Source organism: Scyliorhinus canicula, chromosome 30 (genome assembly GCF_902713615.1).
Source record: "Scyliorhinus canicula chromosome 30, sScyCan1.1, whole genome shotgun sequence".
Taxonomy (NCBI): Eukaryota; Metazoa; Chordata; class Chondrichthyes; order Carcharhiniformes; family Scyliorhinidae; genus Scyliorhinus; species Scyliorhinus canicula.
Genome location: NC_052175.1, coordinates 10,429,831 through 10,501,919, shown reverse-complemented (window position 1 = coordinate 10,501,919; position 72,089 = coordinate 10,429,831). Strand labels below are relative to the sequence as shown.

Sequence of the window (72,089 nt, the reverse complement as noted above, 5' to 3'; positions counted from 1 at the left end):
GTGGAACCATGCTCCAACGTCAAGGCCTGGAGTTGGGTCTGCAGACATCTGGAGAAGAGCGTAGGTGAGTTGACGAACCCCTGAGGCAGTCGGCTCCAGGTATACTGCTGTCCATTGTAAGTGAAGGCAAACAAATATTGGCTTTCAGATGCGAGTGGAAGGGCAAAGAAAGCGTGCTGGGGGTCAACTATAGCGAAGACCCGGGCTCGAGCTGGAATTTGAGCCAGTATGTGTGGGCAGCATGGTAGCATGGTGGTTAGCATCAATGCTTCACAGCTCCAGGGTCCCAGGTTCGGTTCCCGGCTGGGTCACTGTCTGTGCGGAGTCTGCACGTCCTCCCCGTGTCTGCGTGGGTTTCCTCCGGGTGCTCTGGTTTCCTCCCACAGTCCAAAGATGTGCGGGTTAGGTGGATTGGCCATGCTAAATTGCCTGTAGTGGCCTAAAAAGTAAAGTTAAGGGGGGGATTGTTGGGTTACGGGTATAGGGTGGATACGTGGGTTTGAGTAGGGTGATCATTGCTCGGCACAACATCGAGGGCCGAAGGGCCTGTTCTGTGCTGTACTGTTCTATGTTCTATGTGTGCGGGATTAGGGACGAGAGCATGTAACGGCTGCGCGATGGCATTGACTGAACGTAAATCCTGTACTAACCGGTACTGGTCTGGTTTGCCTGGTTTGGGCACCGCCAGTATGGGGGTGTTACATTCTGATTGGCAAGGGACCAGAATGCCCTGTTGCAACAGTTCTCGGATTAATGTGTCTATAGACGGGGTAGCTTGGGGGTTTCAGGGGGTATTGCCGAATGGAAGGCAGCGTTACATTATCCTTAATCGGTACCTTAATAGGTGTAACATTTGTCTGTCCCACTTGTGATGGGCATTCTGCCCAGACCCGCTGCGGGCTGACATATTCCAAAACGTCACGTCCCAGATGATGCTGATGTGTTAATAGTTTCAGGGGCCTCAAAATATTTTATGGAAGTGCCGTCTGGCATGACTTGAAGTGTGTACTCCGTTGGATCTGAATGATCCACTGCCCTCCTTACCATAGGCCCCAGATCCTTGGCATGGTATTGGTCTTGGACTTGACGTGTAATGTGAGGGCCTACAGAAGCTGACTGTGGCCATAAATGTGGTGGTATTGTAACAAAATCGGCTGTACCTTCTTTTCCCGTGACTGTGGCTGTAATCTTGACCGGCCATTCGGTCCCAATTAACGGCTGGTATTTGTCCTCCAACTCCCTGTTCTGTCCGGTTCTATCATAGGCCAGTGTAACTTGGCACAGTGAATGTTCAATATCTAACGCCCACCACTGTGGCATGACAGAAATATAGCACTGTTGTCTCGTCCTCCATGATTGAACCATTACCCCTTCATCCCCGCACTCGAGCTGTAGCTGGAAGATACGGTAGCATGGTGGTTAGCATAAATGCTTCACAGCTCCAGGGTCCCAGGTTCGATTCCTGGCTGGGTCACTGTCTGTGCGGAGTCTGCACGTTCTCCCCGTGTCTGCGTGGGTTTCCTCCGGGTGCTCCGGTTTCCTCCCACAGTCCAAAGATGTGCGGGTTAGGTGGATTGGCCATGATAAATTGCCCGTAGTGTCCTAATAAAAAGTAAGGTTAAGGTGGGGGTTTATTGGGTTACGGGTATAGGGTGGATACGTGGGTTTGAGTGGGGTGATCATGGCTCGGCACAACATCGAGGGCCGAAGGGCCTGTTCTGTGCTGTACTGTTCTATACACAGTAAATCTCTGGCCAACAAGTTACAGTCCAATCCAGTAGTCACCACAAACCGATGATCTGTAGACTTATTCTCATAAGTGACTGTCACAGGGTCAGAGATAGGATACTCACACACCTGTCCTTGGAACCCTGACAAATGCTGGGTGTGGTGGGATAGTGGTAGTTGGAGTTCTGATTGCACAGAAGACATGGCTGCTCCAATGTCGATTACAAATGGGTGATGTTGATCTATCTGCAGAGCGATAATAGGTTCCCTGTCCGATTGGAGAGCCCGTATGACTAAATTAGCTAGTCAATCTCGTGTTGGGAAAGGGTTTGCCTGGGAGAAGTCGGTGTACCTCGTCTGTCCTCCCCTCGATGGGTACCCCCTCCTTTGGGTCGGGTAGTCTCCCCTTGCTGGCTGTCTTCTAAAGGGGCATTCCTGATGCCAGTGATCTGTACGGCCACAATTAAAACATGCATTGTTCCCTCTATATCTGCCCCGTCCTCTTTTCCCAGTAGACCAATGGCCCCTCAGAGGGGGTGGCAGTTGTAAAGCTGTTGGTGCCTACGGTGGGCCATAAAGAGGGGCTGCGGATCCATTCGGGTGTGTTAGATATCCTCCCCCTTGTTGATCCACCCACCCCCCATCGCAATATTGGGGTTCCAGCTGGTAAGCCACTGTATCTGCCGCTGGTTGGGGTTTCAGATCATCCTTTCTCATCACGTACTCAGTCTTAATCTCTGTAACTGAGCCTCCTTCCTGGCCTTCACCCTCCTTCCAATAAAATCTGACTACCCGGGCCATCTGGGAAGGGTCGTTCTCTGTCCAATTCATGTTATTACATTTCACGGCAGTGGCCACAGAAGGTGGTAGGCAATGCATTAACATAGCGCAGTACTGAGGGGAATTCTGGCCATTCTGATACAGCAAGTCGCCTGACTGCCCGCGGTAGAGTTCGCTAAAGCGTTCCAGAAAGTCCTCTGGCTCCTCAGGCTTTTTAGGTTTGAGGTCTAAGATAATAGAGATGTTTATGGGCTTTTGAAACGTGGCATTCAACGCATTCAGGATCTGTGTCTGTCTATCATCGTCCAAGGCATGGGCTTGCTGGAGTGCGGCGTGGCTAGCATAATTTAAATGGTTAAGGTGACTGCGGTATTCTGCTGGGGTTAAAACCTGGTGGACGAGGGCCCAGAGGTCCCGAGATTCAGCTTGGTAAACTGAGATGGTAGTTCTCAGATAGTCCACGAAAGCAGCAGGAGATTTCTTCCTGTCTGGGATTGCAGCCAGAATGGCCATCATCTCACTGGGTCTCCATGGGAAATAAATATCTATAGTGGGTTGGGCTGCGGCTAACGCAGCGTCAGGATTCGGTATCTTCCTAACCGGCAACTGTCTCAGAGTCTCACTAGGGGGCGCTTTAGCGGATTCCTCTGGCTCCGCAGATACTTCCACGTCTTTCCCTCCCACTAGGGGGAGCTCCGGCCCCTCAGAACCATTCCCCCCCCCGTTTTCTTTGTTCCTACATTTGTCTGTCTCAAGACTTTGGCCTTAATGGATCCCTGTGGTATGGGCAATTGTTGCCGTATAGGATCAGACCCCTCTCTTATTAAGACCATAAGACCATAAGACATTGGAGTGGAAGTAAGGCCATTCGGCCCATCGAGTCCACTCCGCCATTCAATCACGGCTGATGGGCATTTCAACTCCACCTACCAGCATTCTCCCCGTAGCCCTTAATTCCTCGCGACATCAAGAATTTATCTATCTCTGCCTTGAAGCCATTTAGCGCCCCGGCCTCCACTGCACTCCGCGGCAATGAATTCCACAGGCCCACCACTCTGGCTGAAGAAATGTCTCCGCATTTCTGTTCTGAATTTACCCCCTCTAATTCTAAGGCTGTGCCCACGGGTCCTCGTCTCCTCGCCTAACGGAAACAGTTTCTTTGCGTCCACCCTTTCTAAGCCATGTATTATCTTGTAAGTTTCTATTAGATCTCCCCTTAACCTTCTAAACTCCAATGAATACAATCCCAGGATCCTCAGCCGTTCCTCATATGTTAGACCCGCCATTCCAGGGATCATCCGTGTGAATCTCCGCTGGACACGCTCCAGTGCCAGTATGTCCTTCCTGAGATGTGGGGCCCAAAACTGGACACAGTACTCCAAATGGGGCCTAACCAGAGCCTTATAAAGGCTCAGTAGCACATCGCTGCTTTTATATTCCAACCCTCTTGAGATAAATGACAACATTGCATTCGCTTTCTTAATCACGGATTCAACCTGCATGTTTACCTTTAGGGAATCCTCGACTAGCACTCCCAGATCCCTTTGTACTTTGGCATTATGAATTTTCTCACCGTTTAGAAAGTAGTCTATGCTTGGATTCTTTTTTCCAAAGTGCAAGACCTCACATTTTCTCACGTTGAATTGCATCAGCCATTTCCTGCACCACTCTCCCAAACTGTCTAGATCCTTCTGCAGCCTCTCCACTTCCTCAGCACTACCTGCCTGACCACCTAACTTCGTATCATCGGCAAACTTCGCTAGAATGCCCCCAGTCCCTTCATCCAGATCATTAATATATATGGTAAACAGCTGCGGCCCAAACACTGAACCCTGTGGGACACCGCTGGTCACCGGCTGCCATTCCGAAAAAGAACCTTTTATCCCAACTCTCTGCCTTCTGTCAGACAGCCAATCCTCAACCTATGCCAGTAGCTCACCTCGAACACCATGGGCCCTCACCTTACTCAGCAGCCTCCTGTGTGGCACCTTATCAAAGGCCTTTTGGAAATCCAGATAGACCACATCCACTGGGTTTCCCTGGTCTAACCTACTTGTCACCTCCTCAAAGAATTCTAACAGGTTCGTCAGGCACGACCTCCCCTTACTAAATCCATGTTGACTTGTTCTAATCCGACCCTGCTCTTCCAAGAATTTAGAAATCTCATCCTTAACGATCGATTCTAGAATTTTACCAACAACCGAGGTTAGGCTAATTGGCCTATAATTTTCCATCTTTTGTCTTGATCCTTTCTTGAACAAGGGGGTTACAACAGCGATCTTCCAATCGTCTGGGACTTTCCCTGACTCCAGTGATTTTTGAAAGATCTCAACCAACGCTTCCGCTATTTCTTCAGCCACCTCCCTCAGAACTCTAGGATGTAGCCCATCGAGGCCAGGAGATTTGTCAATTTTAAGACCTTTTAGCTTTTTTAGCACCATCTCTTTTGTAATGGCAACCATACTCAACTCAGCCCCCTGACCCTTTATAATTTTTGGGATATTACTCATGTCTTCCACTGTGAAGACAGACGCAAAGTGCTTATTAAGTTCTCCCACCATTTCCTCATCTCCCATCACTAGCCTTCCAGAATCAGATTGAATTGGCCCAATGTCTACTTTGGCCTGTCGTTTGTTTTTTATGTATTGACCGGGATCTGGTCCTAGAACTAACGGGGCTTGTGGAACCGAGTTCCTCTTCTCTAACCGCAACCGAAGGGACTGGAGAGGCTGGTATGATGTGAATCTGGGAAGGAGCAACTGGATATAATTTATGATATCCTGGGGGCTCTGGAATTAGTGCAGGCAATGCTACTGGTGCAGTGGGGACTCTTCCCGACATGGTCTCACAAGTCATCGTCTACCTCTGTCAATGCAAGGCCAGCCATTGAACTACGTAGCCCATTTTTCTTACTCAAGTCTGCCCGAGTAGGCAGCTCCCTCTCTTTACTCGCGCGTTTTTTGAATGCACACTCCTTTTTCAAGACCTCTAGAGTTTTGTGAGTCCCGCCTTCACTAATTGGAATCCCCATTTTAAGGGCATTGTCTTGCCAACTTGACAACATGATCTTATCCCTCTCCTCTTGACAATATCGTCTCCATAATCCAATCAACTCTTTCGCTCGGAGGCTTTGATGTTTCTTCCAAATTTCACCCTGAATTTGTTTAATTAAGTCCAGATATTTAGTGCCCCCTAGTGGCCATCCATCTCCCAATTTCTTTCTTAAAGTTGCTGATAGTTTTCTACAATCTCTCGCTTTATCTGGATAAATATCACATAATATTTGCAAAGAACTGTTTGGATCACTCGCATTATCCAAGCAATTCCCCATTATCTCGAACTAGTCCTCTAGACTGTGTTGTTCGCCACTACAGTCTAAGGATACAATTTTAACTTAACCAACTATAGTTTCCAAAACACACATAGAACTGAATCCCACAAGCAACCTTTAACTGAACTGTCGCTATGAAGACATCCCATCAGTTAAACCAACCCTAACTGAACTGTCGCTATGAAGACATCCCATCAGTTAAACCAACCCTCAGTCGTACCTACATCGACTGATTTTCCGACTTTTCTAATCCCCAGACTGACCTTTGATTTCGTCGAGACGATCTTTCCGTACCAGCCGTGATTGACCAGGCCAATCAGTCCATGGGAAAGAAGAGATCAACGTGGTGATTTTAAGCTACTCACATTGTGAGCCCATGTCCACTTTCCGTGTCCAGAATCAGCCTAATTCTGAGTTCGCAGCTGGCCAGTGATCGTCTGGATAAACCCGGGTTTCAGGCACCAAATGTTGATCGTTAAATTCTTCACCCGGTAGTCTGGCTCAATAAAATGAGAGATGGATTTGTAGGTATAGTATCATTTAATAATAAGCAACTTGCAAGGCTGGCTTACTCGTAGGACCTCAGAACACACACATAGCCGTCTCCTGGGAGCCCAGAGCAAGAGAGACCGAGGACAAAGGGTCTCTACAGATATATTCAAAATCACAGTAAGATTCACATATAAGCTTCCCATTGGTCATTCTATACACCTCCTGACCTGGCCGTATATCCTGATTGGGTCACTTTGCATTTCTCAATCCTGGGCCACTTGTTACCCAGCATCCTTTTCACCATTCTCTCCATGAGGCTACCCTCCCCCAAGGGTATCTAGCCAGGCTTTGCTAATTTCCTTTGTTCTTTGTCTGTGAGCTCACTACCATCGCACCGGCCCTATTATCTATACTATTTTAACTAATAATCCTATTTTTTATCACATTCATTTGTTCATTTCCTCAGATTGGCCGTGCTAAATTGTCCCTTAGTGTCCAAAGATGTGCAGGTTAGGTGGATTGGCCGTGCTAAATTGCCCCTTAGTGCCCAAAGATGTGCAGGTTAGGTGGATTGGCCATGCTAAATTGTCCCTTTGTGTCCAAAGATGTACAGGGGCATCAGGGTAGCATGGTGGTTAGCATAAATGCTTCACAGCTCCAGGGTCCCAGGTTCGATTCCCGGCTGGGTCACTGTCTGTGTGGAGTCTGCACGTCCTCCCCCTGTGTGCGTGGGTTTCCTCCGGGTGCTCCGGTTTCCTCCCACAGTCCAAAGATGTGCGGGTTAGGTGGATTGGCCATGCTAAATTGCCCGTAGTGTCCTAATAAATGTAAGGTTAAGGGGGGGTTGTTGGGGTACGGGTATAGGGTGGATACGTGGGTTTGAGTAGGGTGATCATGGCTCGGCACAACATTGAGGGCCGAAGGGCCTGTTCTGTGCTGTACTGTTCTATGTTCTATGTTCTAGGTTAGCTGGATTGGCCGTGCTAAATTGCCCCTTAGTGCCCAAAGATGTGCAGGTTAGGTGGATTGGCCGTGCTAAATTGCCTCTTAGTGTCCAAAATTGCCCCTAGTGTTGGGTGGGGTACTTTTTTTAAAAATAATTATTATTGGAATTGTTTACAGAAAATATAACAACAAACAATGAAAAGCAACAATAAAACACCATAATAACTGTAACCCCCAAGACCGTATCAACGCATGTATCACACCACCCCCCCCCCCCCCACACCCCCACACCCAGTAAACAACAAGAGAACTTAAAAATAAATTTAAATTAAATAAGCAAACATAGTCAACGTCCCCCCTCCTTTTTCCCCCCCTCACCCCCGGGTTGCTGCTGCTACTGTCCCAGTACCCTATCGTTGAGCCAGAAAGTCGAGGAAAGGTTGCCACCGCCTAAAGAACCCTTGTACCGATCCTCTCAGGGCGAATTTGACCTTCTCTACCTTAATAAATCCCGCCATGTCATTGATCCAGGTCTCCACGCTTGGGGGCCTCGCATCCTTCCATTGTAGCAAGATCCTTTCGCCGGGCTACTAGGGACGCAAAGGCCAGAACACCGGCCTCTTTCGCCTCCTGCACTCCCGGCTCCACCCCAACCCCAAAAATCGCGAGTCCCCAGCCTGGCTTGACCCTGGATCCTACCACCCTCGACACAGTCCTCACCACCCCCTTCCAGAACTCCTCCAGTGCCGGGCATGCCCAGATCATATGGGCATGGTTCGCTGGACTCCCCGAGCACCTGACACACCTGTCTTCACCCCCAAAGTACCTACTCATCCTCGCCCCAGTCATGTGGGCCCTATGCAGCACCTTGAATTGGATGAGGCTAAGCCGCGCACACGAGGAGGAAGAATTAACCCTCTCCAGAGCATCAGCCCATGTCCCGTCTTCGATCTGTTCCCCCAGTTCCCCCTCCCACTTAGCTTTCAGCTCCTCTACTGACGCCTCCTCCGCCTCCTGCATTATCTTGTAGATATCAGATATCTTCCCCTCCCCAGCCCAGACCCCCGAAAGCACCCTGTCACTCACCCCCCTCGCGGGAAGCGAAGGGAATCCCTCCACCTCCCGCCTAGCAAACGCCTTTACCTGCAGATACCTGAACATGTTCCCCGGGGGGAGCCCAAATTTCTCCTCCAACTCCCCCAGGCTCGCAAACCTCCCATCAATAAACAGGTCCCTCAGCTGTCTGATGCCCGCTCTGTGCCAACCCTGGAACTCCCCATCAATGTTCCCCGGGACGAACCGATGGTTCCCCCTTAACGGAGCATCCATCGAGCCCCCTACTTCCCCCCTATGTCGCCTCCACTGCCCCCAAATCTTGAACGTAGCCGCCACCACCGGACTCGTGGTATATCTCGTAGAAGGGAGCGGCCACGGCGCTGTTACCAGGGCCCCCAGGCTTGTATCTCCACAGGACACCCTCTCCATCCGTTTCCATGCTGCCCCCTCCCCCTCCATTACCCACTTGCGCACCATCGACACATTGGCCACCCAATAATACCCCGAGAGATTGGGTAACGCCAGCCCCCCACCATCTCTACCCCGCCCATGCGCCCAAACAAAGCTCATGATGCTGCTAGTCACCCTCCTAAAAAAGGCCCTAGGGATAAAGATGGGCAAACACTGGAAGAGGAACAAGAACCTCGGGAGAACCGTCATTTTGACGGACTGCACTCTACCCGCCAACGATAGCGGTACCATGTCCCACCTTTTAAATTCCTCCTCCATCTGCTCCACAAGCCTGGTAAAATTAAGCTTATGGAGAGTCCCCCAACTCCTGGCCACCTGCACCCCCAGGTATCTGAAACTCTTCACGGGAGCCTCCCAATTCCCTCCTCCTGATCACCCGGATGTACTACAAATACCTCACTCTTACCTAGATTTAACTTATAGCCCGAGAAGCTCCCAAACTCAGCTAACAGCTCCATCACCTCCGGCATTCCCCCCTCTGGGTCAGCCACATACAACAGCAGGTCGTCCGCACACAGCGATATCCGATGTTCCTCCCCACCCCGCACCAGACCCCTCCACCTCCCCGACTCCCTCAACGCCATAGCCAAAGGTTCAATCGCCAGTGCAAAAAGCAAGGGGGACAGGGTCCCACGGTAGAGCCTGAAGTACTCCGATCTCCTTCTATTGGTAACTACACTCGCCAACGGGGCCTCATAGAGCAACCTCACCCATTTGATGAACCCCTCATCTGTGGTATTGTGTGAAGCAAATAATGGCATGATGGGAAAACTAGTCAAGTCTTCTTGGTACAATTGAATTTAACCTAAGGCACAGAATACACAGAGATAGCCTGTCCATGGGAACCGGGTGACTCTGAGAGTCTAGATAAGGCTTGGAACTAGAAGTAGTCTCAATACATAACAAGCTGAACAACTGTCTCTTCCTGTATGTAAACAACTTCTTCCCTTTCTTAAAACAAAGACAAGATAATGATATGAAATTCAAGTCCCCTAAAGGTCAGAAGGTGACGCCATTGTAACGATTATTACTTATGTTTTACTTTCAATCAAATTCCTGACCAAGCTGTATTCATGTTATCTTGATCCTACAATGTATAGGAATCGCCTTCTTTCTGTACTATCGCAGACTTGGGACGGACTCCGCAGTTTGTAATTGACTGCCTTCCGACTTTCCAAGTTTCTGCCATTTCTGCTAGCAGTTCTAATTAGTGAATAAAGTTCAGTTTTGCTTACCTAATGAATGCTGTTTGAATTTCTCTATCACAGTCAAGACGCGGGGAAAATATAAAATACAACACATCGAATCTGAACCGCTCCAGCACCTCCCACAGGTACCCCCACTCAACTCTATCAAACGCTTTCTCCGCATCCAGCGCCACCACTATCTCCGCCTCCCCCTCCACCGCCGGCATCATAATAACATTTAGCAGTCTCCGCACATTCGTGTTGAGCTGCCGTCCCTTGACAAATCCTGTCTGATCCTCGTGTATCACCCCTGGCACACAGTCCTCTATCCTGGTGGCCAGGATCTTCGCCAGCAACTTAGCGTCAACATTGAGGAGCGAGATAGGCCTGTATGGTCCACACTGCAAGGGGTCCTTATCCCGCTTCAGGATCAGAGAGATCAGCGCCCGTGACATCGTCGGGATCAAAGCCCCCACCTCCCATGCCTCATTGAAAGCTCGCACCAACAGGGGGCCCACTAGATCCGCATACTGTTTATAAAATTCCACCGGGAACCCATCCGGCCCCGGCGCCTTACCTGACTGCATTTGACCAATCCCCCTGACTAGCTCCTCCAACTCTATCGGCGTCCCCAGCCCCTCCACCAGCTCCTCTTGAACCTTTGGGAAACGTAGCCTGTTCATGAAGCTCTCCATCCCCTCCCCACCCCATCGGTGGCTCCGACCGGTACAGTTCCTCGTAAAAGTCCCTAAAGACCCCGTTCACCTCTGCCACCTTCTGCACCACATTCCCACCCTTATCCTTCACTCCACCAATTTCCCTAGCCGCATCTCGCCTGCGGAGCTGATGCGCCAACATCCTGCTCGTCTTCTCCCCATACTCATATACTGCGCCCTGCGCCCTCCTCCACTGTGTCTCCGCCTTTCTGGTGGTCAACAAGTCGAACTTGGCCTGCAAACTACGCCGTTCCCCCAGGAACCCCTCCTCCGGGGCCTCCGTGTACCTCCTATCCATGTCCAGAAGCTCCCCCACCAGACTCTCCCTCTCCCTCCTCTCCCTCCTTTCCCTGTGGGCCCGGATGGAGATCAGCTCCCCCCGGATCACTGCTTTCAGAGCCTCCCAGACCATCCCCACCCGGACCTTCCCGTGTTGTTGGTATTAAGATACCCCTCAATACTTCCCCGGACCCTCCTACACGCCTCCTCATCAGCCAGCAGCCCCACATCCAGGCGCCAGAGCGGGCGCTGGTCCCGCGCCTCCCCCATCTCCAGACCGACCCAGTGCGGAGCATGGTCTGAAATTGCTATGGCCGAATACTCGGCATCCTCCACCCTCGGGATCAATCCCCTGCTCAGGACGAAAAAATCTATTCGGGAATAAACCCTATGGACATGAGAGAAAAAGGAATACTCCCGCGCTCTCGGCCTCCCAAACCTCCAGGGATCCACCCCTCCCAGCTGGTCCATGAATCCCCTCAGCACCTTGGCCGCCGCCGGCCTCCTACCCGTCCTTGAACTGGACCGGTCCAGTGGGGGATCCAGCACTGTGTTAAAGTCTCCCCCCCATGATCAGGCCCCCTGCCTCCAGGTCCGGGATGTGGCCCAACAAGCGCCTCATAAAGCCAGCGTCATCCCAATTCGGGGCATATACATTAACCAGCACCACCTTCTCTCCCTGCAGCCTACCCTTCACCATAATATATCTGCCCTCCTTGTCCGACACCACCTCAGCTGCCTCGAACGCCACCCTCTACCCCACCAGAATCGCCACCCCCTGGTTCTTCACGTCTAATCCTGAGTGGAAAACCTGCCCCACCCACCCCTTCCTCAGACAAACCTGGTCCGCCACCTTCCAGTGGGTCTCCTGGAGCCTAGCCACGTCCGCCTTCAACCCCTTCAGATGAGAAAATACCCTGGTTCTCTTAACCGGCCCATTCAGCCCCCTCACGTTCCAGGTAATCAGCCGGATCAGAGGGCAACCTGCCCCTCTCCCCCGCCGGCTAGCCATAGCTTATCGACTGCTCGCCCCAGGCCAGCTCGCCCCGCCTGACCCGTTCCCCATGACGATAACGCCTCTCCTCTACCCTCCCAGCCCACACCAGCTCCTTCCTGGCCATTCCAGCAGCAACCAGGCATCCCCCCCGCCCCTCCCCCCCCCCCCCCCCCCCCCCCCAAGGCTAGGACCCCTCCTAGCCGCGACGCACCCTCCATGGTACTTCCGTGAGTCAGCTGACTTCTGCTGACCCTGGCAACTCCCGCCAAAACCCGGCCCCTCCTGACATGGGGTCATCCCCCTCTTGCCACACCTCCTTGGCACCGCTTCAACGCGGGAAAAAACCAGTAGAGGCCACGCCCCCACCGCCAGCTCCGCCCCCCTGCCCCGCAGCGCGGGAAACCAGAGGAAAGCCCGCGCTTCACACTGCCCCACCCCACCCTCCTGACGCAGCTCCCCAAATTCCAGCTCCACCCCATCCCCCAGCCCCGTACAGAAAAAGAAACAAACCCCCAACATCCCCCCACACAAAACCATACCCAACAGAACCACCCGGAAACAGAGCAAGAACCAGTATAGAAAAAACATATCTAAATTACAAAAACAGCAACAGCAAAAACAGCAACGACCGTAGTGCACCGGACCCCGCAGCCCCCTGACCTTAGTTCGAGTCCAGCTTCTCCGCCTGTACAAAGGCCCATGCCTCCTCCGGGGACTCAAAGTAGTGGTGCCGGTCCTTGTATGTCACCCACAGACGCGCAGGCTGCAGCATTCCAAATCTGACCTGCTTGGCATGTAGCACCGCCTTCGTCCGGTTGAACCCGGCCCGCCGCTTTGCCACCTCCGCACTCCAGTCCTGGTAGATCCTCACTACCGAATTCTCCCACTTGCTGCTCCTCTCCTTCTTGGCCCAGCGCAGCACACACTCCCGGTCACTAAATCGATGGAACCGCACCAGCACCGCCTGCGGGGGTTCATTCGTCTTGGGCCTCCTGGCCAGCACTCTGTGAGCTCCCTCAAGGTCCAGGGGCAAATGGAAGGACCCCGCCCCCATCAACGAGTTCAACATCGTGGTCACATACGCCGGGAGATCCGACCCCTCCAGCCCCTCCGCCAGGCCCAGGATCCTCAAATTCTTTCGCCTCGTGCGATCGTCCAGCTCCTCCAAGCGGTCTTGCCACTTTTTGTGAAGTGCCTCGTGCAACTCCACTTTCCCCACGAGGACCACGGCCTCCTCCTCCCGCTCAGCGGCCTGCTGCTGCAACTCCCGGATAGACACCTCCTGGGCCGTCTGGGTCCCAAGCAGCCTGTTGGTAGCCACATTCAGGGAGTCCAGCAACTCAGCCTTCAGCTCCGCAAAACAGCGCAGGAGAGAGGCCTGCTGCTCCTGCGCCCACTGCCACCAATCCTCGGGTGCTCCGCCGGCCGCCATTTTGTCCTCCTTCCCCCCCTTTCCTGGGCAGCTGCTGCAGCCTTTTCCTTTACCCCACTCCGGGTAAGCACCATAAATTTCGGGGAATGTTCCTCCAAACACCTTCCCCCACCGGGAATCGTCGAAACAGCGCCGCTTGGGGCCCTAAAATAGGCCCGAAAGTCCTTTAATAGCGGGAGCTGCCGAACGTGCGGCTTAGCTCCGCATAGCCGCAACCGGAAGCCACAGGGTGGGGTTACTGGGTTATGGGGATAGGGTGGGGGTGTGGGCTTGGGTAGGATGCTCATTCCTAGAGCCGGTGCAGACTCGATGGGCCAAATGGCCTCCTTCTGCACTGTAAATTCTATGAAAAAAAAAAATTCTAATCCCCTCCACGGGGTCCGAAATGTACAAAAGCAAATCGTCTGCGTAATGCGAGACCTGGTGCTCCACCCGCCCCCCGAACCAGCCCCTGCCAGTTCCTCAAAGCTCAGCGTCATGGCCACTGGCTCTATAGCCAGAGCAAAGAATAACGGGGAGAGGGGGCACCGTTGCCTCGTCCCTGGATGCTATTTAAAATAGTCCGACCTCAGCCGGTTCGTACGCACGCTCCCTACAGGCACCTGGTAGAGCAACCGGACCCAGCCAATAAAGCCCTCTCTCGAAACGCAAATCTTCCCAGCGCCTCCCACAGGTACTCCCAGCCCACCCGATCAAAAGCCTTCTCCATATCCATCGCTACCGTCACCTCCACCTCTCCCCAATTTGAGGGCATCATAATAACATTTAAAAGCCTCCGAACTTTGGCGTTGAGTTGCCTGCCCTTAACGAATCCCGTTTGGTCTTCCCCTATTCCCCCCCCCGGAACTTGTGGCCAATAACTTAGCATCTACATTCAAAAGCGAGATCGGCCGATATGACCCCCACTGCTCAGGGTCCTTCTCCTGTTTAAGAATAAGTGAAATTGAGGCCTGCGGCATTGTTGGGGGGAGGATTCCCTTCTCTCTAGCCTTGTTAAATGTCCTCACCAGCAGTGGGCTCAATATCTCTGAGAACTTCTTCTAAAATTCCACCGGGTAGCCGTCCGGCTCCGGAGCTTTGCCCGACTGCTTGTCCTCCAGCCCCTTGATAACTTCCTCCATCTCAGTTGGGGCCCCAGCCTCTCCACCAGGTCCTCCTCCACCCTCGGAAACCTCCACTGATCCAGAAATTGCCTCATCCCCTCCACTCCAGCCGGGGGTTCCGACTCATATCATTCAGTGTAAACATCTTTTAAAACTTCGTTCACCCCCCCTGGGTCCAAGACCATGTTCCCGTCCCTATTCTTTACTCTACCAATCTCCCTGGCCGCCTCTCTCTTCCTAAGCTGTTGCGCCAACATCCTACTCGCCTTTTCCCCGTACTCATAAACCACCCCCTTTGCCTTCCTCAACTGTTCCACTGCTTTCCCTGTGTTCAACAACTCCGCCTGCAGCTTCCGCCGCTCCCTCAGGAGCCCCGAATCCGGGGCCTCCACGTATCTCCTGTCTACCCGGAGTAGCTCCTTCACTAATCTCTCCCTCTCCGCCCGGTCTCTGTGGGATCGAATCGAAATTAGCTCCTCCCTAAGAACGGCTTTCAGTGCTCCCCACACCGTCGCCGCAGATGCCTCTCCTGTGTCATTTGTTTTCAGATAGTTCTGGATGGACTTATTCACTTGCCCGCAGACCGCTTCATCCGCTAGCAACCCCAGATCCAATCTTCATAACAGGCATTGCCCTCTCTCCTCCTTAACCTGCAAATCCATCCAATTCAGGGCATGATCCGACACTGCAATTGCCGAATATTCCATCCCGCCACCTTTGGTATTAGCTCCCTGCTCAGAACAAAAAAATCAAGGCGGGAATAAACCTTATGGACAAGAGAAAAAAACGAAAACTCCTTCGCCCTTGGCCGTATAAACCTCCATGGGTCTATACCCCCCCATCTGTACCATAAAGCCCTTCAATTCCTTTGCCTCCCTGACCTGGACTTTGACCGGTCCAATTCCGGATCAATGACCGTGTTAAAGTCCCCCCCTCCCATTATCAGGTTATGTGACTCTAAGTCCTGGAATTTTGCCCAGCACACGCCTCATAAATTCCACGTCGTCCCAGTTCGGAGCATATATATTCACGACCACTACACGTATCCCCTCCAACCTTCCACTCCCCATTATGTACCTATCCCCCTTATCTGATACGATTCTCCCAGCCTCAAATGCCACTGGCTTACTAATCAAAATTGTCAACCCCCTGGTCTTTGAGTCCAGCCCTGAGTGGAATACCTGGCTGACCCATCCCTTCCTCAATCTCGTCTGATCTACGACCTCAAAATGTGTCTCTTGTAGCATTGCCACGTCTGCCTTCAGTTCCCTTAGATGCGCGAACAGGCGAGCCCTCTTGACCGGCCCAGGTTAAGTACCAGTTTACCACTTGCTCACCCCCCACTGTGCTCCAGAGAGTCAGCCGACCCTCTGGATCCAGCAGAGGGCAGCAGAGCAGAGCTACTGATCAGCTGTTCTGGGGAAATTTGCATACGTGCAGTGCGGTCAGCCTAAGTTGAAGGTGGTTTGTGGAGGGGCTGTTGGCAAGTGACAGTTAAACCCGAAACACTTCGTGAGTGTTTCCCACCCTACCTCCTCCTCTAACCAACCCCCCCACCCCACGGTGGTTGAGAAGCGGGAGCAGGGGCCTGTCGTGAAGGTGAGTGAGTGCCTTTAAATTTGCTTACCTTTCAGCGGGAGCAGGGTTTGAGGGAATATCAGGTAAGCTCTTCCTTTCTTTTTCTTTTCTTGTTTTTTTTTTAAATCTAGAGGTGATGTCAGGGAAGGCAGTACAATGCTCCTCCTGCAGAATGTTTGAGGTGAGGGACACCGTCAGTGTCCCTGCTGATTTCATCTGTGGGAAGTGCACCCAACTCCAGCTCCTCAAGGTCCTTAAGGGGGAGGGGGAGCAGCCCCAAGTCGTAGTCCACATTGGCACTAACGACATAGGTAGGAAAGGGGACAAGGATGTCAGGCAGGCCTTTAGGGAGCTAGGATGGAAGCTCAGAGCGAGAACAAACAGAGTCGTTATCTCTGGGTTGTTACCCGTGCCACGTGATAGTGAGATGAGGAATAGGGAGAGAGAGCAATTAAACACGTGGCTACAGGGATGGTGCAGGCGGGAGGGATTCAGATTTCTGGATAACTGGGGCTCTTTCTGGGGAAGGTGGGACCTCTATAGACAGGATGGTCTACATCTGAACCTGAGAGGCACCAATATCCTGGGGGGGAGATTTGTTAGTGCTCTTTGGGGGGGTTTAAACTAATTCAGCAGGGGCATGGGAACCTGGATTGTAGTTTTGGGGTACGGGAGAATGAGAGTATAGAGGTCAGGAGCACAGATTTGGCTTCGCAGGTGGGTGCCAGTGTTCAGGTAGGTGGTTTGAAGTGTGTCTACTTCAATGCCAGGAGTATTCGAAATAAGGAAGGGGAACTGGCAGCATGGGTTGGTACTTGGGACTTCGACGTTGTGGCCATTTCAGAGACATGGATAGAGCAGGGACAGGAATGGTTGTTGCAGGTTCCGGGGTTTAGGTGTTTTAGTAAGCTCAGAGAAGGGGGCAAAAGAGGGGGAGGTGTGGCGCTGCTAGTCAAGGACAGTATTACGGTGGCAGAAAGGACACTAGATGGGGACTCTTCTTCTGAGGTAGTATGGGCTGAGGTTAGAAACAGGAAAGGAGAGGTCACCCTGTTGGGAGTTTTCTATAGGCCACCTAATAGTTCTAGAGATGTAGAGGAAAGGATGGCGAAGATGATTCTGGAAAACAGCGAAAGTAACAGGGTAGTTGTTATGGGAGACTTTAACTTTCCAAATATTGACTGGAAAAGATATAGTTCGAGTACATTAGGTGGGTCGTTCTTTGTACAATGTGTGCAGGATGGTTTTCTGACACAATATGTTGACAGGCCAACAAGAGGCGAGGCCACATTGGATTTGGTTTTGGGTAATGAACCAGGCCAGGTGTTAGATCTGGAGGTAGGTGAGCACTTTAGAAACAGTGACAATTCGGTGACCTTTACGTTAGTGATGGAAAGGGATAAGTATACCCCGCAGGGCAAGAGTTATAGTTGGGGGAAGGGCAATTATGATGCCATTAGACATGACTTAGGATGTGTAGGTTGGAGAAGTAGGCTGCAAGGGTTGGGCACACTGGATATGTGGAGCTTGTTGAAGGAACAGCTATTGCGTGTTCTTGATAAGTACGTACCAGTCAGGCAGGGAGGAAGGGGTAGAGCGAGGGAACCGTGGTTTACCAAAGAAGTGGAATCTCTTGTTAAGAGGAAGAAGGAGGCCTATGTGAAGGTGAGGCGTGTAGTTTCAGTTGGGGCGCTTGATAGTTACAAGGAAGCGAGGAAGGATCTAAAGAGAGAGCTTAGACGAGCAAGGAGGGGACATGAGAAGTCTTTGGCAGGTCGGATCAAGGAAAACCCAAAAGCTTTCTATAGGTATGTCAGGAATAAAAGAATGACTAGGGTAAGAGTAGTGCCAGTCAAGGACAGTGGTGGGAAGTTGTGTGTGGAGGCTGAGGAGATAAGCGAGATACTAAATGAATACTTTTCGTCAGTATTCACTCAGGAAAAAGATAATGTGGTGGAGGAGAATGCTGAGACCCAGGCTATTAGAATCGATGGCACTGAGGTGCGTAGGGAAGAAGTGTTGGCAATTCTGGACAAGGTGAAAATAGATAAGTCCCCGGGGCCTGATGGGATTTATCCTAGGATTCTCTGGGAAGCCAGGGAAGAGATTGCAGAGCCTTTGGCTTTGATTTTTATGTCATCATTGGCTACAGGATTAGTGCCAGAGGACTGGAGGATAGCAAATGTGGTCCCTTTGTTCAAAAGGGGAGTAGAGATAACCCTGCTAACTATTAGCCGGTGAGCCTAACGTCTGTTGTGGGTAAAGTCTTGGAGAGGATTATAAAGATACGATTTATAATCATCTAGATAAGAATAACATGATTAGGGAGAGTCAGCATGGTTTTGTGAAGGTTAGGTCATGCCTCACAAACCTTATCGAGTTCTTTGAGAAGGTGACTGAACAGGTAGACGAGGGTAGAGCAGTTGATGTGGTGTATATGGATTTCAGTAAAGCGTTTGATAAGGTTCCCCACGGTCGGCTATTGCAGAAAATACGGAGGCTGGGGATTGAGGGTGATTTAGAGATGTGGATCAGAAATTAGCTAGTTGAAAAAAGACAGAGGGTGGTGGTTGATGGCAAATGTTCAGAATGGAGTTCAGTTACGAGTGGCGTATCACAAGGATCTGTTCTGGGGCCGTTGCTGTTTGTCATTTTTATAAATGAACTAGAGGAGGGCGCAGAAGGTTGGGTGAGTAAATTTGCAGACGACATTAAAGTCAGTGGAGTTGTAGACAGTGCGGAAGGATGTTGCAGGTTACAGAGGGACATAGATAAGCTGCAGAGCTGGCTGAGAGGTGGCAAATGGAGTTTAATGTGGAGAAGTGTGAGGTGATTCACTTTGCAAATAATAACAGGAATTGCTTTAACACAGGATGAGAATTGTTTCACTCACTGTTTGTAATGTAACACAGGATTAGAATTATTACACTCACTGTTATTACTGTAACACAGGATGAGAAGTTTACACTCACTGTTATTACTGTAACACAGGGTGAGAATTGTTACACTCACTGTTATTACTGTAACATAAGTTGGGAATTGTTACGCTCACTGTTATTACTGTAACACCGGATGAGAATTGTTACACTCACTGTTATAACGGCAACACAGGATGAGAATTTTTACACTCTCTGTTATTACTGTAGCACAGGATGAGAATTGTTACGGTCACCGTTATTTCTGTAACACAGGATGAGAATTGTTACGCTCACTGTTATTACTGTAACACAGGATGAGAAGTGTTACACACACTGTTATTACTGCAACACAGGATGAGGATTGTTACACTCTCTGTTATTACTGTAGCACAGGATGATATTTGTTTCACACCCTGTTATTACTGTAACACAGGATGACGATTGTTACACTCACTGTTATTACTTTAACACAGGATGAGAATTGTTACACTCTCTGTTCGTACAGAGAGACCCAAAAGAAACAGGATGCCGTCTGCACACTGGCATTAGGTTGTGGAGTACAGTCCGTACTGACATGAGCACTCTGTATTAACATGGACACTCCGTATTAACATGGACTCTGGGTATTAACATGGGTGTGACAGTGATAACAGTGTGAGTGTAACAATTGTGAGTTTGTGTGACAGTAATAGCAGTGTGAGTCTCACACTTGTGATTGTGTTTGACAATAATAAGAGTGAGGTTAACACGTCTCATTCTGTGTCACAATAATAAAACTGAGTGTAACAATTCACATCCTGTGTTACAGTAACAATAGTGAGTGTAAAAATTCTCATCCTGTGTTACAGTAATAACAGTGAGTGTAACAAATCTCATCCTGTGTTATAGTAATAACAGTGAGCGTAACAATTCCCAACTTATGTTACAGTAATAACAGTGAGTGTAACAATTCTCATCCTGTGTTACGGTAATAACAGTGAATGTAATAATTCTCATCCTGTGTTACATTACAAACAGTGAGTGTAACAATTCTTATCCTGTGTTACAGTAATAACAGTGAGTGTAACAATTCTCATCCAGCGTTACCGTAATAACAGTGAGTGTAACAATCATCATCGTGTGTCGCAGTAATAACAGCGAGTATAACACTTCTCATCCTGTGTTACAGTAATAACAGTGAGCGGAACAATGCCCAACCTGTGTTACAGTAATAACAGTGAGTGTAACAATTTTTATCATGTGTTACAGTAATAAGTGAGTGTAAACTTCTCATCCTGTGTTACAGTAATAACAGTGAGTGAAACAATTATCATCCTGTGCTACAATAATAACAGAGTGTAACAATTCTCATCCTGTGTGACAGTAATAACAGTGAGTGTAATAATTCTCATACTGTGTTACAGTAATAACAGTGTGTTGTAGCCACCTAAAATGGACGCTGAGCTGCAAAGTGAGAGAAACGCTAAGACTGTTGGGAGTAGACAGTTTAGCCAAGGCAAGCAGTTTGCAAAAGCCCATTTGCATTCTGCACGTAGCAGAAACCAGTTTATGTTCAGGTGAAAGACCTCAGCTAAAGGTGCAAATGGCAAAACACTTTGCATGTTAATGTGGCAATCCAGACCTGGACACACATAATGGCAACATTTGGGTTTGAATAGATACTTTAAGTGGATGTCCAGACACAGCGGCACCAGAGGTATCCACCACAAAAGACCATAGAAACCAACCCCTCCATCGAGGAGAGACCCTCACATTGGGGGATTCGAAAGATATCGATTGGGAAATGATCCAATCGATACCTGAAGGTGAAAGCCCGCCCCAAAAAGGCACGGACATTGGGGGCTCTATAAAAGATAGACCCCGCACATTGTTCTGTCTGTTTTGTGCTCCGGCTTAACTTCGACCCAGGTCTGTTTTGTGCTCCGGCTTTGACTTCGACCCAGAACTTCAACCTGACTCCTGACTCCAGCCGTTGAGCACCAGCCGCCGAACCGTAAGTGACCATACGACGCTCGCTACGCGAACCAGCTCCCTCTAGACCCTGACGACCAGCACACTCACTGAAGGTTACAGCCCCAAGATCGGAACGAAGGCCTCGCTCCCTGACCTTGCCTGTTCCTGTTTAGTTAAGTATACTGATCGTTTAGTTTAGTCGTAGCTTAGTCCCTTAGTGTGTGCATGTGTATTTATTATATTTGTAATAATAAATACAATTCGTTTGGAACTTACTAATCGGTGTATCGTTTTATTACTTTGAACCTGACCTTGGAATACTTGTGACGGTGTCTAGATACGGCACCTGGCGACTCCGAGCTGAAAATACACATACAGAGCCATAGTAGTGTTAAGCACACAGGCGTGTTAATACACTCCAATAAACGCGTATTACACTCAAAGTAAAACGTGCAACAGTGTAATAATTCTCATCCTGTGTTACAGTATTAACAGTGAGTGTAACAATTTTCATCCTGTGTTACAGAAATAAGTGAGTGTAAACTTCTCATCCTGTGTTACAGTAATAACAGTGAGTGTAACAATTATCGTCCTGTGTTACAGTAATAACAGTGAGTGAAACAATTATCATCCTGTGCAACAGTACTAACAGTGAGTGTAACAATTCTCATCCTGTGTTACAGTAATAACAGTGAGTGAAAACGTCTCATCCTGTCTTACAGTAATAACAGTGAGTGTAATAATTCTCATCCTGTGTTACAGTATTAACTGTGAGTGTAACAATTCTCAACCTATGTCACAATAATAACACTGAGTGTAGCAATTCTCATCCTGTGTTACAGTAACAATAGTGAGTGTAACAATTCTCATCCAGTTTTACAGTAATAACAGTGAGTGTAACAATTTTCATCCTGTGATACAGTAATAACAGTGAGCGTAACAATTCTCATCCTGTGTTACAGTAAAAAAACAGTGAATATAAACTTCTCATCCTGTGTTACAGTAATAAGTGAGTGTAAACTTCTCATCCTGTGTTACAGTAATAACAGTGAGTTAGGATGAGGATTGTTACACTATCTGTTATTACAGTAACACAGGATGAGAATTGTTGCGCTCACTGTTATTAATGTAACACAAGATGAGAAGTGTTACACTCCCTGTGATGACTGTGACACAGGATGAGAATTGTTACACTCACTGTTATTACTGTAGCATAGGATGAGAATTGTTACACTCACTGTCATTACTGTAACACAGGATGAGAATTGTTACACTCACTGTTATTACTGTAGCATAGGATGAGAATTGTTACACTCACTGTCATTACTGTAACACAGGATGAGAATTGTTACACTCACTGTTATTACTGTAACACAGGATCAGATGTTTACACTCACTGTTATGACTGTAACACAGGATGAAAATGGTTACACTCACTTTTATTACTGTAACAAAGTAGTCGAATTTTTACACTCACTGGTATTACTGTGACACAGGATGAGAATTGTTACACTCACTGTTATTACTGTAGCATAGGATGAGAATTGTTACACTCACTGTTACTACTGTAGCACAGGATGAGAATTGTTACACTCACTGTTACTACTGTAACACAGGATGGGAATTGTTACACTCACTGTCATTACTGTAACACAGGATGAGAATTTTTACACTCACTGTTGTTACTGCAACACAGGATGCGGATTGTTACACTGACCGTTATTAATGTAACACAGTATGAGAATTATTACACTCACTGTTATTACTGTAACACAGGATGAGAATTGTTACACTCACTGTTATTACCATAACATAAGTTGGGAACTGTTACGCTCACTGTTATTACTGCAACACAGGATGAGATTTGTTATACTCACTGTTATTACTGTAACACAGGATGAGAACTTTTACACTCACTATTTTTACTGTAACAGAGGATGAGAATTGTTACGCTCCGTGTTATTACTGTCAATCTGGATGTGAATTGTTACACTCACTATTGTTACTGTAACACAGGATGTGAATTGCAACTCTCTGAGTTATTACTGTGACACAGGATGAGAATTTTTACACAAACTGTTAATACTGTAACACAGGATGAGAATTTGTACACTGACTGTTATTACTGTAACACAGGTTGGGAATTGATACGCACACTGTTATTACTGTAACACCGGATGAGAATTGTTACACTCACCTTTATTACTGCAACACAGCATGAGGATTGTTACACTCTCTGTTATTACTGTAACACAGCATGAGAATTGTTACGTTCACTGTTATTACAGTAACACAGGATGAGAATTGTTACACTCACTGTTATTACTGTAACACAGGATGATATTTGTTCAATCCCTGTTATTACTGAAAACACAGGATGAGGATTGTTAAACTCACTGTTATTAGTGTAACACAGGATGACAATTATTACACTCACTGTTATTACTGTAAAACTGGATCAGAATTGTTACACTCACTATTGTCACTGTAACACAGGATGGGAATTGCTACACTCAGAGTTATTATTTTGACACAGGATGAGAATTGTTACACTCACTGTTATTACTGTAACACAGGATGAGAATTATGAAACTTACTGTTATTACTGTAACACCGAATGAGAAGTTTACACTCGCTGTTATTACTGTAACACAGGATGAGAATTGTTACACACTGTTATTACTGTAACAAAAGAGGAGAATTTTTACACTCACTGGCATGACTGTGAGACGGGATGAGAATTGTTACACTCACTGTTATTAGTGTAACTTAGGATGAGAATTGTTACACTCACTGTTATTACTGTAACAGGATGCGAATCGTTACACTCACTGTTATTACTTTAACACAGGATGAGAATTGTTACTCTCACTCTTATTACTGTAACACAGGATGAGAATTGTTACACTCACTGTTATTACTGTAACACAGGATGAGATGTGTTACACGCACTGTAATTACAGTAACACAGGATAAGAATTGTTACACTCACTGTTATTACTGTAACACAGGATGAGAATTGTTACACTCTCTGTTATTACTGTAACAAAGGAGGACAATTTTTACGCTCACTGGCATGACTGTGACACGGGATGAGAATTGTTACACTCACTGTTATTAGTGAAACTTAGGATGAGAATTGTTCCACTCACTGTTATTAGTGAAACTTAGGATGAGAATTGTTCCACTCACTGTTATTACTGTAACACAGGATGAGAATCGTTACACTCACTCTTACTACTTTAACACAGGATGAGAATTGTTACACTCACTGTTATTACTGGATGGCAATTGTTACACTCACTTTTGTTATTGTAAAACAGGTTGACGATTGTTACACTCACTGTTATTTCTGTAACACAGGATGACAATTGTCACACTCACTGTTATTATTGTGACACATGATTTGAATTGTTACACTCACTGTTATTACTGTAACACATAATAAAAATTGTTACACTCGCTGTTATTACTGTAACAAACGACGAGAATTGTTACACTCACTGTTATTACTGTAACATCGGGTGAGAAATGTTACACTCACTGTTATTACTGTAACAGAGGATGAGAACTGTTACACTCACTGTTATTACTGTAACACAGGATGAGACTTGTTACACTCACTGTTATTACTGTAACACAGGATGAGAAGTTTTCCACTCACTCTTATTAATGTAACATAGGATGAGAATTGTTTCACTCACTGTTATTACTGTAACAAAGGAGGAGAATTGTTACACTCACTGTTATTCCTTTAACACAGGATGTGAATTGTTACACTCATTGTTATTACTGTAACACAGGATGAGAGTTATTACACTCGCTGTTATTACTGTAACACGGGATGAGAAGTTTCCACTCACTGTTATTACTGTAACACAGGTTGAGAATTGTTACACACACTGTTTTTACTGTAGCACAGGATGAGGATTGTTACACTCACTGTTATTACGGTAGCACGGGATGAGGATTGTTACACTCACTGTTATTACTGTAACACAGGATGAGAATTATTACAATCACTGATTTTACTGTAACACAGGATGTGACGTTTACACTCACTGTTATTAATGTTACACAGCATGAGAATTGTTACACTCACTGTTATTACTGTAACACAGGATGAGAATTGTTACACTCCCTGTTATGACTGTAACACTGGTTGGGAATTGTTACGGTCACTGTTTTACAGTAACAAAGGATGAGAATTTTTACACTCACTTTTATTACTGTAACAGAGGATGAGAATTGTTATACTCACTGGTATAAATGTGACACAGGATGCGAATTGTTACACTCACTGTTATTACTGTAACAAAAGAGGAGAATTTTTACACTCTCTGGCATTACTGTGACACAGGATGATAATTGTTACACACACAGTTATTAGTGTATCATAGGATGATTATTGTGACACTCACTGTTATTACTGTAACACAGGATGAAAATTGGTCGACTCACTGTTATTACTGTGACACAGGATGAGCATTGTTACACTCACTGTTATTACTGTAACATAGGATGAGAATTGTTACACTCACTGTTATTACTGTAACACATGATGAGAACTGTTACACGCACTGTTATTACAGTAACACAGGATGAGATTTGTTACACTCACTGTTATTACTGTAACACAGGATGAGAATTGTTACACTCACTGTTATTACTGTAACACAGGATGAGAATTGTTACACTCACTGTTATTACTGTGACGAAAGAGGAGAATTTTTACACTCACTGGCATTACTGTGACACAGGATGAGAATTGTTACACACACTGTTGTTAGTGTAACATAGGATGATTATTGTTACACTAACTGTTATTGCTGTAACACAGGAGGAGCTGTGTTACACTCACTTATTAATGTCACACAGGATGAGAATTGTTACGCTCACTGTTATTACTGTAACACAGGATGAAAATTGTTATACTCACTGTTATTACTGTAACACAGGATGAGAAGTGTTACACGCACGGTTATTACTGTAACAAAGTAGGTGGATTTTTACACTCACTGGTATTACTGTAACACAGGATGTGATTTGTTACACTCTCTTTTATTACTGTGACGAAAGAGGAGAATTTTTACACTCACTGGCATTACTGTGACACAGGATGAGAATTGTTACACCCACTGTTATTAGTGTAACATTGGATGAGAATTGTTACACTCACTGTTATTACTGTAACATAAGAGGAGAAGTGTTACAATCACTTACTAATGGCACACAGGATGAGGATTGATACAGTCACTGTTGTTAATGTTACCCATGATGAGAATTGTTACATTCACTTTTATTACTGTAACACGGGATGAGACGTGTTACACTCACTGTTATTACTGTAACACGGGATGAGACGTGTTACACTCACTGTTATTACTGGGACCCAGGGTGAGAATGGTTACACTCACTTTTATTACTGTCAAACACAATCACAATTGTTACACTCACACTGTTACCACTATAACACCCATGTCGATACAGAATGTCCATGTTAATACAGACTGTTCTCCTCATGCTTATTCCGGATGTGCAGAAGGCATCCTGCTCCTTTTGGGTCACAAAGTGAGACCCTGTATTAATTGATGACCCTCTGTCCTTCCGCACTCTCCCCTCGGTGAACAGTTAAAAGGTCAAATAATTTAGGAATGCTTGATAAAGTAAATGCTGGTGGCCCGTACGGGGATCGAACCCGAGACCTTTGCGTTATTAGCACCACCTTCTAACCAACTGAGCTAACCGGCCCGACAAAATGTCACCGCAAGAGCTTTAACACAGGATGAGAATTGTTACACTCACTGTAATTACTGTAACATAGGATGAGATATGTTACACTCACTGTTATTACTTTAAAATAGGATGAGAAGTGTTACACTGACTGTTATTACAATAACACAACATGAGATTTGTTACACTCACTGTTATTACTGTAACACAGGATGAGAATTGTTACACTCAGTGTTATTACTGTAACACAGGATGAGAATTGTTACACTCACTGTTATTACTGTAACACAGGATGACAATTGTTACACTCACTGTTATTACTGTAACATAGTATGAGAATTGTTACACTCACTGTTATTACTGTAACACAGGATGAGAAGTGTTACACTCACTGTTATTACTGTAACACAGGATGAGACCTGTTACACTCACTGTTATTACTGTAACACAGGATGAGAAGTGTTACACTCACTGTTATTACTGTAACACAGGTTGAGAAGTGTTACACTCACTGTTATTACTGTAACACAGGATGAGAAGTGTTACACTCACTGTTATTACTGTAACACAGGATGAGAAGTGTTACACTCACTGTTCTAACTGTAACAAAGGAGGAGAATTATTACACTCACTGTTATTAGTGTAACATAGATTGGGAATTTTTACATTCACCGTTATTAATGTAGCATAAGAGGATAATTTTTACACTCACTGGCATTACTGTGACACAGGATGAGAATTGTTACACACACTGTTATTAGTGTAACATAGGATGATTATTGTTACACTCACTGTTATTACTGTAACACAGGAGGAGCTGTGTTACACTCACTTATTAATGTCACACAGGATGAGAATTGTTACACTCACTGTTATTACTGTAACACAGGATGAGAATTGTTATACTCACTGTTATTACTGTAACGCGGGATGAAAATTGTTACACTCACTTTTATTACTGTAACAAAATAGGAGAAATTTTACACTCACTGGTATTACTGTGACACAGGATGAGAATTGTTACACTCACTGTTATTACTGTAACACAGGATGAGAATTGTTATACTCACTGTTATTACTGTAACGCGGGATGAAAATTGTTACACTCACTTTTATTACTGTAACAAAATAGGAGAAATTTTACACTCACTGGCATTACTGTGACACAGGATGAGAATTGTTACACCCACTGTTGTTAGTGTAACATAGGATGATTATTGTTACACTCACTGTTATTACTGTAACACAGGAGGAGCTGTGTTACACTCACTTATTAATGTCACACAGGATGAGAATTGTTACGCTCACTGTTATTACTGTAACACAGGATGAAAATTGTTATACTCACTGTTATTACTGTAACACAGGATGAAAATTGTTACACTCACTTTTATTAAAGTAACAAAGTAGGAGAATTCTTACACTCACTGGTATTACTGTGACACTGGATGAGAAATGTTACACTCACTGTTATTACTGTGACACAGGATGAGAATTGTTTCATTCATTGTTATTTCTGTAACATAGGATGAGAATTGTTGCACTCACTGTTATTACTGTAACACAGGATGAGAAGTGTTACACGCACGGTTATTACTGTAACAAAGTAGGTGAATTTTTACACTCACTGGTATTACTGTGACACAGGATGAGAATTGTTACACCCACTGTTATTAGTGTAACATTGGATGAGAATTGTTACACTCACTGATATTATTGTAACATAAGAGGAGAAGTGTTACAATCACTTACTAATGGCACACAGGATGAGGATCGTTACACTCACTGTTGTTAATGTTACCCTTGATGAGAATTGTTACATTCACTTTTATTACTGTAACACGGGATGAGACGTGTTACATTCACTGTTATTACTGTAACACGGGATGAGACGTGTTACACTCACTGTTATTACTGGGACCCAGGGTGAGAATGGTTACACTCACTTTCATTACTGTCAAACACAATCACAATTGTTACACTCACACTGTTACCACTATAACACCCATGTCGATACAGAATGTCCATGTTAATTCAGACTGTACTCCTCATGCTTATTCCGGATGTGCAGACGGCATCCTGCTCCTTTTGGGTCACAAAGTGACACCCTGTATTAAGTGATGACCCTCTGTCGTTCCGCACTCTCCCCTCGGCGAACAGTTAAAAGGTCAAATAATTTAGGAATGCTTGATAAAGTAAATGCTAGTGGCCCGTACGGGGATCGAACCCGAGACCTTGGCGTTATTAGCACCACGCTCTAACCAACTGAGCTAACCGGCCCGGCTTGATGGCACCGAAAGAGCTTTAACACAGGATGAGAATTGTTACACTCACTGTAATTACTCTAACAAAGGAGGAGAATGTTTACACTCACTGGCATTACTGTGACACAGGATGACAATTGTTACACTCACTGTTATTCTGTAACATAGGATGAGAATTGATGCACTCACTGTTATTACTTTAACACAGGATGAGAAGTGTTACACTGACTGTTATTACAATAACACAACATGAGAGTTGTTACACTCACTGTTATTACTGTAACACAGGATGAGAATTGTTACACTCACTGTCATTACTGTGACAAAAGAGGAGAATTTTTACACTCACTGGCATTACTTTGACACAGGATGAGAATTGTTACACACACTGTTATTACTGTAACATAGGATGAGAATTGTTACACTCAGTGTTATTACTGTAACACAGGATGAGAATTGTTACGCTCACTGTTATTACTGTAACACAGGATGAGAAGTGTTACACTCACTGTTATTACTGTAACACAGGATGAGACCTGTTACACTCACTGTTATTACTGTAACACAGGATGAGAAGTGTTACACTCACTGTTATTACTGTAACACAGGTTGAGAAGTGTTACACTCACTGTTATTACTGTAACACAGGATGAGAAGTGTTACACTCACTGTTATTACTGTAACACAGGATGAGAAGTGTTACACTCACTGTTATTACTGTAACACAGGTTGAGAAGTGTTACACTCACTGTTATTACTGTAACACAGGATGAGAAGTGTTACACTCACTGTTATTACTGTAACACAGGATGAGAAGTGTTACACTCACTGTTCTAACTGTAACAAAGGAGGAGAATTATTACACTCACTGTTATTAGTGTAACATAGATTGGGAATTTTTACATTCACCGTTATTAATGTAGCATAAGAGGATAATTTTTACACTCACTGGCATTACTGTGACACAGGATGAGAATTGTTACACACACTGTTATTAGTGTAACATAGGATGATTATTGTTACACTCACTGTTATTACTGTAACACAGGAGGAGCTGTGTTACACTCACTTATTAATGTCACACAGGATGAGAATTGTTACACTCACTGTTATTACTGTAACACAGGATGAGAATTGTTATACTCACTGTTATTACTGTAACGCGGGATGAAAATTGTTACACTCACTTTTATTACTGTAACAAAATAGGAGAAATTTTACACTCACTGGTATTACTGTGACACAGGATGAGAATTGTTACACTCACTGTTATTACTGTAACACAGGATGAGAATTGTTATACTCACTGTTATTACTGTAACGCGGGATGAAAATTGTTACACTCACTTTATTACTGTAACAAAATAGGAGAAATTTTACACTCACTGGCATTACTGTGACACAGGATGAGAATTGTTACACCCACTGTTGTTAGTGTAACATAGGATGATTATTGTTACACTCACTGTTATTACTGTAACACAGGAGGAGCTGTGTTACACTCACTTATTAATGTCACACAGGATGAGAATTGTTACGCTCACTGTTATTACTGTAACACAGGATGAAAATTGTTATACTCACTGTTATTACTGTAACACAGGATGAAAATTGTTACACTCACTTTTATTAAAGTAACAAAGTAGGAGAATTCTTACACTCACTGGTATTACTGTGACACTGGATGAGAAATGTTACACTCACTGTTATTACTGTGACACAGGATGAGAATTGTTTCATTCATTGTTATTTCTGTAACATAGGATGAGAATTGTTGCACTCACTGTTATTACTGTAACACAGGATGAGAAGTGTTACACGCACGGTTATTACTGTAACAAAGTAGGTGAATTTTTACACTCACTGGTATTACTGTGACACAGGATGAGAATTGTTACACCCACTGTTATTAGTGTAACATTGGATGAGAATTGTTACACTCACTGATATTATTGTAACATAAGAGGAGAAGTGTTACAATCACTTACTAATGGCACACAGGATGAGGATCGTTACACTCACTGTTGTTAATGTTACCCTTGATGAGAATTGTTACATTCACTTTTATTACTGTAACACGGGATGAGACGTGTTACATTCACTGTTATTACTGTAACACGGGATGAGACGTGTTACACTCACTGTTATTACTGGGACCCAGGGTGAGAATGGTTACACTCACTTTCATTACTGTCAAACACAATCACAATTGTTACACTCACACTGTTACCACTATAACACCCATGTCGATACAGAATGTCCATGTTAATTCAGACTGTACTCCTCATGCTTATTCCGGATGTGCAGACGGCATCCTGCTCCTTTTGGGTCACAAAGTGACACCCTGTATTAAGTGATGACCCTCTGTCGTTCCGCACTCTCCCCTCGGCGAACAGTTAAAAGGTCAAATAATTTAGGAATGCTTGATAAAGTAAATGCTAGTGGCCCGTACGGGGATCGAACCCGAGACCTTGGCGTTATTAGCACCACGCTCTAACCAACTGAGCTAACCGGCCCGGCTTGATGGCACCGAAAGAGCTTTAACACAGGATGAGAATTGTTACACTCACTGTAATTACTCTAACAAAGGAGGAGAATGTTTACACTCACTGGCATTACTGTGACACAGGATGACAATTGTTACACTCACTGTTATTCTGTAACATAGGATGAGAATTGATGCACTCACTGTTATTACTTTAACACAGGATGAGAAGTGTTACACTGACTGTTATTACAATAACACAACATGAGAGTTGTTACACTCACTGTTATTACTGTAACACAGGATGAGAATTGTTACACTCACTGTCATTACTGTGACAAAAGAGGAGAATTTTTACACTCACTGGCATTACTTTGACACAGGATGAGAATTGTTACACACACTGTTATTACTGTAACATAGGATGAGAATTGTTACACTCAGTGTTATTACTGTAACACAGGATGAGAATTGTTACGCTCACTGTTATTACTGTAACACAGGATGAGAAGTGTTACACTCACTGTTATTACTGTAACACAGAATGAGAACTATTACACTCACTGTTATTACTGTAACACAGGATGAGAAGTGTTACACTCACTGTTATTACTGTAACACAGGATGAGAATTGTTACACTCACTGTTATTACTGTAACACAGGATGAGAAGTGTTAGACTCACTGTTCTAACTGTAACAAAGGAGGATAATTATTACACTCACTGTTATTAGTGTAACATAGATTGGGAATTTTTACATTCACTGTTATTACTGTAGCATAAGAGGAGAATTTTTACACTCACTGGCATTACTGTGACACACGATGAGAATTGTTACGCATACTGTTATTAGTGTAACATAGGATGATTATTGTTACACTCACTGTTATTACTGTAACACAGGAGGAGCTGTGTTACACTCACTTATTAATGTCACACAGGATGAGAATTGTTACGCTCACTCTTATTACTGTAACAAAGGAGGAGAATATTTACACCCACCGGTATTACTGTGATACAGGATGGGAATTGTTACACTCATTGTTATTACTGTAACATAGGATGAGAATTGTTACACTCACTGTTATTATTGTAACATAGGATGAGAAGTGTTACGCTCACTGTTATTACTGTAACACAGGATGAGAAGTGTGACACTCACTGTTCAAACTGTAATAAAGGAGGAGAATTATTACACTCACTGTTATTAGTGTAACATAGATTGGGAATTTTTACGGTCACTGTTATTACTGTAGCATAAGAGGATAATTTTTACACTCACTGGCATTACTGTGACACAGGATAAGAATTGTTACACACACTGTTATTAGTGTAACATCGGATGATTATTGTTACACTCACTGTTATTACTGTAACACAGGAGGAGCTGTGTTACACTCACTTATTAATGTCACACAGGATGAGAATTGTTACACTCACTGTTATTACTGTAACACAGGATGAGAATTGGTATACTCACTGTTATTACTGTAACGCGGGATGAAAATTGTTACACTCACTTTTATTTCTGTAACAAAGTAGGAGAATTTTTACACCCACTGGTATTACTGTGACACAGGATGAGAATGGTTACACTCACTGTTATTACTGTGACAAAAGAGGAGATTTTTTACACTCACTGGCATTACTGTGACACAGGATGAGAATTGTTACACACACTGTTATTAGTGAAACATAGGATGATTATTGTTACACTCACTGTTATTACTGTAACATAGGATGAGAATTGTTACACTCACTGTTATTACTGCAACACAGGATGAAAATTGTTATACTCACTGTTATTACTGTAACCAAGTAGGAGAATTTTTACACTCACTGGCATTACGGTGACACAAGATGACAATTGTTACACTCACTGTTATTACTGTAACATAGGATGAGAATTGTTACACTCACTGTTATTACTGCAACACAGGATGAGAAGTGTTACACTGACTGTTATTACAATAACACAACATGAGAGTTGTTAGACTCACTGTTATTACTGTAACACAGGATGAGAATTGTTACACTCACTGTCATTACTGTGACAAAAGAGGAGAATTTTTACACTCACTGGCATTACTTTGACACAGGCTGAGAATTGTTACACACACTGTTGTTAGTAAAACATAGAATGATTATTGTTAAACTCAGTGTTATGCCTGTAACAAAGGAGGAGCCGTGTTACACTCAATTATTAATGTCACACAGGATGAGAATTGTTACGCTCACTGTTATTACTGTAACAAAGGAGGAGAATATTTACACTCACCGGTATTACTGTGACACAGGATGAGAATTGTTACACTCACTTTTATTACTGTGATACAGGATGGGAATTGTTACACTCATTGTTATTACTGTAACATAGAGGGCCCACTTAACAAGAACCCGTATGAGTAGGTTCTTCCCGGAGGTGGAAGACAGATGTGAACGGTGCCAAAGAGGCCCGGCCAACCACGCCCACATGTTCTGGTCCTGCCCCAGACTCGTGGAGTACTGGACAGCCTTCTTCGAGGTAATGTCCAAAGTGGTGGGAGTGAGGGTGGAGCCATGCCCGATAGTGGCGGTCTTCGGGGTTTCAGAACAGCCAGATCTATTCCTGGGGAGGAGGGCGGATGCCCTTGCCTTTGCCTCCCTGATCGCCCGCCGTAGAATCCTGTTTGGCTGGCGGTCAGCAGCACCGCCCAGAGCTGCGGACTGGCTGTCCGACCTCTCGGAATCTCTCCAAATGGAGAAAATCAAATTTGCCATCCGAGGGTCGGACGACGGCTTCCACAGAACGTGGGAGCCATTCATGCGACTGTTCCGGGACCTATTTGTGGCCAATGTACAAGAGGAAGAATAGTCGGGGGAAGGTAGCGGGAGGGGGGGGGGGGGCTACAGGTTCATTACGGGGGTTCGATGGCTAGCTAAGGCCCAAAACCAAGCTAAATAAACATGTTGAGGGGGGGAGGGGGGGGGGGGGCGCAGTTACTACTACGAAGATGCTTACCTGTAAATATGTGTGTTAATTTTTGCGTGTTTGTTTTTGTTTGTTTTTTTTTTTCTCTCTCCTAACAATTTTTAATTTGTTCAATATAAAATACGAAAACTGAATAAAAACATTTATAAAAAAAAAAATTACTGTAACATAGGATGAGAATTGTTACACTCACTGTTATTACTGTAACACAGGATGAGAAGTGTTGCACTCACTGTTCTAACTGTAACAAAGGAGGAGAATTATTACACTCACTGTTATTAGTGTAACATAGATTGGGAATTTTTACATTCACTGTTATTACTGTAGCATAAGAGGAGCATTTTTACACTCACTGGCATTACTGTGACACAGGATGTGAATTGTTACACTCACTGTTATTACTGTAACACATAATGAAAATTGTTACACTCGCTGTTATTACTGTAACAAACGAGGAGAATTTTTACACTCACTGGCATTACTGTGACACAGGGCGAGAATTGTTACACTCACTGTTATTACTGTAACATCGGGTGAGAATTGTTACACTCACTGTTATTACTGTAGTAAAGGATGAGAATTTTTCCACTCACTCTTATTAATGTAACATAGGATGAGAATTGTTTCACTCACTGTTATTACTGTAACAAAGGAGGAGAATTGTTACACTCACTGTTATTCCTTTAACACAGGATGTGAATTGTTACACTCATTGTTATTACTGTAACACAGGATGAGAGTTATTACACTCGCTGTTATTACTGCAACACGGGATGAGAAGTTTCCACTCACTGTTATTACTGTAACACAGGTTGAGAATTGTTACACACACTGTTTTTACTGTAGCACAGGATGAGGATTGTTACACTCACTGTTATTACGGTAGCACGGGATGAGGATTGTTACACTCACTGTTATTACTGTAACACAGGATGAGAATTATTACAATCACTGATTTTACTGTAACACAGGATGTGACGTTTACACTCACTGTTATTAATGTTACACAGCATGAGAATTGTTACACTCACTGTTATTACTGTAACACAGGATGAGAATTGTTACACTCCCTGTTATGACTGTAACACTGGTTGGGAATTGTTACGGTCACTGTTTTACAGTAACAAAGGATGAGAATTTTTACACTCACTTTTATTACTGTAACAGAGGATGAGAATTGTTATACTCACTGGTATAAATGTGACACAGGATGCGAATTGTTACACTCACTGTTATTACTGTGACAAATGAGGAGAATTTTTACACTCTCTGGCATTACTGTGACACAGGATGATAATTGTTACACACACTGTTATTAGTGTATCATAGGATGATTATTGTGACACTCACTGTTATTACTGTAACACAGGATGAAAATTGGTCGACTCACTGTTATTACTGTGACACAGGATGAGAATTGTTACACTCTGAAGAAGGAGCCGTGCTCCGAAAGCTCGTGTTTGAAACAAACCTGTTGGACTTTAACCTGGTGTTGTAAGACTTCTTACTGTTATTACTGTAACACATGATGAGAACTGTTACACGCACTGTTATTACAGTAACACAGGATGAGATTTGTTACACTCACTGTTATTACTGTGATGTGGAGATGCCGGCGTTGGACTGGGGTGAGCTTCTTACTGTTATTACTGTGACGAAAGAGGAGAATTTTTACACTCACTGGCATTACTGTGACACAGGATGAGAATTGTTACACACACTGTTGTTAGTGTAACATAGGATGATTATTGTTACACTAACTGTTATTGCTGTAACACAGGAAGAGCTGTGTTACACTCACTTATTAATGTCACACAGGATGAGAATTGTTACGCTCACTGTTATTACTGTAACACAGGATGAAAATTGTTATACTCACTGTTATTACTGTAACACAGGATGAAAATTGTTACACTCACTTTTATTACTGTAACAAAGTAGGATAATTTTTACACTCACTGGTATTACTGTGACACTGGATGAGAAATGTTGCACTCACTGTTATTACTGTGACACAGGATGAGAATTGTTTCACTCATTGTTATTACTGTAACATAGGATGAGAATTGTTGCACTCACTGTTATTACTGTAACACAGGATGAGAAGTGTTACACGCACGGTTATTACTGTAACAAAGTAGGTGAATTTTTACACTCACTGGTATTACTGTACAGTAAGAAGTCTTACAACACCAGGTTAAAGTCCAACAGGTTTGTTTCAAACACGAGCTTTCGGAGCACGGCTCCTTCTTCAGGTGAGATAGTCACCTGAAGAAGGAGCCGTGCTCCGAAAGCTCGTGTTTGAAACAAACCTGTTGGACTTTAACCTGGTGTTGTAAGACTTCTTACTGTGCTCACCCCAGTCCAACGCCGGCATCTCCACATCATGGTATTACTGTAACACAGGATGAGATTTGTTACACTCTCTTTTATTACTGTGACGAAAGAGGAGAATTTTTACACTCACTGGCATTACTGTGACACAGGATGAGAATTGTTACACCCACTGTTATTAGTGTAACATTGGATGAGAATTGTTACACTCACTGTTATTACTGTAACATAAGAGGAGAAGTGTTACAATCACTTACTAATGGCACACAGGATGAGGATTGATACAGTCACTGTTGTTAATGTTACCCATGATGAGAATTGTTACATTCACTTTTATTACTGTAACACGGGATGAGACGTGTTACACTCACTGTTATTACTGTAACACGGGATGAGACGTGTTACACTCACTGTTATTACTGGGACCCAGGGTGAGAATGGATACACTCACTTATTACTGTCAAACACAATCACAATTGTTACACTCACACTGTAACCACTATCACAGCCATGTCGATACAGAATGTCCATGTTAATTCAGACTGTACTCCTCATGCTTATTCCGGATGTGCAGACGGCATCCTGCTCCTTTTGGGTCACAAAGTGACACCCTGTATTAATTGATGACCCTCTGTCCTTCCGCACTCTCCCCTCGGTGAACAGTTAAAAGGTCAAATAATTTAGGAATGATTGATAAAGTAAATGCTGGTGGCCCGTACGGGGATCGAACCCGAGACCTTTGCGTTATTAGCACCACGCTCTAACCAACTGAGCTAACCGGCCCGACAAAATGTCACCGCAAGAGCTTTAACACAGGATAAGAATTGTTACACTCACTGTAATTACTGTAACATAGGATGAGATATGTTACACTCACTGTTATTACTTTAAAACAGGATGAGAAGTGTTACACTGACTGTTATTACAATAACACAACATGAGAGTTGTTACACTCACTGTTATTACTGTAACACAGGATGAGAATTGTTACACTCACTGTCATTACTGTGACAAAAGAGGAGAATTTTAACAGTCACTTGTATTACTGTGACACAGGATGAGAATTGTTACAATCAGTGTTATTACTGTAACACAGGATGAGAATTGTTACACTCACTGTTATTACTGTAACACAGGATGAGACCTGTTACACTCACTGTTATTACTGTAACACAGGATGAGAAGTGTTACACTCACTGTTCTAACTGTAACAAAGGAGGAGAATTATTACACACTGTTATTAGTGTAACATAGATTGTGAATTTTTACATTCACTGTTATTACTGTAGCATTAGAGGAGAATTTTTACACTCACTGGAATTACTGTGACACAGGTTGAGAATTGTTACACACACTGTTATTAGTGTAACATAGGATGATTATTGTTACACTCACTGTTATTACTGTAACACAGGAGGAGCTGTGTTACACTCACTTATTAATGTCACACGGGATGAGAATTGTTACACTCACTGTTATTACTGTAACACAGGATGAGAATTGTTGTACTCACTGTTATTACTGTAACAAAGTAGGTGAATTTTTACACTCACTTGTATTACTGTGACACAGGATGAGAATTGTTACACTCACTGTTATTACTGTAACACATGATGTGAACTGTTACATGCACTGTTATTACAGTAACACAGGATGAGACTTGTTACACTCACTGTTATTACTGTAACACAGGATGAGAATTGTTAAACTCACTGTTATTACTGTAACAAATGAGGAGAATTTTTACACTCACTGGCATGACTGTGACACGGGATGAGAATTGTTACGCTCACTGTTATTAGTGTAACATTGGATGAGAATGTTACACTCACTGTTATTACAGTAACATAAGATGAGAATTGTTACACTCACTGTTATTACTTTAACACAGGATGAGAAGTGTTACACTGACTGTTATTACAATAACACAACATGAGAGTTGTTACTCTCACTGTTATTACTGTAACACAGGATGAGAATTGTTACACTCACTGTTATTACAGTGACGAAAGAGGATAATTTTTACACTCACTGGCATTACTGTGACACAGGATGAGAATTGTTACACACACTGTTGTTAGTGTAACATAGGATGATTATTGTTACACTCACTGTTATTACTGTAACACAGGAGGAGCTGTGTTACACTCACTTATTAATGTCACACAGGATGTGAATTGTTACGCTCACTGTTATTACTGTAACACAGGATGGAAATTGTTATACTCACTGTTATTACTGTAACACAGGATGAAAATTGTTACACTCACTTTTATTACTGTAACAAAGTAGGAGAATTTTTACACTCACTGGTATTACTGTGACACTGGATGAGAAATGATACACTCACCGTTATTACTGTGACACAGGATGAGAATTGTTTCACTCATTGTTATTACTGTAACATAGGATGAGAATTGTTGCACTCACTGTTATTACTGTAACACAGGATGAGAAGTGTTACACGCACGGTTATTACTGTATCAAAGTAGGTGAATTTTTACACTCACTGGTATTACTGTGACACAGGATGAGAATTGTTACACCCACTGTTATTAGTGTAACATTGGATGAGAATTGTTACACTCACTGTTATTACTGTAACATAAGAGGAGAAGTGTTACAATCACTTACTAATGGCACACAGGATGAGGATTGTTACACTCACTGTTGTTAATGTTACCCATGATGAGAATTGTTACATTCACTTTTATTACTGTAACACGGGATGAGAAGTGTTACACTCACTGTTATTACTGGGACCCAGGGTGAGAATGGTTACACTCACTTTTATTACTGTGAAACACAATCACAATTGTTACACTCACACTGTTACCACTCTAATACCCATGTCGATACAGAATGTCCATGTTAATTCAGACTGTACTCCTCATGCTTATACCGGATGTGCAGACGGCATCCTGTTCCTTTTGGGTCACAAAGTGACACCCTGTATTAATTGATGACCCTCTGTCGTTCCGCATTCTCCCCTCGGCGAACAGTTAAAAGGTCAAATAATTTTGGAATGCTTGATGAAGTAAATGCTAGTGGCCCGTACGGGGATCGAACCCGAGACCTTGGCGTTATTAGCACCACGCTCTAACCAACTGAGCTAACCGGCCCGACTAGTTGTCACCGAAAGAGCTTTAACACAGGATGAGAATTGTTACACTCATTGTAATTACTCTAACAAAGGAGGAGAATGTTTACACTCTGGCATTAATGTGACACAGGATGACAATTGTTAGACTCACTGTTATTACTGTAACATAGGATGAGAATTGTTACACTCACTGTTATTACTGTAACACAGGATGAGAAGTGTTACACTCACTGTTATTGCTGTAACACAGGATGAGACCTGTTACACTCACTGTTATTACTGTAACACAGGATGAGAAGTGTTACACTCACTGTTATTACTGTAACACAGGATGAGAAGTGTTACACTCACTGTTCTAACTGTAACAAAGGAGGAGAATTATTACACTCACTGTTATTAGTGTAACATAGATTGGGAATTTTTACATTCACCGTTATTAATGTAGCATAAGAGGATAATTTTTACACTCACTGGCATTACTGTGACACAGGATGAGAATTGTTACACACACTGTTATTAGTGTAACATAGGATGATTATTGTTACACTCACTGTTATTACTGTAAGAAGTCTTACAACACCAGGTTAAAGTCCAACAGGTTTGTTTCAAACACGAGCTTTCGGAGCACGGCTCCTTCTTCAGGTGAATGGAAAGGCTTGTTCCAGAAATGTTTATGGAACAAGCCTTTCCATTCACCTGAAGAAGGAGCCGTGCTCCGAAAGCTCGTGTTTGAAACAAACCTGTTGGACTTTAACCTGGTGTTGTAAGACTTCTTACTGTGCTCACCCCAGTCCAACGCCGGCATCTCCACATCATGTTATTACTGTAACACAGGAGGAGCTGTGTTACACTCACTTATTAATGTCACACAGGATGAGAATTGTTACACTCACTGTTATTACTGTAACACAGGATGAGAATTGTTATACTCACTGTTATTACTGTAACGCGGGATGAAAATTGTTACACTCACTTTTATTACTGTAACAAAATAGGAGAAATTTTACACTCACTGGTATTACTGTGACACAGGATGAGAATTGTTACACCCACTGTTGTTAGTGTAACATAGGATGATTATTGTTACACTCACTGTTATTACTGTAACACAGGAGGAGCTGTGTTACACTCACTTATTAATGTCACACAGGATGAGAATTGTTACGCTCACTGTTATTACTGTAACACAGGATGAAAATTGTTATACTCACTGTTGTTACTGTAACACAGGATGAAAATTGTTACACTCACTTTTATTAAAGTAACAAAGTAGGAGAATTTTTACACTCACTGGTATTACTGTGACACTGGATGAGAAATGTTACACTCACTGTTATTACTGTGACACAGGATGAGAATTGTTTCATTCATTGTTATTTCTGTAACATAGGATGAGAATTGTTGCACTCACTGTTATTACTGTAACACAGGATGAGAAGTGTTACACGCACGGTTATTACTGTTACAAAGTAGGCGAATTTTTACACTCACTGGTATTACTGTGACACAGGATGAGAATTGTTACACCCACTGTTATTAGTGTAACATTGGATGAGAATTGTTACACTCACTGATATTATTGTAACATAAGAGGAGAAGTGTTACAATCACTTACTAATGGCACACAGGATGAGGATCGTTACACTCACTGTTGTTAATGTTACCCATGATGAGAATTGTTACATTCACTTTTATTACTGTAACACGGGATGAGGCGTGTTACACTCACTGTTATTACTGGGACCCAGGGTGAGAATGGTTACACTCACTTTTATTACTGTCAAACACAATCACAATTGTTACACTCACACTGTTACCACTATAACACCCATGTCGATACAGAATGTCCATGTTAATTCAGACTGTACTCCTCATGCTTATTCCGGATGTGCAGACGGCATCCTTCTCCTTTTGGGTCACAAAGTGACACCCTGTATTAATTGATGACCCTCTGTCGTTCCGCACTCTCCCCTCGGCGAACAGTTAAAACGTCAAATAATTTAGGAATGCTTGATAAAGTAAATGCTAGTGGTCCGTACAGGGATCGAACCCGAGACCTTGGCGTTATTAGCACCACGCTCTAACCAACTGAGCTAACCGGCCCGGTGTGATGTCACCGAAAGAGCTTTAACACAGGATAAGAATTGTTACACTCACTGTAATTACTCTAACAAAGGAGGAGAATGTTTACACTCTGGCATTACTGTGACACAGGATGAAAATTGTTACACTCACTGTTATTACTGTAACATAGGATGAGAATTGATACACTCACTGTTATTACTTTAACACAGGATGAGAAGTGTTACACTGACTGTTATTACAATAACACAACATGAGAGTTGTTACACTCACTGTTATTACTGTAACACAGGATGAGAATTGTTACACTCACTGTCATTACTGTGACAAAAGAGGAGAATTTTTACACTCACTGGCATTACTTTGACACAGGATCAGAATTGTTACACACACTGTTATTACTGTAACACAGGATGAGAAGTGTTAGACTCACTGTTATTACTGTAACAAAGGAGGAGAATTATTACACTCACTGTTATTAGTGTAACATAGATTGGGAATTTTTACATTCACTGTTATTACTGTAGCATAAGAGGAGAATTTTTACACTCACTGGCATTACTGTGACACACGATGAGAATTGTTACACACACTGTTATTAGTGTAACATAGGATGATTATTGTTACACTCACTGTTATTACTGTAACACAGGAGGAGCTGTGTTACACTCACTTATTAATGTCACACAGGATGAGAATTGTTACACTCACTGTTATTAGTGTAACATAGATTGGGAATTTTTACATTCACTATTATTACTGTGTCACAGGATGAGAATTGTTACACACACTGTTATTACTGTAACATAGGATGAGAATTGTTACACTCACTGTTGTTAGTATAACATAGGATGATTATTGTTAAACTCAGTGTTATGCCTGTAACACAGGAGGAGCCGTGTTACACTCACTTATTAATGTCACACTGGATGAGAATTGTTACGCTCACTCTTATTACTGTAACAAAGGAGGAGAATATTTACACCCACCGGTATTACTGTGATACAGGATGGGAATTGTTACACTCATTGTTATTACTGTAACATAGGATGAGAATTGTTACACTCACTGTTATTATTGTAACATAGGATGAGAAGTGTTACACTCACTGTTATTACTGTAACACAGGATGAGACCTGTTACACTCACTGTTATTACTGTAACACAGGATGAGAAGTGTGACACTCACTGTTCAAACTGTAATAAAGGAGGAGAATGATTACACTCACTGTTATTAGTGTAACATAGATTGTGAATTTTTACGGTCACTGTTATTACTGTAGCATAAGAGGAGAATTTTTACACTCACTGGCATTACTGTGACACAGGATAAGGATTGTTACACACACTGTTATTAGTGTAACATCGGATGATTATTGTTACACTCACTGTTATTACTGTAACACAGGATGAGAATTGGTATACTCACTGTTATTACTGTAACACAGGATGAGAAGTGTTACGCTCACTGTTATTACTGTAACACAGGATGAGACCTGTTACACTCACTGTTATTACTGTAACACAGGATAAGAAGTGTTACGCTCACTGTTATTACTGTAACACAGGATGCGACCTGTTACACTCACTGTTGTTACTGTAACACAGGTTGGGAAGTGTTACACTCACTGTTATTACTGTAACAAAGGAGGAGAATTATTACACTCACTGTTATTAGTGTAACATAGATTGGGAATTTTTACATTCACTGTTATTACTGTAGCATTAGAGGAGAATTTTTACACTCACTGGCATTACTGTGACACAGGATGAGAATTGTTACACACACTGTTATTAGTGTAACATAGGATGATTATTGTTACACTCACTGTTATTACTGTAACACAGGAGGAGCTGTGTTACACTCACTTATTAATGTCACACAGGATGAGAATTGTTACACTCACTGTTATTACTGTAACACAGGATGAGAATTGTTATACTCACTGTTATTACTGTAACGCGGGATGAAAATTGTTACACTCACTTTTATTACTGTAACAAAGTAGGAGAATTTTTACACTCACTGGTATTACTGTGACACAGGATGAGAATTGTTACACTCACTGTTATTACTGTGACAAAAGAGGATATTTTTTACACTCACTGGCATTACTGTGACACAGGATGAGAATTGTTACACACACGGTTATTAGTGTAACATATGATGATTATTGTTACACTCACTGTTATTACTGTAACACAGGAGGAGCTGTGTTACACTCACTTATTAATGTCACACAGGATGAGAATTGTTACGCTCACTGTTATTACTGTAACACAGGATGAGAATTGTTATACTCACTGTTATTACTGTAACGCGGGATGAAAATTGTTACACTTGTAGAAGTGGATTTCATTTGGAACTTCGCTGATAGGGTTAATATAACAGTTCTGAAAAGCTCTGTGAAAGAGATGTCAACAGGTCAAGGGATGAAATAAAGGGAGCGTGTTCTGACCGGCATCTGTGAAAGCAGAGATGTCAGAAGGTTATGGGATGGAAAGAGGGGAGTGTGGCTTTAGTACTATTTAATGTTCTGACCCGCATCTGTGAAAGCAGAGAGGTCAAAAGTCAAAGAATGGAATGAATGGGAAGCGTTACTTTATTGCAGAGATAGCGTAATTAAGCTCGTTTGACCAGTTGGAACAAATAAACATTGAAATGTAAAAGGAATGGGCTTTGGAATGAGTTAAGCCAGATGGCCATGGGATACAAAAACCTTTGTATAATATTAATAGTGACTTGTGCTAATGATTATGTCAAAAATAACCTCCCGACCTCGAAGAATAATTCCATATATGTACATGTTCTGGATCCTTGCCAAATCATAGGTGTATCTAGGAATTTAAGGGGACCACCCCTAAGCTGTAAAATGTATAAAAATACAGTCCTTATTCTGGAATTTGGCACTTCTCGAAGGTGGTTACCCGACTGCTTAGAGATTTGTCCCGGCCGTAAATAAACGAATATTCGTTACTGACGTGTTCGAGTGTTTTACTTCTGGACTGACGATCAGATACGTGAAAGCGCAATTCACATTTGGTGGCCCGTACGGGGATCTCCAGAGGGGTCTGCGCAACTAACTGGCGTAATCGACTGAGCTCGTTCAAAGTAGAGGACGAATTTGGCCCCCAACGTGAGTAAAAATTTGTTTTCCACCTTGGTATTCGCCTACTACCAGTTTGAACGTTGCTCAGCCTTGCCGTTGGTTTGTCGAGAAGCCTCTGCGCGATCCAGGTCAGTCCAGCGAACCCGTTTTAAAGAGGGTAAGTGAGTGAACCCTGCGGTTATCGTCTCTAGGGGCAGCCTGAGACCGCCGCCGTGATTCCAGGCAGTGTTCGCTGGAGTTACGGGCGGGGTTGTCAGGACTGCTAGGGGCAGCCTGGGACTGCCGCCGTGATTCCAGGCAGCGTTCGCTGGAGTTACGGGCGGGGTTGCCAGGACTGCTAGGGGCAGCCTGAGACTGCCGCCATGATTCCAGGCAGCGTTTGCTGGAGTTACGGACGGGGTTGCCAGGACTGCTAGGGGCAGCCTGAGACTGCCGCCGTGATTCCAGGCAGCGTTCGCTGGAGTTACGGGCGGAGTTCTCAGGACTGCTAGGGGACGATTCCGTGCTGTGGGCTCCGGACGGGACTGCCGCCGTGATTCCAGGCAGCGTTCTCTGGAAGTTACGGGCGGGGTTCTCGGAGCTTATCCCCCGGTATAACCCATACTTTCACCGAAGAATTTTACCTACTTACCCCTTAATAGCATTGGTGTCCTGGGTCCTGTGTTATTAAGGAAGTGAAGTAAGCTAATAACCACTTAAAATCTGGTCTTCTTGAGTTGTATTAGCTGTTTAAACTCGGCTGCTTTCCTTGTCTTTCTCCAGCAGGCTGCGTCTCTCTCTCTCTCTCTCTCTCTCTCTCTCTCTCCTGTTGCTGTTGCAGAGTGCTGCTGCTTCTGCTCCCTGGGTTTATATTCTCTTTCGAAGAGTTATTAAGTTTTAACGACTGTATTGTATATGGGCTTGTTTCACTTTGATAGTTTAAAAGTATCTTTGATGTAAACATCTTACTACAACTCGTTATTCATTTCAGGCATATCGTCTCCTCTCAGATTTGATTTAAAAAATGCTTTTGTTTCAATAGTTAACTTTTATTTCTGTGATTTCAAATCGTTTAATTTTCCAATTGTCCCCAGTTCATAACTTTGCCTTTGATTTTGACTTAAATGATGTTTCTCGTAGCCAGGTCATCTCCAATTTTCTTTTAATTAACTTGATGTTCGTAGAATTTTACCCCTTAAATTGACACTAAATTCGACTGAGCATCTTCCATTCTTTCCAGCTGTTTACTAAGAGAGTTTATTTCAATTAAGGTGTGAAACTTTGCTCTTAGCTGTATGCTAAAATTTAACTTGGTTGTGACTTGAAAGACTTGCCTGTTTTAAACATTCGTCACTTAATGCAATTGAAACTCTCATCCATGCTTTTCAGATGCTTCCTGAGATAGTTACATTCCATGAAGGTGTGAGCCATTGTTTTAGCTTACCACATGAAGCCTGTGTGTCTGCTGAGACCTGCCTGTGAGCAAGAATCTGCATTTTATAACCCTGCTCTTTGCAGCTGCTATTAACCTTTTGTGGGATCTTTCCCTGTACCCTCTTAAACCAGATATTGCCAAACTTTCATGTTTCAAATGACACATTTTTCTGTATTATCAAGAACCCACCGCAAAGAAATTAATTGCCTTGTGGAGGGAATACTGTCAGTTAATGAAAGATGCATCTATACTGGCTAGCTGGCAGGCAAATGCCTCAAAATTGGGTATTGGCCTCACCAAAGGGGGAATTGTTAAAACAGTAGAGGTCTTAAAAAGGGAATGTAAAGAATATAAGAAACGTAAGAATGCTACTCCTACCCCGGCGCCGGTCAGCAATGGAAAGCAAGGTTGGGAGGAGGGGGACGATGGGGATGAGGAACATCTGTTCAATTGCGGGGGACGTCAGAAGCCCCCACAGCCCCCACAGCCCCCACAGCCTCCACAGCCCCCACAGCCCCCACAGCCTCCACAGCCTCCACAGCCCCCACAGCCCCCACAGCCTCCACAGCCCCCACAGCCCCCACAGCCTCCACAGCCTCCACAGCCCCCACAGCCCCCACAGCCTCCACAGCCCCCACAGCCACCTCCGCCACCGCCCCTGGAATGTGATCAGTATTATGAGTAACTCAGTATGTTCAGAACTACATTTGTCTCAGAATAAACAGATAAAGAATTTGTGCTGGGCAGTTTCGAAACTGCTGCGTTGAAATTGACACTGCATGGCTCCGCAGGGTCCTAGTGCCCGCTGATCACAAACAGTCACTAGCAGAACCGCCTCAAGGAGGCACTCCTCCAGGCCCCTGCCCTTGGTCGACCCTTATATGATCGCCCTTTTCAGCTCCATTGCACAGTCCTTGCCGACTGCGCCACAGCTGTCCTGACCCAACGCCACGGCGACCGCTGTCGCCCGGTTGCATACTACTCCTCTAAACTCGATCCGGTAGCCCTTGGCTATCCTATCTGTACCCAAATTCTTGCAGCTATCTACAACAGCCTGCAATCGGCTGCTAATATTACCCTCCAACAAGATATCACTGTCTATAGTTCCCATTCTGTTACGGCCCTTTTGGGACAGCTACAGACTCAGCATCTCACGATGGCTCGTCAGAACAAATATGAGATTGCTCTCCTTAATAACCCGAAAGTCCAGTTTGCCCACTGCACCACTATCAACCCTGCTGACTTTTTGACGCATCCTCCCACAGACATGCTCGACCCAACTCATGACTGTCTGCAACTGTTGCAGGAAGTCTCCTCGGTTCGAGACGACCTCTCCGATATACCCCTCCCAAGTGCAGATTGTTCCTTTTTCACCGATGGAAGTTCTTCCGTCGGCGTAAGGGGGGATAGACAATCTGGCTATGCATTCATCGATCAAGACGGTGACGTAGTAGAAGCAGCAGCATTTGAAGTTCCCTTTTCTGCCCAACAGGCAGAATTGTTTGCGTTAATACGAGCATGCATATTGGCACAGGGGAGGAAGGTTAATATTTATACAGATTCCCGATACGCCTTCGGGGTAGTACATGATTTCGGGCAATTATGGAAAAACAGAGGATTTCTAACCTCCGCTGGTACACCCATCTCACACCAGCAGTTAGTAACCCAGTTATTGCAGGCCCTTATGCTCCCAGACAAGATAGCGGTGATAAAATGCGCAGCGCATACAAAAGGCACGGGACTGGTGGAAACGGGCAACAGGAGAGCGGACGAGAAGGCAAAAGAAATTTCTAAATCTGGCAAACTAATGGTGCCTAGAATGATGAGGCAGACTAAAACCCCCCCGGAAAAGTCTCCCTCTGAAAAACCTATGCCAACCATTGCTGACATAATCCAAATGCAGGAGGACGCTCCTGCAACTGCTGTAAATATGTGGAAAAACTTAGGATGTATATATGATATCGAAAATAAGCTGTGGGTCACCCCGGTAGGACAAACATGTATGACCGATGCATTAGCAGCCTGGGTGACCGAATGTGTACACTTTGCAACTCACTGTGGAGCTCGTGCCACAGGGGACATATTGTTAAAAAGCTGGTGGCACCCACGACTGCAAGAAATGGCCCAACAAATTAGCAGTCGGTGCCTAATCTGTCAACAGCACAACCCCAGTAAGGCCGTCCCCTGTGATCCTGGCACAACCCCCTTACCTGAGGGTCCATTTGAGACCCTACAAATGGATTACATTGAGTTGGAAAGATGTCAATGCTATAAATATGTGTTAGTCATTGTGGACACTTTTAGCAAATGGATCGAGGCCTACCCGACTACGGATAACAAGGCCTCGACAGTAGTTAAGGTGTTAATGCGAGAAATTGTTCCGCGATTTGGAATTCCAGCCCGGCTGAGCTCTGACAATGGTCCCCACTTCATAGGTCAAATCAATAAGGAATTCTGTGCTCTGCTTGGAATAAAGCAACAGTTTCATTGTGCCTACAGACCACAAGCCGCTGGAGTGGTGGAAAGGGCTAATCAGACTCTAAAGACTAAACTCGCTAAACTACAAGCAGACACTGGGGCCACTTGGCTCAAACTCCTGCCTTTAGCACTCTTCCAGCTACGTGCCACCCCCGCAGGAAAAACTCGCCTAAGCCCAGCGGAAATACTATATGGCAGACCCTTTCAATTCCATTACATGACTACCGAGATGGCTAATTATATATTAACACTAACTAGAATTTTGAAAGGATTACACTCCCGAGTTCGTGCCACCCAGGAAGAAGTTCCATCCATTACTTATGACGTCTCCATCAACCCTGGGGATTATGTCCTAATTCGAAATTGGACACGTAAAGGTTGGGAACCTCGATGGGAGGGTCCCCTACAGGTTCTACTCACTACCCCCACTGCAGTAAAAGTGGAGGGACGAAACGCATGGGTACATATGCACCATTGTAAGTTAATTAAGTATCCATGATGTTCTAAACTTTTCCTTTAAGTCCTAGGAACACGAGTACCAGGATGAGGCCCCTCTTCGCCGTCACAATACTCGCCACCCTGCTCTCTCTCGCTGCATCCGAAAGAAGGAGATGCCTGTACGGAAGCCGACACCCACCCATGTGCCGGGAAGGAACCCCACGATGTGGAACAACGACAGATCTCCGATGGATCACCACCGCTATCGGAAACTGCCCGACCACCGTTCCTCCCGACGACCAGAAGCGCCAATTCCTGATTACTTACATGGTTCTAATGTATGATCGCCGCACATGCAGGTGGAACCACCGGTGCATTGATAAGGACAGGGTACAAATTTTACCACCAAGGACTACTCACCCCTACTCGCCTTCCAGAAGGAAGCGGGCAACGCACCATGTAACGGCAAATTCATTTCTGTTTATGTCCTATGTCTATGCTAAGAAAGTGGGTGTCTCCTCTTGCTGGGTATGTACACAGGTCCCGACCCATGCCCATGGAGGCGTTCCCTTGATATCTGTTCCTTTCTCGATCGAACAGACGGCTGAATGGGTTATATTCCAGAACAGGACAGTAACTAGTCACTCTGCCTTACCAACCAGGGCCTCCAGGTCCTCCTCTGTAAACCAAAGGGAAGCAGCCCAAGAATGGCTGAGTGCCGGCTACCCTTTGCGGGATTTTTTTGGTTGGCGACAGCCATCTTACTCAGCAGATCGCACACCCCCGTTCTTCAATATCCAGAACCCCCAGACCGGAACGGTCTGCTTACTCCGGGAGGTACGAACTCCTGGAACATATGTGTTAGGAACCAGTTCATGTAAGTACACTTTTGGTCTTACTGACTGGAAAGGCCACGCCATCATCAATAACATTATTAACCACACAGGGGGCCCTGATTGGACCCAAATATGGACCTCCTCGATGGTAACTAGCCTCACCTCCTATAATGGCACCTACTTCATTTGTGGCCATAAGGCTTACCCCTGGCTCCCCACTGACTGGGCAGGGTCGTGCTACTTGGGTTTCGTTGTTCCGGGTACTACACACTATGCCCAGCTCGAACATCATCCCCACTTTCGAGCCCAGAGGTCAGTACCACCGTGGGAGGTGGTGACTTCCCTCTTATGGCCCCAAATAGGCGCCATCTGGTCCCTCAAGAAGTACGCGCTCCTCCGCGACCTATTGGAACAGGTTGCAAATGACACCGCGGAGGGATTTAGTGAACTCAGTGCAGAGTTGGTAGCCGTACGAACGGTAGCCCTACAGAATCGCATGGCCCTGGATTATTTACTAGCCAAAGAAGGGGGGACCTGTGCTATCATAGGGACCGAATGTTGCACTTACATTCCAGACAGTTCAGAGAATATCACGCGTCTGGTAACCCATATCAGAGATGGAGTACAGCGCTTGCGACTCGCCGGTCAGGCTGACTGGTGGAGCTGGATGTGGTCCAATTCTTGGGCCACTTACCTGTTCCATGGGCTCATTATCTTCGTTACCATCTGTTTGTTGCTCTGTATCATAGCTACTGGTGTGAAATGCCTATGCAACCGTTTGGGTGCCACTGCATTACCACAGATGCTTCAGAGATCCGCCCTAGACGAAAAAGAAAAACTGGTTCCACATACCCCTGACCTATATGAGGAAGTGGCATCCTGCCGGAGCCTAGTAGAGGAGGAGTACCTCCGCCTCGCTCTCATTTCCGTCTAAAGTATCCTGAGTGTTATGTGATCAAGGAATGATCAAAGGGGGGAATGTAGAAGTGGATTTCATTTGGAACTTCGCTGATAGGGTTAATATAACAGTTCTGAAAAGCTCTGTGAAAGAGATGTCAACAGGTCAAGGGATGAAATAAAGGGAGCGTGTTCTGACCGGCATCTGTGAAAGCAGAGATGTCAGAAGGTTATGGGATGGAAAGAGGGGAGTGTGGCTTTAGTACTATTTAATGTTCTGACCCGCATCTGTGAAAGCAGAGAGGTCAAAAAGTCAAAGAATGGAATGAAAGGGAAGAGTTACTTTATTGCAGAGATAGCGTAATTAAGCTCGTTTGACCAGTTGGAACAAATAAACATTGAAATGTAAAAGGAATGGGCTTTGGAATGAGTTAAGCCAGATGGCCATGGGATACAAAAACCTTTGTATAATATTAATAGTGACTTGTGCTAATGATTATGTCAAAAATAACCTCCCGACCTCGAAGAATAATTCCATATATGTACATGTTCTGGATCCTTGCCAAATCATAGGTGTATCTAGGAATTTAAGGGGACCACCCCTAAGCTGTAAAATGTATAAAAATACAGTCCTTATTCTGGGATTTTGGCACTTCTCGAAGGTGGTTACCCGACTGCTTAGAGATTTGTCCCGGCCGTAAATAAACGAATATTCGTTACTGACGTGTTCGAGTGTTTTACTTCTGGACTGACGATCAGATACGTGAAAGCGCAATTCACACACTCACTTTTATTACTGTAACAAAGTAGGAGAATTTTTACACTCACTGGTATTACTGTGACACGGGATGAGAATTGTTACACTCACTGTTATTACTGTGACACAGGATGAGAATTGTTACACTCACTGGTATTACTGTGACACAGGATGAGAATTGTTACACTCATTGTTATTACTGTGACAAAAGAGGAGATTTTTTACACTCACTGGCATTACTGTGACACAGGATGAGAATTGTTACACACACTGTTATTAGTGTAACATAGGATGATTATTGTTACACTCACTGTTATTACTGTAACACAGGAGGAGCTGTGTTACACTCACTTATTAATGTCACACAGGATGAGAATTGTTACGCTCACTGTTATTACTGTAACACAGGACGAAAATTGTTATACTCACTGTTATTACTGTAACACAGGATGAAAATTGTTACACTCACTTTTATTACTGTAACAAAGTAGGAGCATTTTTACACTCACTGGTATTACTGTGACACTGGATGAGAAATATTAAACTCACTGTTATTACTGTGACACAGGATGAGAAGTGTTACACGCACGGTTATTACTGTAAAAAAGTAGGTGAATTTTTACACTCACTGGTATTACTGTGACACAGGATGAGAATTGTTACACCCACTGTTATTAGTGTAACATTGGATGAGAATTGTTACACTCACTGTTATTACTGTAACATAAGAGGAGAAGTGTTACAATCACTTACTAATGGCACACAGGATGAGGATTGTTACACTCACTGTTGTTAATGTTACCCATGATGAGAATTGTTACATTCACTTTTATTACTGTAACACGGGATGAGAAGTGTTACACTCACTGTTATTACTGGGACCCAGGGTGAGAATGGTTACACTCACTTTTATTACTGTCAAACACAATCACAATTGTTACACTCACACTGTTACCACTATAACACACATGTCGATACAGAATGTCCATGTTAATTCAGACTGTACTCCTCATGCTTATACCGAATGTGCAGAAGGCATCCTGTTCCTTTTGGGTCACAACGTGACACCCTGTATTAATTGATGACCCTAGAACATAGAACATAGAACAGTACAGCACAGAACAGGCCCTTCGGCCCTCAATGTTGTGCCGAGCCATGATCGCCCTACTCAAACCCACGTATCCACCCTATACCCGTAACCCAACAACCCCCTCCTTAACCTTACTTTTATTAGGACACTACGGCAATTTAGCATGGCCAATCCACCTAACACACACATCTTTGGACTGTGGGAGGAAACCGGAGCACCCGGAGGAAACCCACGCACACAGGGGGAGGACGTACAGACTCCACACAGACAGTGACCCAGCCGGGAACCGAACCTGGGACCCTGGAGCTGTGAAGCATTTATGCTAACCACCATGCTACCCTGCTGCCCTCTGTCTATGAGAACCCTCTGTCGTTCCGCACTCTCCCCTCGGCGAACAGTTAAAAGGTCAAATAATTTCGGAATGCTTGATAAAGTAAATGCTAGTGGCCCGTACGGCGATCGAACCCGAGACCTTGGCGTTATTAGCACCCCCAACTGAGCTAACCGGCCCGGCTAGATGTCACCGAAAGAGCTTTAACACAGGATGAGAATTGTTACACTGACTGTTATTACAATAACACAACATGAGAGTTGTTACACTCACTGTTATTACTGTAACACAGGATGAGAATTGTTACACTCACTGTCATTACTGTGACAAAAGAGGAGAATTTTTACACTCACTGGCATTACTTTGACACAGGATGAGAATTGTTACACACACTGTTGTTAGTATAACATAGGATGATTATTGTTAAACTCAGTGTTATGCCTGTAACACAGGAGGAGCCGTGTTAAACTCACTTATTAATGTCACACAGGATGAGAATTGTTACGCTCACTGTTATTACTGTAACAAAGGAGGAGAATATTTACACTCACCGGTATTACTGTGACACAGGATGAGAATTGTTACACTCACTTTTATTACTGTGATACAGGATGGGATTTGTTACACTCATTGTTATTACTGTAACATAGGATGAGAATTGTTACACTCACTGTTATTACTGTAACACAGGATGAGAAGTGTTACACTCACTGTTATTACTGTAACAGAGGATGAGAAGTGTTACACTCACTGTTATTACTGTAACACAGGATGAGAAGTGTTACACTCACTGTTCTAACTGTAACAAAGGAGGAGAATTATTACACTCACTGTTATTAGTGTAACATAGATTCGGAATTTTTACATTCACTGTTATTACTGTGGCATAAGAGGAGAATTTTTACACTCACTGGCATTACTGTGACACAGGATGAGAATTGTTACACACACTGTTATTAGTGTAACATAGGATGATTATTGTTACATTCACTGTTATTACTGTAACACAGGAGGAACTGTGTTACACTCACTTATTAATGTCACACAGGATGAGAATTGTTACACTCACTGTTATTACTGTAACACAGGATGAGAATTGTTATACTCACTGTTATTACTGTAACAAAGTAGGTGAATTTTTACACTCACTTGTATTACTGTGACACAGGATGAGAATTGTTACACTCACTGTTATTACTGTAACATAGGATGAGAATTGTTACACTCACTATTATTACTGTAACACATGATGTGAACTGTTACACGCACTGTTATTACAGTAACACAGGAGGAGACTTGTTACACTCACTGTTATTACTGTAACACAGGATGAGAATTGTTACACTCACTGTTATTACTGTAACAAATGAGGAGAATTTTTACACACACTGGCATGACTGTGACACGGGATGAGAATTGTTACGCTCACTGTTATTAGTGTAACATTGGATATGAATTGTTACACTCACTGTTATTACTGTAACATAGGATGAGAATTGTTACACTCACTGTTATTACTTTAACACAGGATGAGAAGTGTTACACTGACTGTTATTACAATAACACAACATGAGAGTTGTTACTCTCACTGTTATTACTGTAACACAGGATGAGAATTGTTACACTCACTGTTATTACTGTGACGAAAGAGGAGAATTTTTACACTCACTGGGATGACTGTGACACAGGATGAGAATTGTTACACACAATGTTGTTAGTGTAACATAGGATGATTATTGTTACACTCACTGTTATTACAGTAACACAGAAGGAGCTGTGTTACACTCACTTATTAATGTCACACAGGATGAGAATTGTTACGCTCACTGTTATTACTGTAACACAGGATGAAAATTGTTATACTCACTGTTATTACTGTAACACAGGATGAAAATTGTTCCACTCACTTTTATTACTGTAACAAAGTAGGAGAATTTTTACACTCACTGGTATTACTGTGACACTGGATGAGAAATGTTACACTCACTGTTATTACTGTGACACAGGATGAGAATTGTTTCACTCATTGTTATTACTGTAACATAGGATGAGAATTGTTGCACTCACTGTTATTACTGTAACACAGGATGAGAAGTGTTACACGCACGGTTATTACTGTATCAAAGTAGGTGAATTTTTACACTCACTGGTATTACTGTGACACAGGATGAGAATTGTTACACCCACTGTTATTAGTGTAACATTGGATGAGAATTGTTACACTCACTGTTATTACTGTAACATAAGAGGAGAAGTGTTACAATCACTTACTAATGGCACACAGGATGAGGATTGTTACCCTCACTGTTGTTAATGTTACCCATGATGAGAATTGTTACATTCACTTTTATTACTGCAACACGGGATGAGACGTGTTACACTCACTGTTATTACTGGGACCCAGGGTGAGAATGGTTACACTCACTTTTATTACTGTCAAACACAATCACAATTGTTACACTCACACTGTTACCACTATAACACCCATGTCGATACAGAATGTCCATGTTAATTCAGACTGTACTCCTCATGCTTCTACCGAATGTGCAGACGGCATCCTGTTCCTTTTGGGTCACAAAGTGACACCCTGTATTAATTGATGACCCTCTGTCGTTCCGCACTCTCCCCTCGGCGAACAGTTAAAAGGTCAAATAATTTAGGAATGCTTGATAAAGTAAATGCTAGTGGCCCGTAAGGGGATCGAACCCGAGACCTTGGCGTTATTAGCACCACGCTCTAACCAACTGAGCAAACCGGCCCGACTAGATGTCACCGAAAGAGCTTTAACACAGGATGAGAATTGTTACACTCACTGAAATTACTCTAACAAAGGAGGAGAATGTTTAAACTCTGGCATTACTGTGACACAGGATGACAATTGTTACACTCACTGTTATTACTGTAACTTAGGATGAGAATTGTTACACTCACTGTTATTACTTTAACACAGGATGAGAAGTGTTACACTGACTGTTATTACAATAACACAACATGAGGGTTGTTACACTCACTGTTATTACTGTAACACAGGATGAGAATTGTTACACTCACTGTCATTAGTGTGACAAAAGAGGAGAATTTTTACACTCACTGGCATTACTTTGACACAGGATGAGAATTGTTACACACACTGTTGTTAGTATAACATAGGATGATTATTGTTAAACTCAGTGTTATGCCTGTAACACAGGAGGAGCCGTGTTACACTCACTTATTAATGTCACACAGGATGAGAATTGTTCCGCTCACTGTTATTACTGTAACAAAGGAGGAGAATATTTACACTCACCGGTATTACTGTGACACAGGATGAGAATTGTTACACTCACTTTTATTACTGTGATACAGGATGGGAATTGTTACACTCACTGTTATTACTGTAACACAGGATGAGAAGTGTTACACTCACTGTTCTAACTGTAACAAAGAAGGAGAATTATTACACTCACTGTTATTAGTGTAACATAGATTGGGAATTTTTACATTCACTGTTATTACTGTAGCATCAGAGGAGACTTTTTGCACTCACTGTCATTACTGTGACACAGGATGAGAATTGTTACACACACTGTTATTAGTGTAACATCGGATGATTATTGTTACACTCACTGTTATTACTGTAACACAGGAGGAGCTGTGTCACACTCACTTATTAATGTCACACAGGATGAGAATTGTTACACTCACTGTTATTACTGTAACAAAGTAGGTGAATTTTTACACTCACTTGTATTACTGTGACACAGGATGAGAATTGTTACACTCACTGTTATTACTGTAACATAGGATGAGAATTGTTACACTCACTATTATTACTGTAACACATGATGTGAACTGTTACACGCACTGTTATTACAGTAACACAGGATGAGACTTGTTACACTCACTGTTATTACTGTAACACAGGATGAGAATTGTTACACTCATGGTTATTACTGTAACAAATGAGGAGAATTTTTACACACACTGGCATGACTGTGACACGGGATGAGAATTGTTACGCTCACTGTTATTAGTGTAACATTGGATGAGAATTGTTACACTCACTGTTATTACTGTAACATAGGATGAGAATTGTTACACTCACTGATATTACTTTAACACAGGATGAGAAGTGTTACACTGACTGTTATTACAAGAACACAACATGAGAGTTGTTACTCTCACTGTTATTACTGTAACAGAGGATGAGAATTGTTACACTCTCTGTTATTACTGTGACGAAAGAGGAGAATTTTTACACTCACTGGGATTACTGTGACACAGGATGAGAATTGTTACACACACTGTTGTTAGTGTAACATAGGATGATTATTGTTACACTCACTGTTATTACTGTAACACAGGAGGAGCTGTGTTACACTCACTTATTAATGTCACACAGGATGAGAATTGTTACGGTCACTGTTATTACTGTAACACAGGATGAAAATTGTTATACTCACTGTTATTACTGTAACACAGGATGAAAATTGTTACACTCACTTTTATTACTGTAACAAAGTAGGAGAATTTTTACACTCACTGGTATTGCTGTGACACCTGATGAGAAATGTTACACTCACTGTTATTACTGTGACGCAGGATGAGAATTGTTTCACTCATTGTTATTACTGTAACATTGGATGAGAATTGTTGCACTCACTGTTATTACTGTAACACAGGATGAGAAGTGTTACACGCACGGTTATTACTGTATCAAAGTAGGTGAATTTTTACACTCACTGGTATTACTGTGACACAGGATGAGAATTGTTACACACACTGTTATTAGTGTAACATAGGATGATTATTGTTACACTCACTGTTATTACTGTAACACAGGAGGACCTGTGTTACACTCACTTATTACTGTCACACAGGATGAGAATTGTTACACTCACTGTTATTACTGTAACACAGGATGAGAATTGTTATACTCACTGTTATTACTGTAACAAAGTAGGTGAATTTTTACACTCACTTGTATTACTGTGACACAGGATGAGAATTATTACACTCACTGTTATTACTGTAACATAGGATGAGATTGTTACACTCACTATTATTACTGTAACACATGATGTGAACTGTTACACGCACTGTTATTACAGTAACACAGGATGAGACTTGTTACACTCACTGTTATTACTGTAACACAAGAATTGTTACTCTCACTGTTATTACTTTAACACAGGATGAGAAGTGTTACACTGACTGTTATTACAATAACACAACATGAGAGTTGTTACTATCACTGTTATTACAGTAACACAGGATGAGAATTGTTACACTCACTGTTATTACTGTGACGAAAGAGGAGAATTTTTACACTCACTGGGATGACTGTGACACAGGATGAGAATTGTTACACACAATGTTGTTAGTGTAACATAGGATGATTATTGTTACACTCACTGTTATTACTGTAACACAGGAGGAGCTGTGTTACACTCACTTATTAATGTCACACAGGATGAGAATTGTTACGCTCACTGTTATTACTGTAACACAGGATGAAAATTGTTCCACTCACTTTTATTACTGTAACAAAGTAGGAGAATTTTTACACTCACTGGTATTACTGTGACACTGGATGAGAAATGTTACACTCACTGTTATTACTGTGACACAGGATGAGAATTGTTTCACTCATTGTTATTACTGTAACATAGGATGAGAATTGCTGCACTCACTGTTATTACTGTAACACAGGATGAGAAGTGTTACACGCACTGTTATTACTGTATCAAAATAGGTGAATTTTTACACTCACTGGTATTACTGTGACGCAGGATGAGAATTGTTACACCCACTGTTATTAGTGTAACATTGGATGAGAATTGTTTCACTCACTGTTATTACTGTAACATAAGAGGAGAAGTGTTACAATCACTTACTAATGGCACACAGGATGAGGATTGTTACCCTCACTGTTGTTAATGTTACCCATGATGAGAATTGTTACATTCACTTTTATTACTGCAACACGGGATGAGACGTGTTACACTCACTGTTATTACTGGGACCCAGGGTGAGAATGGTTACACTCACTTTTATTACTGTCAAACACAATCACAATTGTTACACTCACACTGTTACCACTATAACACCCGTGTCGATACAGAATGTCCATGTTAATTCAGACTGTACTCCTCATGCTTATACCGAATGTGCAGACGGCATCCTGTTCCTTTTGGGTCACAAAGTGACACCCTGTATTAATTGATGACCCTCTGTCGTTCCGCACTCTCCCCTCGGCGAACAGTTAAAAGGTCAAATAATTTAGGAATGCTTGATAAAGTAAATGCTAGTGGCCCGTACGGGGATCGAACCCGAGACCTTGGCGTTATTAGCACCACGCTCTAACCAACTGAGCAAACCGGCCCGACTAGATGTCACCGAAAGAGCTTTAACACAGGATGAGAATTGTTACACTCACTGTAATTACTCTAACAAAGGAGGAGAATGTTTAAACTCTGGCATTACTGTGACACAGGATGACAATTGTTACACTCACTGTTATTACTGTAACATAGGATGAGAATTGTTACACTCACTGTTATTACTTTAACACAGGATGAGAAGTGTTACACTGACTGTTATTACAATAACACAACATGAGAGTTGTTACACTCACTGTTATTACTGTAACACAGGATGAGAATTGTTACACTCACTGTCATTACTGTGACAAAAGAGGAGAATTTTTACACTCACTGGCATTAATTTGACACAGGATGAGAATTGTTACACACACTGTTGTTAGTATAACATAGGATGATTATTGTTAAACTCAGTGTTATGCCTGTAACACAGGAGGAGCCGTGTTACACTCACTTATTAATGTCACACAGGATGAGAATTGTTCCGCTCACTGTTATTACTGTAACAAAGGAGGAGAATATTTACACTCACCGGTATTACTGTGACACAGGATGAGAATTGTTACACTCACTTTTATTACTGTGATACAGGATGGGAATTGTTACACTCATTGTTATTACTGTAACATAGGATGAGAATTGTTACACTCACTGTTATTACTGTAACACAGGATGAGAAGTGTTACACTCACTGTTATTACTGTAACACAGGATGAGACCTGTTACACTCACTGTTATTACTGTAACACAGGATGAGAAGTGTTACACTCACTGTTCTAACTGTAACAAAGGAGGATAATTATTACACTCACTGTTATTAGTGTAACATAGATTGGGAATTTTTACATTCACTGTTATTACTGTAGCATCAGAGGAGACTTTTTACACTCACTGGCATTACTGTGACACAGGATGAGAATTGTTACACACACTGTTATTAGTGTAACATAGGATGATTATTGTTACACTCACTGTTATTACTGTAACACAGGAGGAGCTGTGTCACACTCACTTATTAATGTCACACAGGATGAGAATTGTTACACTCACTGTTATTACTGTAACAAAGTAGGTGAATTTTTACACTCACTTGTATTACTGTGACACAGGATGAGAATTGTTACACTCACTGTTATTACTGTAACATAGGATGAGAATTGTTACACTCACTATTATTACTGTAACACATGATGTGAACTGTTACACGCACTGTTATTACAGTAACACAGGATGAGACTTGTTACACTCACTGTTATTACTGTAACACAGGATGAGAATTGTTACACTCACTGTTATTACTGTAACAAATGAGGAGAATTTTTACGCTCACTGGCATGACTGTGACACGGGATGAGAATTGTTACGCTCACTGTTATTCGTGTAACATTGGATGAGAATTGTTACACTCACTGTTATTACTGTAACATAGGATGAGAATTGTTACACTCACTGTTATTACTTTAACACAGGATGAGATGTGTTACACTGACTGTTATTACAATAACACCACATTAGAGTTGTTACTTTCACTGTTATTACTGTAAGAAGTCTTACAACACCAGGTTAAAGTCCAACAGGTTTGTTTCAAACACGAGCTTTCGGAGCACGGCTCCTTCTTCAGGTGAATGGAAAGGCTTGTTCCAGAAATGTTTATATAGACACATTCTATAGGTGACCTTCTTCACCTGAAGAAGGAGCCGTGCTCCGAAAGCTCGTGTTTGAAACAAACCTGTTGGACTTTAACCTGGTGTTGTAAGACTTCTTACTATATAGACACAGTCAGAGATGCCCCGGAATGCGAGCACCTGCAGGCAATCAAATCATCAAAGATGCAGAGAGAGAGGTAACTCCAGGTTAAAGAGGTGTGAATTGTCCCAAGCCAGTTCAGTCGGTAGGCCTCTGCAAGTCCAGGCTTGTTGGTGGGGGCCGAATGTAATGCGACATGAATCCCAGATCCCGGTTGAGTCCGCATTCATGCGTGCGGAACTTAGCTATAAGTTTTTGCTCAGCAATTTTGCGTTGTCGCGTCTCCTGAAGGCCTCCTTGTAGAATGCTGACCCGGAGATCAGAGGCTGAATGTCCTTGACTGCTGAAGTGTTCCCCAACTGGAAGGGAACAGTCCTGCCTGTTGATAGTCGCACGATGCCCGTTTATTCGTTGTCGCAGTGTCTGCATGGTCTCGCCAATGTCCCACGCTTCGGGACATCCTTTCCTGCAGCGTATGAGGTAGACTACATTGGTCGAGTCGCACGAGTATGCGCCGCGTACCTGGTGGGTGGTGTTTCCACGTGTAATGGTGGTGTCCATGTCGATGATCTGGCATGTCTTGCAGAGATTACCCTGGCAGGGTTTTGTGGTGTTGTGGTTGCTGTTCTGAAGGCTGGGTAATTTGCTGCAAACAATGGTTTGTTTGAGGTTGCGCGGTTGTTTGAAGGCCAGTAGTGGGGGTGTGGGGATGACCTTGGCAAGATGTCCATCCTCGCTGATGATGTGTTGGAGGCTGCGAAGAAGATGTCGTAGTTTCTCCGCCCCAGGAAAGTACTGGACGACGAAGGGTACTCTGTCAGTGGTGTCCCGTGTTTGTCTTCTGAGGAGGTCGGTGCGGTTTTTTGCTGTGGCGCGGTGGAACTGTCGATCAATGAGTCGAGCGCCATATCCCGTTCGTACGAGGGCATCTTTCAGCATCTGTAGGTGTCTGTTGCGCTCCTCCTTGTCTGAGCAGATCCTGTGTATACGGAGGGCTTGTCCATAGGGGATGGCTTCTTTAATGTGTTTCGGGTGAAAGCTGGAGAAGTGGAGCATCGTGAGATTATCTGTGGGCTTGCGGTAAAGCGAGGTGCTGAGGTGACCGTCCTTGATGGAGACGAGTGTGTCCAAGAATGGAACTGAATTTGGAGAATAGTCCATGGTGAGTTTGATGGTGGGATGGAACTTATTGATGTCATCGTGTAGTCGTTTCAGTGATGTCTCGCCGTGGGTCCAAAGGAAAAAAATGTCATCGATGTATCTGGTGTATAGCATCGGTTGAAAGTCCTGTGTGGTGAGGAAGTCCTGTTCAAACTTGTGCATGAAGATGTTGGCATATTGAGGAGCAAATTTGGTCCCCATGGCTGTTCCGTGCGTCTGGATGAAGAATTTGTTGTCGAAGGTGAAGACGTTGTGGTCTAGAATGAAACGGATGAGTTGCAGTTATTACTGTAACACAGGATGAGAATTGTTACACTCACTGTTATTACTGTGGCGAAAGAGGAGAATTTTTACACTCACTGGCATTACTGTGACAGAGGATGAGAATTGTTACACACACTGTTGTTAGTGTCACATAGGATGATTATTGTTACACTCACTGTTATTACTGTAACACAGGAGGAGCTGTGTTACACTCACTTATTAATGTCACACAGGATGAGAATTGTTACGCTCACTGTTATTACTGTAACACAGGATGAAAATTTTTAACTCACTGTTATTACTGTAACACAGGATGAAAATTGTTACACTCACTTCTATTACTGTAACAAAGTAGGAGAATTTTTTACACTCACTGGTATTACTGTGACACTGGATGAGAAATGTTACACTCACTGTTATTACTGTGACACAGGATGAGAATTGTTTCACTCATTGTTATTACTGTAACATAGGATGAGAATTGTTGCACTCACTGTTATTACTGTAGCACAGGATGAGAAGTGTTACACGCACGGTTATTACTGTAACAAAGTAGGTGAATTTTTACACTCACTGGTATTACTGTGACACAGGATGAGAATTGTTACACCCACTGTTATTAGAGTAACATTGGATGAGAATTGTTACACTCACTGTTGTTACTGTAACATCAGAGGAGAAGTGTTACAATCACTTACTAATGGCACACAGGATGAGGATTGTTACACTCACTGTTGTTAATGTTACCCATGATGAGAATTGTTACATTCACTTTTATTTCTATAACACGGGATGAGACGTGTTACACTCACTGTTATTACTGGGACCCAGGGTGAGAATGGTTCCACTCACTTTTATTACTGTCAAACACAATCACAATTGTTACACTCACACTGTTCCCACTATAACACCCATGACGATACAGAATGTCCATGTTAATTCAGAGTGTACTCCTCATGCTTATTCCGAATGTGCAGACGGCATCCTGCTCCTTTTGGGTCACAAAGTGACACCCTGTATTAATTGATGACCCTCTGTCGTTCCGCACTCTCCGCTCTGCGAACAGTTAAAAGGTCAAATAATTTAGGAATGCTAGAGAAAGTAAATGCTAGTGGCCCGAACCGGGATCGAACCCGAGACCTTGGCGTTATTAGCACCATGCTCTAACCAACTGAGCTAACCGGCCCGGCTAGATGTCACCGAAAGAGCTTTAACACAGGATGAGAATTGTTACACTCACTGTAATTACTCTAACAAAGGAGGAGAATGTTTAAACTCTGGCATTACTGTGACACAGGATGACAATTGTTACACTCACTGTTATTACTGTAACATAGGATGAGAATTGTTACACTCACTGTTATTACTTTAACACAGGATGAGAAGTGTTACACTGACTGTTATTACAATAACACAACATGAGAGTTGTTACACTCACTGTTATTACTGTAACACAGGATGAGAATTGTTACACTCACTGTCATTACTGTGACAAAAGAGGAGAATTTTTACACTCACTGGCATTACTTTGACACAGGATGAGAATTATTACACACACTGTTGTTAGTATAACATAGGATGATTATTGTTAAACTCAGTGTTATGCCTGTAACACAGGAGGAGCCGTGTTACACTCACTTATTAATGTCACACAGGATGAGAATTGTTACGCTCACTGTTACTACTGTAACAAAGGAGGAGTATGTTTACACTCACCGGTATTACTGTGACACAGGATGAGAATTGTTACACTCACTTTTATTACTGTGATACAGGATGGTAATTGTTACACTCATTGTTATTACTGTAACATAGGATGAGAATTGTTACACTCACTGTTATTACTGTAACACAGGATGACAAGTGTTACACTCACTGTTATTACTGTAACACAGGATGAGACCTGTTACACTCACTGTTATTACTGTAACACAGGATGAGAAGTGTTACACTCACTGTTATTACTGTAACACAGGATGAGAAGTGTTACACTCACTGTTCAAACTGTAACAAAGGAGGAGAATTATTACACTCACTGTTATTAGTGTAACATAGATTGGGAATTTTTACATTCACTGTTATTACTGTAACACAGGATGAGACCTGTTACACTCACTGTTATTACTGTAACACAGGATGAGAAGTTTACACTCACTGTTATTACTGTAACACAGGATGAGACCTGTTACACTCACTGTTATTACTGTAACACAGGATGAGAAGTGTTACACTCACTGTTCAAACTGTAACAAAGGAGGAGAATTATTACACTCACTGTTATTAGTGTAACATAGATTGTGAATTTTTACATTCACTGTTATTACTGTAGCATAAGAGGAGAATTTTTACACTCACTGGCATTACTGTGACACAGGATGAGAATTGTTACACACACTGTTATTAGTGTAACATAGAACATAGAACATAGAACATAGAACAGTACAGCACAGAACAGGCCCTTCGGCCCTCAATGTTGTGCCGTGCCATGATCACCCTACTCAAACCCACGTATCCACCCTATACCCGTAACCCAACAACCCCCCCTTAACCTTACTTTTATTAGGACACTACGGGCAATTTGGCATGGCCAATCCACCTAACCCGCACATCTTTGTAACATAGGATGATTATTGTAAAACTCACTGTTATTACTGTAACACAGGAGGAGCTGTGTTACACTCACTTATTAATGTCACACTGGATGAGAAATGTTACACTGACTGTTATTACTGTAACACAGGATGAGAATTGTTATACTCACTGTTATTACTGTAACGCGGGATGAAAATTGTTACACTCACTTTTATTACTGTAACAAAGTAGGAGAATTTTTACACTCACTGGTATTACTGTGACACTGGATGAGAATTGTTACATTCACTGTTATTACTGTGACAAAAGAGGAGATTTTTTACACTCACTGGCATTACTGTGACACAGGATGAGAATTGTTACACACACTGTTATTAGTGTAACATAGGATGATTATTGTTACACTCACTGTTATTACTGTAACACAGGAGGAGCTGTGTTACACTCACTTATTAATGTCACACAGGATGAGAATTGTTACACTCACTGTTATTACTGTAACACAGGATGAAAATTGTTATACTCACTGTTATTACTGTAACACAGGATGAAAATTGTTACACTCACTTTTATTACTGTAACAAAGTAGGAGAATTTTTACACTCACTGGTATTACTGTGACACTGGATGAGAAATGTTACACTCACTGTCATTACTGTGACAAAAGAGGAGAATTTTTACACTCACTGGCATTACTTGGACACAGGATGAGAATTGTTACACACACTGTTGTTAGTATAACATAGGATGATTATTGTTAAACTCAGTGTTATGCCTGTAACACAGGAGGAGCCGTGTTACACTCACTTATTAATGTCACACAGGATGAGAATTGTTACGCTCACTGTTATTGCAGTAACAAAGGAGTTGAATATTTACACTCACCGGTATTACTGTGACACAGGATGAGAATTGTTACACTCACTTTTATTACTGTGATACAGGACGGGAATTGTTACACTCATTGATATTACTGTAACATAGGATGAGAATTGTTACACTCACTGTTATTACTGTAACACAGCATGAGAAGTGTTACACTCATTGTTATTACTGTAACACAGGATGAGACCTGTTACACTCACTTTTATTACTGTAATACAGGTTGAGAAGTGTTACACTCACTGTTCTAACTGTAACAAAGGAGGATAATTATTACTCTCACTGTTATTAGTGTAACATAGATTGGGAATTTTTACATTCACTGTTATTACTGCAGCATAAGAGGAGAATTTTTACACTCACTGGCATTACTGTGACACAGGATGAGAATTGTTACACACACTGTTATTAGTGTAACATAGGATGATTATTGTTACACTCACTGTTATTACTGTAACACTGCAGGAGCTGTGTTACACTCACTTATTAATGTCACACAGGATGAGAATTGTTACACTCACTGTTATTACTGTAACACAGGATGAGAATTGTTATACTCACTGTTATTACTGTAACAAAGTAGGTGAATTTTTACACTCACTTGTATTACTGTGACACAGGGTGAGAATTGTTGCACTCACTGTTATTACTGTAACATAGGATGAGAATTGTTACACTCACTGTTATTACTGTAACACATGATGTGAACTGTTACACGCACTGTTATTACAGTAACACAGGATGAGACTTGTTACACTCACTGTTATTACTGTAACAAATGAGGAGAATTTTTACACTCACTGGCATGACTGTGACACGGGATGAGAATTGTTACGCTCACTGTTATTAGTGTAACATTGGATGAGAATTGTTACACTCACTGTTATTACTTTAACACAGGATGAGAAGTGTTACACTGACTGTTATTACAATAACACAACATGAGAGTTGTTACTCTCACTGTTATTACTGTAACACAGGATGAGAATTGTTACACTCACTGTTATTACTGCGACGAAAGAGGAGAATTTTTACACTCACTGGCATTACTGTGACAGAGGATGAGAATTGTTACACACACTGTTGTTAGTGTAACATAGGATGATTATTGTTACACTCACTGTTATTACTGTAACACAGGACGAGCTGTGTTACACTCACTTATTAATGTCACACAGGAGGAGAATTGTTACGCTCACTGTTATTACTGTAACAAAGGATGAAAATTGTTATACTCACTGTTATTACTGTAACACAGGATGAAAATTGTTACACTCACTTTTATTACTGTAACAAAGTAGGAGAATTTTTACACTCACTGGAATTACTGTGACACTGGATGAGAAATGTTACACTCACTGTTATTACTGTGACACAGGATGAGAATTGTTTCACTCATTGTTATTACTGTAACATAGGATGAGAATTGTTGCACTCACTGTTATTACTGTAACACAGGATGAGAAGTGTTACACGCACAGTTATTACTGTAACAAAGTAGGTGAATATTTACACTCACCGGTGTTACTGTAACATAGGATGAGAATTGTTACACTTACTGTTATTACTTTAACACAGGATGAGAATTGTTACACTGACTGTTATTACAATAACACAACATGAGAGTTGTTACACTCACTGTTATAACTCTAACACAGGATGAGAATTGTTACACTCACTGTCATTACTGTGACAAAAGAGGAGAATTTTTACACTCACTGGCATTACTTTGACACAGGAAGAGAATTGTTACACACACTGTTGTTAGTATAACATAGGATGATTATTGTTAAACTCAGTGTTATGCCTGTAACACAGGAGGAGCCGTGTTACACTCACTTATTAATGTCACACAGGATGAGAATTGTTACGCTCACTGTTATTACTGTACCAAAGGAGGAGAATATTTACACTCACCGGTATTACTGTGACACTGGATGAGAATTGTTACACTCACTTTTATTAACGTGATACAGGATGGGAATTGTTACACTCATTGTTATTACTGTAACATAGGATGAGAATTGTAACACTCACTGTTATTACTGTAACACAGGATGAGAATTGTTACACTCACTGTTATTATTGTAACACAGGATGAGAAGTGTTACACTCACTGTTATTACTGTAACACAGGATGAGACCTGTTACACTCACTGTTATTACTGTAACACAGGATGAGAAGTGTTACACTCACTGTTCTAACTGTAACAAAGGAGGAGAATTATTACACTCACTGTTATTAGTGTAACATAGATTGGGAATTTTTACATTCACTGTTATTACTGTAGCATAAGAGGATAATTTTTACACTCACTGGCATTACTGTGACACAGGATGAGAATTGTTGCACACACTGTTATTAGTGTAACATAGGATGATTATTGTTACACTCACTGTTATTACTGTAACACAGGAGGAGCTGTGTTACACTCACATATTAATTTCACACAGGATGAGAATTGTTACACTCACTGTTATTACTGTAACACAGGATGAGAATTGTTATACTCACTGTTATTACTGTAACGCGGGATGAAAATTGTTACACTCACTTTTATTACTGTAACAAAGTTGGAGAATTTTTACACTCACTGGTATTACTGTGACACAGGATGAGAATTGTTACACTCACTGTTATTACTGTGACAAAAGAGGAGATTTTTTACACTCACTGGCATTACTGTGACACAGGATGAGAATTGTTACACACACTGTTATTAGTGTAACATTGGATGAGAATTGTTACACTCACTGTTATTACTGTAACATAGGATGAGAATTGTTACACTCACTTATTATTGTAACACAGGATGAGAATTGTTACGCTCACTGTTATTACTGTAACAACGGAGGAGAATATTTACACTCACCGGTATTACTGTGACACAGGATGAGAATTGTTACACTCACTTATTAATGTCACACAGGATGAGAATTGTTACACTCACTGTTATTACTGTAACACAGGATGAGAATTGTTATACTCACTGTTATTATTGTAACGCGGGATGAAAATTGTTACACTCACTTTTATTACTGTAACAAAGTAGGAGAATTTTTACACTCACTGGTATTACTGTGACACAGGATGAGAATTGTTACACTCACTGTTATTACTGTGACAAAAGAGGAGATTTTTTACACTCACTGGCATTACTGTGACACAGGATGAGAATTGTTACACACACTGTTGTTAGTGTAACATAGGATGATAATTGTTACACTCACTGTTATTACTGTAACACAGGAGGAGCTGTGTTACACTCACTTATTAATGTCACACAGGATGAGAATTGTTACGCTCACTGTTATTACTGTAACACAGGATGAAAATTGTTATACTCACTGTTATTACTGCAACACAGGATGAAAATTGTTACACTCACATTTATTACTGTAACAAAGTAGGAGAATTTTTACACTCACTGGTATTACTGTGACACTGGATGAGAAATGTTACAGTCACTGTTATTACTGTGACACAGGATGAGAATTGTTTCATTCATTGTTATTTCTGTAACATAGGATGAGAATTGTTGCACTCACTGTTATTACTGTAACACAGGATGAGAAGTGTTACACGTACGGTTATTACTGTAACAAAGTAGGTGCATTTTTACACTCACTGGTATTACTGTGACACAGGATGAGAATTGTTACACCCACTGTTATTAGTGTAACATTGGATGAGAATTGTTACACTCGCTGTTATTACTGTAACATAAGAGTAGAAGTGTTACAATCACTTACTAATGGCATACAGGATGAGGATTGCTACACTCACTGTTGTTAATGTTACCCATGATGAGAATTGTTACATTCACTTTTATTACTGTAACACGGGATGAGACGTGTTACACTCACTGTTATTACTGGGACCCAGGGTGACAGTGGTTACACTTACTTTTATTACTGTCAAACACAATCACAATTGTTACACTCACACTGTTACCACTATAACACCCATGTCGATACAGAATGTCCATGTTAATTCAGACTGTACTCCTCATGCTTATACCGAATGTGCAGACGGCATCCTGCTCCTTTTGGGTCACAAAGTGACACCCTGTATTAATTGATGACCCTCTGTCGTTCCGCACTCTCCCCTCGGCGAACAGTTAAAAGGTCAAATAATTTAGGAATGCTTGATAAAGTAAATGCTAGTGGTCCGTACGGGGATCGAACCCGAGACCTTTGCGTTTTTAGCACCACGCTCTAACCAACTGAGCTAACCGGCCCGATTAGACATCACCGAAAGAGCTGTAACATTAGTATAACATAGGATGATTACTGTTAAACTCAGTGTTGTGACACAGGAGGAGCCGTGTTACACTCACTTATTAATGTCACACAGGATGAGAATTGTTACGCTCACTATTATTACTGTAACAAAGGAGGAGAATATTTACACTCACCGGTGTTACTGTGACACAGGATGAGAATTGTTACACTCACTTTTATTACTGTGATACAGGATGGGAATTGTAACACTCATTGTTATTACTGTAACATCGGATGAGAATTGTTACACTCACTGTTATTACTGTAACACAGGATGAGAAGTGTTACACTCACTGTTATTACTGTAACACAGGATGAGACCTGTTACACTCACTGTTATTACTGTAACACAGGATGAGAAGTGTTACACTCACTGTTCTAACTGTAACAAAGGAGGAGAATTATTACACTCACTGTTATTAGTGTAACATAGTAAGAAGTCTTACAACACCAGGTTAAAGTCCAACAGGTTTGTTTCAAACACGAGCTTTCGGAGCACGGCTCCTTCTTCAGGTGAATGGGGTCTGCTTTTTTGCATCTTTGTAGAAACTGAATGTCAGTGTCTATATGCGCGATCTTCCTGGAGATCCTCTCCACTTTGAGCCGGCAGTTTGCGGTGTCAATGGTAGCCATTCACCTGAAGAAGGAGCCGTGCTCCGAAAGCTCGTGTTTGAAACAAACCTGTTGGACTTTAACCTGGTGTTGTAAGACTTCTTACTGTGCTCACCCCAGTCCAACGCCGGCATCTCCACATCATAGTGTAACATAGATTGTGAATTTTACATTCACTGTTATTACTGTAGCATAAGAGGAGAATTTTTACACTCACTGGCATTACTGTGACACAGGATGAGAATTGTTACACACACTGTTATTAGTGTAACACAGGATGAAAATTGTTATACTCACTGTTATTACTGTAACACAGGATGAAAATTGTTACACTCACTTTTATTACTGTAACAAAGTAGGATAATTTTTACACTCACTGGTATTACTGTGACACTGGATGAGAAATGTTACACTCATTGTTATTACTGTAACATAGGATGAGAATTGTTGCACTCACTGTTATTACTGTAACACAGTATGAGAATTGTTACACGCACGGTTATTACTGTAACAAAGTAGGTGAATTTTTACACTCACTGGTATTACTGTGACACAGGATGAGAATTGTTACACCCACTGTTATTAGTGTAACATTGGATGAGAATTGTTACACTCATTGTTATTACTGTAACATAGGATGAGAATTGTTACACTCAATTATTATTGTAACACAGGATGAGAATTGTTACGCTCACTGTTATTACTGTAACAAAGGAGGAGAATATTTACACTCACCGGTATTACTGTGACACAGGATGAGAATTGTTACACTCACTTATTAATGTCACACAGGATGAGAATTGTTACACTCACTGTTATTACTGTAACACAGGATGAGAATTGTTATACTCGCTGTTATTACTGTAACGCGGGATGAAAATTGTTACACTCACT

General features: G+C 42.7%; 9 non-coding genes across 9 annotated transcripts; all 9 read right to left on the bottom strand.

Annotated features, from left to right (window-relative positions):
• Positions 1 to 28,905: 28,905 nt before the first annotated feature.
• Positions 28,906 to 28,979, bottom strand: trnai-aau. The gene has a single exon. It is a non-coding gene; the product is annotated as a tRNA-Ile (tRNA).
• Positions 28,980 to 31,405: 2,426 nt separating this feature from the next.
• trnai-aau lies at positions 31,406 to 31,479 on the bottom strand. The gene has a single exon. It is a non-coding gene; the product is annotated as a tRNA-Ile (tRNA).
• Positions 31,480 to 37,462: 5,983 nt separating this feature from the next.
• Positions 37,463 to 37,536, bottom strand: trnai-aau. Its single transcript has one exon. It is a non-coding gene; the product is annotated as a tRNA-Ile (tRNA).
• Positions 37,537 to 39,801: 2,265 nt separating this feature from the next.
• trnai-aau lies at positions 39,802 to 39,875 on the bottom strand. The gene has a single exon. It is a non-coding gene; the product is annotated as a tRNA-Ile (tRNA).
• A 2,010-nt stretch (positions 39,876 to 41,885) lies between these two features.
• trnai-aau lies at positions 41,886 to 41,959 on the bottom strand. Its single transcript has one exon. It is a non-coding gene; the product is annotated as a tRNA-Ile (tRNA).
• A 14,015-nt stretch (positions 41,960 to 55,974) lies between these two features.
• On the bottom strand, positions 55,975 to 56,048 carry trnai-aau. The gene has a single exon. It is a non-coding gene; the product is annotated as a tRNA-Ile (tRNA).
• A 3,534-nt stretch (positions 56,049 to 59,582) lies between these two features.
• Positions 59,583 to 59,656, bottom strand: trnai-aau. Its single transcript has one exon. It is a non-coding gene; the product is annotated as a tRNA-Ile (tRNA).
• A 4,281-nt stretch (positions 59,657 to 63,937) lies between these two features.
• On the bottom strand, positions 63,938 to 64,011 carry trnai-aau. Its single transcript has one exon. It is a non-coding gene; the product is annotated as a tRNA-Ile (tRNA).
• A 6,455-nt stretch (positions 64,012 to 70,466) lies between these two features.
• trnaf-aaa lies at positions 70,467 to 70,540 on the bottom strand. The gene has a single exon. It is a non-coding gene; the product is annotated as a tRNA-Phe (tRNA).
• Between the last annotated feature and the right edge of the window lie 1,549 nt (positions 70,541 to 72,089).